This window comes from Camellia sinensis, chromosome 14 (assembly GCF_055761805.1).
Source record: "Camellia sinensis isolate YWXY chromosome 14, ASM5576180v1, whole genome shotgun sequence".
NCBI classification, from domain to species: Eukaryota; Viridiplantae; Streptophyta; class Magnoliopsida; order Ericales; family Theaceae; genus Camellia; species Camellia sinensis.
In genome coordinates, this window is record NC_138974.1 from 94,635,392 (window position 1) to 94,707,480 (window position 72,089).

A 72,089-nucleotide genomic window follows, 5' to 3' on the forward strand; every position below is an offset into this window, starting at 1 on the left:
ATTCAATGATTTGTTTCTAGTCAAGCATTAATTGCTCATTCTCCTCATTTTTGGTTGTAGACTCCGGAGCAACAGACCACATTGTGAGGGACAAAGTAGGGTTCATTAAGTATCGTCGAGTACCTGCTAGGAGCAGAAAACTTTACATGGAGAACTATAGACACCCCATTTTTAACCGACCTTAAGACTCAGACGTCGTTGTTTGAGCGTTCGATGATTGTGCATGTTTGTGCTCATTTTGAGTTTTCGGAGTTTTCGGCTGAGTGCCTTGCCTCCGGGCCTCTAAACTTTTTGTGTTTTGGCTTGGTTTGTAGACCATGCCTTGTTTTCCTTTTCCTGGAGGGAGAGAGAGGTCTGTAGACCACTTTTTGTGGTCGTAGACCACTTTTCCCTCTTGTAGGCTAGTTTCCGGTTTCCGGAGCCTTCGGCCGAGCACCTTGTCTTGCTTCCTTTTTGGTTTGGTTTTGAACCAAACCTTGTTTTCCCTTCTTTAGAGGGAGAGAGAGGTCTTGTAGACCACTTTTTTGTGGTTGTAGACCACTTTTCCCTCGTAGACCACTTTTGGTGCCTGTAGACTAGCTTTCGAGGCTTCCGGCTGCGCGCCTCGACCCCTGGACTCTTGTCTTGCATCTTTTTTGGTTTGTTTTTGGCACAAACCTTGTTTTCCTTGCTTGGAGGGTGGAATTAGGGTTGGAGACCAATTTCTCTCCCTAAAAACCACTTTTCTTCCCCGCCAGCCAATTTTCTGGTCGGCCAATTGGTCTTGGTGGCCTTTGGATCACCAAAAGTGGTCGGCAGCCATACCACTACTTTGCTTTCTTGGTGCAGACCACCTCTCCCCCCTGCCAACCATTTGGTCTTCTTGCAGACCACTTAAAGTGGTCGGCCGACCAGTGCAAGTAGCTAGCCGACCACTTCAACTGGTCGGTAGCTTTCCTGCACTTTCTATAGATATTTTTCTTGCCAGCTATGACAGCTGGTGAGCACAAAAACCATCCTCCATATGGAGGGATTGCATCTAGCTTCAAGCTTGTTCAACAAGCTTGAGGCTTGTTTTTTTGTAAAAGGGAGGCCCTCTCTCCCTTCTCCAGGTTCAAAAAATTGCTTAGAGAAATTTACATACACATCTATCTCTATATTTCTCTCTTTGTCTCAATTTTGTGCTTGAAAGTCCCTTTTCTTCTTACTTTTGCACACAAACACATAGTGAAACACCATACTCTTGGAGCTGAGGCACTTAGAAGCTAGTTTTGGTGTTTTGGGATTGGTTTTAGCTCAAAAAGGTTGTTGGAGTTGTAGTCTTGAAGTTGTTTTACAAGGGTAAGTTTCTAATCCCTTAAACCTTGGTTTTTGTTTAAGCTTTTGGCCCTATTTGCATGTTGATTTAGGCCTAACTCTTAACTACAAAAAGTTCTGATTTCAAGTGTTTAAAATGTTTGTTTAAGGCTTTGTTGGTGTTGAGGGTAGTCTACCCCTCTCTTGTGCCTTGTTTGGCCTTGTTTTGTGCTATCCTTTTAAGCTATTGGGACCACCTCTTTTTGGCCTTCTCACCACTGAAACTCAGAGGAATTTCAATGGTGGAAAGTGTGTTTTGAGGTCCCAAATAGGAGGGGGTCATCCCCTCTCCTTATATCTTGGATGCTTGCCTTATTAGCCTCATGTTTGAGCATGACTTTCTAGCATGTTTTGGCCATATCTCAGCATGTTTTTGGTGTTGTTTTGCCATGCCTTAGCTCTGTTTTGGTTTGGTTTGATAGCCTCTTGCATGCTCTTCGCACTTGTAGTGCATTCTCGTTCACTAGCCTAACATGCATCATGCTTTTGGCCATCATTCTAGCATGTTTTGGCTCCACTCCAGCAAGCTTTTGGCCATGCTCTAGGTCTGATTTAAGTGTTTTGGGTCATGCATGCCTTGCTTTGTATAGCTATAGTTCATTCATGCTCACTAGCTTTGAGTTTCCAAGCCACTAACATGCATTACTTGGGCTGTTCACATGATTTGACATCATTTGATATGTGATTTCAGTGCATGTAGTGTGGTCATAGCCTCTCATATGTCACTCTTTCAATGCTTTGGAGAGGTTGTGCTTTATGCCTTAAATATGAGCAATTGTGTATGCCATCTTGCCTATGCTTTTGGACCACCATTTCAATGTGTTTTGGGTCTTGTTTTGCCATAATACAACTCTGTTTTTGGTTGGTTAGAGCATCCCTCATTTGCTTCTTACACTTGTAGTGTAAGTCCTCTTTACTAGCCTTGCATGCCTAATGAGTGAGCTTGTTATCCTAGCATGTGTTGACTTGGTATTAGTCCATTTTTGGTGTTATTTTGACATGCCATAACTCTGATTTTTGTTGGTTAAGTCATCTCATGCTTGGTTTTGGTAGGTGTAGTGTAATCCTCCTTGTTGGCCTTGCATGCTTGTTGTTTTGGCTCTTCATGCTAGCTTGTTTTGGCTTTTCTCCATGCATGTTTTAGCATCATTTTGACATGCTCTAGGACTGTTTTGGGTTGTATTGGCCATATGCTTCATGTATTGCACAGCTATAGTGCAAGTACCTATGCTAGTTTCAAGTGTTGAGCACCATAGCATGCTTCATTTGTGACATGTACATGATTTGGCATCATTTAACATGTTATTTCATAGCATATAGCATTGCCATGTTGCCATTTCTTTCACTCTTTGAGTGCCTCTAAGGGTCATGCATTATTGCCTTGCTTGTGGCCTAGCTTGTATGCGTGCATGCCTAGACTTTCGAGCTCCCATCTTAGCATGTCTTGGTCTTTGTTTTGACCTATTTGAGCTCTGTTTGTGGCTGGTTCATTCATTTGTGTCATGCATTGTATGCCTCTTGTGTAGTCCCTCTTGGTAGCCTTGTGTTTACGGGCTATTGCATGCCATACTTGTGTTGTTTGAGTGGCACCATTTCATACATGATTTCAGAGCTTGTAGTGTTGTCACACTTCCATGTTTTTCACTCTTTAAGTGCTCTTGAGAGTCATATCTTAATGCCTTAATTCTTGAGCCAATTGGCATGCATGCTTGTATATGCTTTTGGCCTTCGTTTTCAGCATGTTTTGGCCATTATCTTGGCATGTATGAAGCTTGTTTGAGATTGGTTTGGTCTATTGAGTGTTGCGTTACATAGCCCTTGCCATGTCCATTATGTTTGCATGCTTATTGCATTGCATTATGTTTGCATACATTGCAATAAGTTTGCATGCCACTAGATTTGATAAGTTGATCATGCATGCATTGCATTGTGTTTGGATAGGGTGTTAGTCCAAACACGAGAAACGAGGGACATTTCATACTTGAAGTAATGAAACGTGCCTCATTTCTCGGTCGCCGACCCTCTTGATCATGCATGATAGAGGTTAAGGCCCTTAAGTGTTATTTGTGCATTCATTTACATTGAATTGTGCAACCTTGGCTTCTCAGCCATCGTGTATTGCGATGCTCGGTTGGTGGCCCGAGAGTTGAGAACCGCACTCCCTTGAGCTCATGAAATGATAGGGAGGGTGGTTGTGCACACATATCTTGCAAATACACTGCTGTGCCCCTTCTTGTTCTCTGTTGTAGCAAACCAGAGTTGTGCAGAATTTTCTGGTCGGCAGACCAGAAAAAGTAGCTGGCCGACCACTTTTTCTGCTCTGCAGCAAAGGTAAGTGGTCTGCAGGTGGTTGACAACACCAATAAGTGGTCGGCAATGCTTCTGGAGGTGCCCATGATGGAATAGAAGCTATCTGGAGCTTTGTACAGAGTTCTGAGAACAAATGCAAACAGAGGCAAGTTGGGGCATAGCGATGGATTTTCAAACGAGGCGACCGAGCATGCATGCACTTCTTGTCCCGAGGACTTCTTTTTACAGCTTTACTTAGCTGTTTTGCTTAGCTAGCTAATGCCTTGGTTTTGTACTTAAGTAGTTAATGTACGTAGCTATTCAACTTGTTTTGTAATAATTAGTTAACTTGTTAGTTAATTAACTTCGTTTTGTAATAATTAGTTTAATTAGCTTAGATTAGCTAGTTAGCTTGTTATTTGGACCCTCCGTCGAGGGGGCGCAACTGTTGTAATAAGTGTGCGTGTGTATGATGCATGTCTTTCAACCTCCATTTCTTTCTCCCTTTTACTTATCAGCTTTCGATGGTTAGTTTTAGGGCATGTTTCAATTAGCATCCTTATGCTTCGCATGTTTGCATTCATTCATCTGTCTTGCATGCATCGGGCTCGGCGCATCATACAAACTGCATAATATTTCAATACCAATTTGAATACGTGTTATCAAGTTGCATTCACATGACATCTTAGAATAGCCGAGCCTATCTTAGTTGCATTTTTGCATGTGTTGCATTAGGCCTTGTTGACATAGTTAGGATCATGCATTGATTACTAACTAGCTTCTGTTTTGGCTCGAAGTACACTGTGAGTATTTATGCTTTAGTATCCTTGCATGCGTGTAAGTGTTGCCATGATAGCATGCTTGCCATGAGGCTAACTGATTAAGTGTTTAACTGCATGAATGCGTGTGGATGAAGGCTCCATTGCTTGAATTGGAACAATTCATCAAAATGCGAGTTATAAGCCCACTTGAAGTGGCAAATCACCATGTTTTCTAAGCCCACTTGAGGGTGGCAAATCCGCAACTTAGCCTACTTGTGAGTAGCACCTTCAAACCATTTTCAAACAAACAAACTTGAGATGTTTTGTTCAAATTTAGGCGATCTAGTCTATACTTGTATGCTGTGCGTATCACATAGTAGGTTAGCTAATTAATCAGAATAAGAACGCATGTGTTTTCAAAAACAACATATCATGTCAGTAGAGGCCGATCTTTGATCGGGCGAGTGGGGGTGCTCATTGCATGACCTTCCCCTCTCGTACCCAAGTTCCCGAGCCGAGGCAACTTTGGTAATGACGGACACGTGGCCTTAGGCACGAGTTAGGGTTTCCTAAATTTCCCAAAACAAAACATTTAGGTGGCAACTCTGAAATCTGGCAAAACAGTCCATGTTTGGCACTTCTTGATTAAAAATCTATTTTCCAAAACGATTTGCCGGATTTGGACTCTTTGGTGATTTATTAGTCTCACATTGCACTTTGTGAGATTAGATTCAGAACCGTGACATGAGTCTGAACTGTAGTAGCTAAGAATGACGATTCGCGCCCTCGCGCGCGGAGCGGAGTTCGGGCGGTCTACAGGAACGAGTCCAGTGTAAAGGTGCTTGGCATTGGCACATACAAGCTGGAAATGCGACGAGGGTGCACCTTGTATCTTCATGATATTATTTATGCTTCGGATATTCGGCGAAACTTAGTTTCAGTTATTTGCATGATGAGCCTTGGTTTTAGCTTTTGTTTTGAGAATAATTGTGTTAGCATTTATTTGGGAACAATTTTTTATGATTTTGGTTATCTTTCAGATGGTTTTCTAGTTTTGGATGTGGATGATTCTAGTTTTAATAAAAATGCCAATGGCTCTGTTTCTAATATTGCATCTTTTTGTGATAATGATTCTATGAGATGGCATGTTAGATTAGGCCACATAGGGCAAGACAGGATGACTAGATTGGCCAAAGAAGGTCTTTTAGGCCCACTCGCTAAAGTCTTTTTGCCTACTTGTGAGCACTGTCTTGATGGAAAGGCAACAAGGAAACCATTGGGAAAGCCAAAAGGGCATCTATCCCATTAAACTTATTCATTCTGATATATGTGGACCAATGAATGTGAAGGCAAGGCATGGAGCCCCTTATTTCATTGCATTTATAGATGATTGCACGCGTTTTGGCCATGTCTACTTGATTTCTCGCAAGTCAGAAGCATTGGATTGCTTTAGACAATATGTTAATGAGGTTGGGAATCAATTAGACAAGAGCATTAAGGCTCTAAGGACTGACCGGGGACGCGAGTATCTATCTAAGCAATTTAAAGTGCTTTGTGAGGAAAAAATGAGTTATCAGGCAATTAACAATTCCTAGGACTCTGCAGCAAAATAGTGTAACGGAGAGAAGGAATCGCACATTGCTTGACATGGTTAGATCTATGATGGCGCAAGCTAATATTCCTATTTCTTATTGGGGAGATGCTTTGTTGACTGCTGCTTACATCCTTAACCGTGTGCCCTCCAAATCAGTTCCTTCCACCCCATATGAGATGTGAACTGGCAAAAAGCCTGATTTGGGCAATTTGCGGCCTTGGGATTCGGCAGCTTACATACACAACGCTTCTCATAAGTTTAGGAAGTTGGGCCCTAGAGGAACGTAGTGTATCTTCATTCACTATAGTGAGCATTCTAAGGGCTATGTGTTTATTGGGGAGCATCCAGATGGAAGTGTGACTGAAATTGATTCACGAGATGTGGATTTCCTTGATGAGGATTTCCCTAGCAGAGGTGAGGTAACTAGAGATGTAGAACTCTATGAGATGGAGGATCTACTTGAGGGCGTACCTAATAGCCTAGTAGAGAATGAGGAGATAATACCTCAAGCACCTAGGGATAGTGGGAGCGATCTACCTGCCCATGGATTAGATCCAATGGATGAGAATTCTCAGGATTCTCAATTGCGTAGAAGCAAACATGGAGCTATACCCCGTCGTCGTTTTAATATTGAAGGGGAAGCATTCATGATTGCTCCGAGTGATGAGATGGAGCCCAAGAATCTCAAAGAGGCTCTATCATCCCCTGCTAGTAAAGAATGGAGTGTTACAATGGATGAAGAAATAGAGTCTATAAAGAAAAATTATGTCTGGGACTTGGTTGATTTGCTGCCAGGGCGCAAGACTGTTGGGAACAAATGGGTTCTCAAAATCAAGCGCAAGGCAGATAGTTCCATAGAAAGGTATAAGGCTCACCTAGTGGCAAAAAGTTACACCCAACGAGATGGTGTGGACCATGAGGAAACTTTTTCACCAATTGTGAGGTTTGCCTCTATTCGCCTAATTCTGGCCATAGTAGCTCAGTTGGACTTAGAGCTATATCAGATGGACGTTAAGACTGTATTTCTCAATGGAGAATTGGATGAAGAGATCTATATGGATCAACCAGAAGGCTTTGTGGTAGTAGGTCAGGAACACAAAGTTTGCAAGCTTCAACGATCTATTCATGGCTTAAGGCAATCATCCAGATAGTGGAATGTGAGATTTTATCAAGCCATTGTTTCTAATGGGTTTACGATGATCGATGAAGATCACTGTGTGTATGTTAAACAGTCTAAGGACATTTTTCTGATATTGTCATTATATGTAGACGACATATTATTGGCTGGAAATAACAAGGAGATGATTGTCGTCACTAAAAGGTGGTTGTTCTCTACATTTGAGATGAAAGACATGGGTGAAGTGAGCTATGTGCTTGGTGTTAAGATCCTTAGGGATCGCTCTAGGAGACTTCTTGGTTTGTCTCAAGAGACTTACATTAAGACTATCCTAGAGCAATTCCAGATGCAGAGTTACAAACCCATTGACACTCCTGTTGCGAAAGGCGAGAGCCTAAGCCTTGATATGGGTCCTAAGACTCTAGAAGAGAATGAAAAGATGGCCCATGTTCCCTACGCAAATGCTGTTGGAAGCTTGATGTATGCTATGATGTGTACACGCCCTGACATTTGTTATGCAGTCGGATTGGGGAGTCGTTACCAATCCAACCTAGGACCAGCTCATTAGAAAGCAGTTAAGAAGATATTACGATATCTTAGAGGGACTGCAAATTACACACTTTGCTACCAAAGTTTAGATCTACGTCTAGTTGGCTATTGTGATGCTGACTAGGGAAGAGACTTAGATGAGTATAAGTTTACTTCAGGATATGCTTTCATGCTTAGCGATGGTGCTATTTCTTAGATCAGTAAGAAGCAATCTTGTATCGCCTTATCGACTATGGAGGCTGAGTTTGTGGCTTGTTCATCTGCCGTTCAAGAAGCCGTTTGGTTAAGGAGATTCCTTCAACATTTGGATATTGTCACACATACTTCAGACCCTATGACTATCTATTGTGACAGCATGGCTGCACTCGCTTACGCTAAGGATCCTACATACCACGGGAGAACCAAACACATTGATGTGAGGTTCAACTTTATCAGGGACGTTGTGGCGCAAAAAAGAAGTGATCCTGGAGCACATCCTTACGAGTCGCATGGTTGTGGACCCTTTGACTAAGCCCATTGCTAGAGATATTTATCTTACTCATGTTAGGGCTTTAGGACTACGTAGGTGGTGATATATATATGTGCATTCAGTTGAACTCATATTTTTTTGGGGGGGGATATTTATGCCGTTAGCATTCATATTTGTTTCTATTACACATTTATGTTTACTACTTTTTGCAATGGTTTGTGAATTAGCATACACAGAATAAATAAATTGATGTTAGCAGGTAAGATTGACTCACTCACACGAGCAATCGCCCTTAGCGCTAGGTAGCGAGTAAGGATCAGACTAGTGGCTTATTGTATTTAGAGCAAATAGAGAAGCTAAAATTATCCACTAGCTACGTCACTGTAGACACCCCATTTTTGACCGACCTTAAGACTCAGACGTCACCAATTGAGCGCTTGGTGATGTTGCATGATGTGCTCATTCAGAAGCTTCGGAGTTGCGGCCGTGAGCCCTGCCTCCGGACTCCCGAACCCTTTTCTGTGCCTTGTCTCGGTTTGCGAACCAGACTTGGTTTTCTCTGTTTCTTTTCCTGAGGGGATGGAGAGGTTCTGTAGACCATCTCTCAATGTCCGTAGGCTACATTTGGTGGCCGTAGGCCATTTTTCCCATTTCGGAGTCCGGTTCCCGGTTTTCGGAGCCGTCAGGCCGTGTGCCTCGGTTCGGGACCGCTTAACCATCTCCTATTGCTCTGATTTTTGGCATACTTCCTATTTGCTCCCTTTTGAGGGACACTGGGGGCTGAGAAACCCACTTCGAGGTCGAATGCCACTTTCGGTGCTTAACAGCCCATTTTCGGGACCTCGAACTGCGTGTTTTGGCCCCGGAACATTCGTTTTGCAATGGTTTTCGTTCATTTTTGGCAGGTACCTCTGTTTTATCACAGGGAAGGTCACTGAAGGGTGGGAGGCCAGCAATTGTTGCAGCAACCAGTTATCTCTCCTCCGGAGCCTCCCGGCGCCCGTTTTCCCAACTTCTGGGCTAATGTTGAACACCTTGGAGTTAGTGTTGCCAACTTTCGACCACATATCTGTGATCTACACACTTGGGAGGACCCTAAAAGTTCATGGCCGGCCACTATTTTTGATCAATCGGCCACTTCTCCTAACCGAGACCTTTTCTTGAGGGAGCTTGACCCTTTTGGACCTTTTTTTTAGCTTCTCCAAGAAGCTTGACCTCTTTTAGCTTCTCCAAGAAGCTTGACCCCTTTTTTTAGCTTCTCGAAGAAGCTTGACCTTTTTGTTTAGCTTCTCCAAGAAGCTTGAACCTTTTGACCCCTTTTTAAAACTTCTCCAAGAAGCTTGACCCTTTTGAACCTTTTTGTTTAGCTTCTCCAAGAAGCTTGAACCTTTTGACCCTTTTGGCTAGCTTCTCCAAGAAGCTTGAACCTCTTGACCCTTTTGGCTAGCTTCTCCAAGAAGCTTGAACCTCTTGACCCTTTTTGCCTAGCTTCTCCAAGAAGCTTGGCCCTTTTGCTCCAAGCTTCTAAGAGAAGCTTGGCCCTTTTGGTCAAAGCTTCCAAGAGAAGCTTTGCCCCTTTGGTTTCTCTATATAAAGAGAACCTCTCCTCCCCTTTAGGGGGTTAGAAAATTGGTTCTTCAAGCCTCAAGAGACAAATCCTCCTCCATCTCTCTCATTTTCCTAAAAAGCTTCAAGTACTACACCACCATTTACACTACAACACCAAGCTCTACCACCACCACTCCATTCCAAGAGCAAGGAGAGGAATTCCAGAAGCTAAGAGGCAACAAAGTTGGCCCAAGAAGCAACAAAAGAATTGATCTTCAAGGGTAAGTCCACTTTCCCTCTTTTGAGCTCATTTTTTGCAACATTTCTTAGCCTTTCTTTCTTGTACATTTGAGCTCCGACCAAAACTGGAAAGATCATTATTTTGAGCTCATTTTCATGTCTCATTAAGGGCTCAACCCTGTTTGAGCCCTCCATGTTGCACTTGCTTCAATGTCCTCCTTAAATACCGTTTTCTTGCATGCTTTGGCAGCCCATTATGCTTCCATTTTTGGACGATTTTCAGGCCTAGAGATAGTCTTATTTTGACCTTCTTAACATGTTTCATTAAGGGTCTTTGGCCATTTGTGGAATATTTTGCATACCTCATGTTATAGCCTCTTTTGAGCCTTATTTTGCATTGCATTTCTAGCATGTTTTTATACTATTTTGGCCATTTTACAGTTCTGGAAATATGCTTATTTTTGGTCCCTCTTCAATGTTGTAGAAGGGAATTTTTCAGTTTGGGCATTGTATATACCACTTGCCTCTTTGGCCATCTTTTGGCCCGTTTTCTTACATAAAAGCTTAGCCATATCTATGTTTGTTTTTGAGGATTTTACAGTTCTGTAAATGTGCATATTTTTGGCCCCTCTTCAATATTGTAGAAGGGCCCGAACCTGTTCGAGGACAGTAGCTATGAGTTACTTCTTAATCTCATGTTTATTCCCCATTTTTGCATGCTTGTTTTGCCCTGTTTTTGTCCACTGTTTGGCCATGCTATAAACTAGTAAAATGCTAATTTTGGGGCTGCCTTGCTTCTGCCTTTACATTCCATGTCCATATTGTGCACGCATTGCATAGCTATAGGCCATTTCGGGTGCCTAAATTCGTATTTCGGGACCATTTCCTTGCATTTCATGTCATTTCGCTTCATTTCGGGACTGTTTTCCCCCATATTTTGTTGCTGAAATTCCATTAGCATGCTTGCATATCATTTTTGCCATGTTTCATCACATTTTATCATTGCCTCGGTTTGCGTGCCCGTGTGCACGCATTTCGAGGCACCTCATTTTTATCCGCCGGCATCCTATGTGAGTGTGGCTGAGGCTCATTCATGTTGGTATAAGCCCATTTGTCATTTTCATGTCATTTCATCACATTTTATCATCGCCTCGGTTTGCGTGCCCGTGTGCACGCATTTCGAGGCACTTCATTTTCTGCCATCGGCATCTTATGTGAGTGCGGCTGAAGCTCTCTCATGTTAGTATAAGTCCATACTTCATTTTCCATGTCATTTGCATTGCGTATGCATTGCCTCGGTTTGCGTGCCCGTGTGCACGCATTTCGAGGCACTTCATTTTCTGCCATCGGCATCTTATGTGAGTGCGGCTGAAGCTCTCTCATGTTAGTATAAGTCCATACTTCATTTTCCATGTCATTTGCATTGCGTATGCATTGCCTCGGTTTGCGTGCCCGTGTGCACGCATTTCGAGGCACTTCATTTTCTGCCATCGGCATCTTATGTGAGTGCGGCTGAGGCTCTCTCATGTTAGTATAAGTCCATACTTCATTTTCCATGTCATTTGCATTGCGTATGCATTGCCTCGGTTTGCGTGCCTGTGTGCACGCATTTCGAGGCACTTCATTTTCACCCATCGGCATCTTATGTGAGTGCGGCTGAGGCTCTCTCATGTTAGTATAAGTCCATACTTCATTTTCCATGTCATTTGCATTGCGTATGCATTGCCTCGGTTTGCGTGCCCGTGTGCACGCATTTCGAGGCACTTCATTTTCACCCGCCGGCATCCTATGTGAGTGTGGCTGAGGCTCACTCATGTTGGTATAAGCCCATTTGTCATTTCCATGTCATTTCATCATATTTTACCATTGCCTCGGTTTGCGTGCCTGTGTGCACGCATTTCGAGGCACCTCATTTTCATAGCATTTACCATTGCCTCGGTTTACATGCCCGTGTGCACGCATTTCGAGGCACCTCATTTTCATAGCATTTACCATTGCCTCGGTTTGTGTGCCCATGTGCACGCATTTCGAGGCACCTCATTTTCATAACATTTACCATTGCCTCGGTTTGCGTGCCCGTGTGCACGCACTTCGAGGCATCTCATTTTCATTGCATTTACCATTGCCTCGGTTTGCGTGCCCGCGTGCACATATTTCGAGACACCTATCATCGCCTCGGTTTGCGTGCCCGCGTGCACATATTTCGAGACACCTCATTTTCAGTGCATTTTGTCATTTTCTCGGTTTGCGTGCCCGTGTGCACGCATTTCGAGACATCTCATTTTCATAGCATTGTGTATGTTAGGATTGCATCTTAGTTGCATTTCACGCATATCATGCATATTGCATCGTGTCCGGAATAGGAGTTAGCCCGGGCACGGGAAACGAGGTACATTTCGTACTCCGAGTGACGGAATGTGTCTCAATTCCCCCAGTCACCGACACTCCGGATTGTCCATGATGGAGTTAGGTTTTAGCTGTAGTTTCATGTGCATTCATCCTATATTGAGTTGTGCATTTCGACTCCTCGGCCATCATGCCTCGGTATGCGTGATTGGTGGCACAAGGATCGAGACATGCATATATCTGTGAAAATACATTGCCATGCCCCTTTCCTGCTCTCTGTTGCAGCAAAACGAAGAATCAGCAACCTTTTGGGACTTGGCACGCATTTCAAGAACAGGTGTAAACAGAGGCTAATTGGGGCATTCCGGTGGATTTCCGCGCAAGACAATCCGGACATGCATCATCCATCAGAAGTGAAGCAGTCCCTGGCTTGCATGCCAGTTTTACAGCTTTCCTAGATTAATTTGTAAATTAATTAGGAATTTGTACATATTCGGACTGTAATATTTGGACTGTAATATTCTTTTATTTGGGACTGTATATTTATTCGGACCCTCTGCGCGAGGGCCACAACTGTAATAAGTGTGCGTGTGTGTGTTGTATGTCTTCCAACCCCACGTCTTTCTCCCTTTTATTTATCCATTTTTGATGGTTAGATTAGGGCATGTTTAAATTAGCATGCAGTATGACAGCATGTTTGCATCATTCATCTGTATTGCATGCACCGGGCTCGGCGCATCATACTAACTGCATTATACTTTCAATTTCAAAGTTGAATACATGATAGTTGTAGCATTTCATATACCATCTTAGAATAGCCGAGCCTGCTATAGTTGCATTCTGCATGTGTCACATTAGGCATTTCTGTATATTTAGGATCATGCATGATTTCTAATAAATTCCTATTTTGGCTTGGAGTACTCGGTAAGTTTTATGCTTTAGCATCCTTGCATGTGTGTGAGTGACTGCCATGAATAGCATGCTTACCATGAGGCTATGTGCTTATATGAAATATCTGCCTGAATGCCTGTGGGTGAAGGTTGGGTTACTTGAATTGGGACAATTCATCAAATGTTTGTTTTAAGCCCACTAGATAGTGGCAAAACCATCTTTTCCAAAAGCCCACCTGAGGGTGGCAAATCCGTGTCTTAGCCTACCTGTGGGTAGCACCATCAAACCATTTTCAAATAAACAAGCATGAAATGTTTTGTTCCAATTCGGACGACCCAGTCTATATTTATATACTGCGAGCATCACATAGTAACCTAGGCTAATAACCGGAATAAGAACATACAATGTTTTCAAAAATTGATATCATGGTTAGTAGAGGCCGGTCTTTGACCGGGCGAGCGGGGGTGCTCACGAAGTGACCTTCCCCAATCGTACCCAAGTTCCCGAGCCGAGGCAACTTTGGTGATGACGGACACGTGGCCTTTGGCACCGAGTCAGGGTTTCCTAAATTTCCCATTAAAAAATATTTAGGTGGCGACTCTGTATCTGGCAAAGCAGTCCATGTTTGGCACTTCTTTCAAAAATCTGTTTTTCTCAAAACGATTTGCCGGATTTGGACTCTTTGGTTCAGACTTAGAACCGTGACAACAAAATCGAGTCCGAGCTGTAGCGAGGTCCCCCCGTGGGCTTGTTACAGTCACCTTGGTTGGAGCTAAGATAAGGTCTTACTAGAGACCGACCATGGATATTAGAGTACCCACTTTTCCATGATGTGCCTGTTATGGATAACCAGATGCGAGATCTCATTTGATGCTTGAGAGACGAGCAAATAGAGAATTCGAGTTAGACGCTAGGAAGCGACTTGTGCGCTTAAGAGCGACTAGACTAAGATCTGTATGGTGTGTGAGTTTAACATCACTCTTTGGAAGAGTTACTCCACTATAACATGCATTCTTATTGCATGTGCTTATCAACCTGTTAGCAAGGTGAAAGAATGGATCCCTGCTTTTTCACCGTGTGAGTCCTAAAAGTCATTTTTTCCTAAATGACTTCACTTTGTGCCTTTTGTGACCTTTGATAATGTCATAAGATGAGGAGTTGATGTTCAGTTACTTTGGTCTGTTGCCTGCGGTCATGTATGATTCGGCTTTAAGGGACATTACTGGGAAAACGGCCAGTTTCAAATTAAATGATATGAGGGTGAAGGGAAGATCATCTAGTTCTACATCTCTGCTCTATATTTACTGTCGACAACTCACATCGCTCTCTATGGGATGCTGATTGGGTGTGAATATAATGCGGGACTTAGGAGGGTCAAACATGCTCTTTAAGGGATTAGAGATGTTTTTGGACTGATGTAGCTAGATGGGTATGGGTACATGAGACACCATTTCTATTCATTTTGGGTTGATGTCTCTATGCTAACTCATATTGAGTTTCTAGTATAGAGCTCCCACATGCAGGTGTTCTTAACGGTCGCATGGTGTATTGGCTAGTATGAGATTGTTCATTTTTATGGGAGATTGAGATAGAGATGTGGCAGTGTCATGCCAACTCATGTGCGAGTGGGAGATATTAGAAATTGGGCGCCCATGTGGCATGACCCATGACCCTTTTGAACCTTATCCAAGAAAGTTTGAATTTGAATCAAAAACTATTTGGATAACCCACTCTTGATATCTATATCCATCATATCAATTGATATGGATAGATGATATACTTAGCCTATATATCTGATACGTTATATGGGATATGGGATGAATCAAATAACGAATGATTTTTTCCCATACTGACTCTTTATGAGAAATTTCACAGCCAATGGTGCCAATTGTTTTTCATCTTGGTTGGTGCGACTCTAAGAGGTTACAAACAAATGGGATAAGAAAAAAAAAATGAAAAAAAGGAGGAATGATAATTATTGATCAAATTTCTAGTATGGTGGTTGAAACTTGACCCGCAAAACAAAAGGTAAATAAACTTTGGGTACCAGTGTGATATTGCCCAAAGCTCTTGTGATGTTTATGTTAGAGCTTTTTCTTTTGGATTTTATTCGTAAGTATGATCTATGTGTAGGTGACTCTGTTTGTTGGGAATGAGTTTTGATTTTTAATCTAAAATGTCATAAATTGTATTGTCCATTGTAATTTGACAATTTAAAAAAAAATAAAAATTGAAAACTTAAAAATGGATAAGTTGAGATTAAAATTTTCTTAAGTCATTACATCATAATCAATTCATTAAACTAAATAAACTACACTTTGTAGAACAACACAAATTTCTAATGAGTGACTTAAGGGGATTAGTTAATAGAACATCGAAGGATTATGGTCAAATGATATCGGTGGTGGGTGTGGTAGACATTCTTTGGCTGTGGTGGCCTCACTGTGGGAGAGGTGGTCTCACGGTGTTGGTTCGGAGGGTGTTTGAGACAAGGAAGGATAATAAAGTTTTTGTGTGAGAGATTAAAAAAAAGTTGTAAATGAAAGTAAAATAGGTATTTTAAGAAAGGACAGATTACACAAGTAGTTTCTATATTTTATCTCTTATGTCATTTTGATCCCTACACTTTTAATTGACTCAATTTTGATCATTTATTTTAAATTTTGTGTCAATTTGGTCCAATTGAAAATATTTTTAGTGTTTTTTAAATAAAATTATCATTAAATTGGTTGGGGGTTAACTCACTAAATTTGGTAAGTTTATAATTTTGCACTTGTGCATATTTTCTACAAAAAAATGGTAAGAGTTTGAATCAATTGGACTAAATTGAGATAAGTGGTCTTTTGGGAAGTGGGTTATAATCCACTTCCCAGATTATAACCCACTTCCCTCTCTCACAAAAAGCCGATTATAATCAGCTTTTAATCAGCTTTTGACAAAAAAACTGATTATAACCATCTTTCCAAAATAGCCCAAAGTCATAAATTTATGATCAAAATCGAATCAATTGAAATTATAATAACTAAAATGACACAATAACCAAAATATAAAGACTACCGTCATAATTTGTCCTTAAAAAATAAAGAATTTGCTGATATAAGCAAAATTAATTAATGGACATAACTATGGACTAATATAATAAGATATTTGTCATGCAAATACAAACTTTAAAGGATGGAATGTAATTATCATAATCAAAAATGAAAATCTGTATTTTACGAAAAGTTTAAGGAAAAATTATAATTTGCTCTTTCATAAATAAGAGACAAACTTCACTATGAGGAGCTTCTATTTTCACCTAACAAAAATTCTTAGCACATACATGATTTTGAAATTTGATATTTTACTTAGAACACAATCAATTCATCTAAAAAATATCCCTTAACATTCTTTACTTTCAAAACCTAACCCTAACCTTAGTTATCATCACTATTACCATTTGAGCAACTCTGGCCATTGTTGCCACCACAAACCCTACTACCACAAACCCCTTATTTGTCATGAACGCCCATCTTTACCCTTCATCACTGAGAATCCCTTCCTTCAAACACCATCTCTACAACCCCATTGCTATGAACCCCCTATGAACCCATCGTTGCCATCATAAGAATGCCAAATTAGTTTGATAGTTGATATCCAAGCAAACACTATTGGTTTAATGGTTGATATTTGAACAAAAACATTTTTGGTTCAGTGGTTGATATATGAACGTTGGTGATTCATTTGACGTTGGTAGTCCATAAGGTGAGAAAAATAGTAGTTAGAATTTGGGAGTAGTAGTGTGCTAGATTTTTTAGGGTTAAAGTGAAAGTGCGACGTTGAAGAAGTGGTTGAGGAGGATTGATGATACTGGAAAAGGGTGGAGAAAGGTTGCAAGCAATGTTGAGGGGGACTTTGGGAAATAGTGTTTGGGATGAGGAAGATAAGTATATTTTAATAATTTTATTTTATGAAAAAATTTGTAATCAATTATTATTATTATTAATTTTTACATTAAGAGGGTGTTCGTTTGGAGGGATTGAAGGATGTGATTAGACTCCATATCCAATAGCTCACTTAGTTTGTTGTTTGGTTGAAAATTTATAAGTCAAACTAATAGTCTGATCGGACTATTAGTTTCCTATATGTGAGACTATTCTTGGGGAGAGATGCAGTATACAAAAGTGATGGACTAGCCCTCCTCTAGATTAGCTGATACAAAGAAAATTTTGCCCTCCAAGTATTTAGGCCATTTTTGGTTTGGTTTTAGAAACTTGTTTCATAATTTTTTTTTTCTAAAAAACAAAAAATTAGTTTCTTGAAGAAAATAAATAATAGTTTTTATCAAACTAGTTTCAATTTTTTTTTTTAATTTTTAAATTCAAAAAATATTTCTTTGTGATATGGTCCATTTGAATTTGTATTGTTGTTGGATAATTAATTGTAATTTGCGTTAGGACATTTGTTGCATCCATTGTGTTGAGAAGTTTTTGCTTTCTATTTCATATTTAGTTTAGATTTTAACTTATAATTTTCATTGATATTCTTTTTATTGTTATATATTGCACTTCGTAAAATAAAATAAAATTTAAAAGTCTCAACCGAAAAATAAAATAAAATAATTTAATTTTTATTAATGTCTATTTATTTAATTTTTTAAAAGTTCTAGCCAAAAAATAAAATAAAAATTTATAAGTCAAATTTAATAATACTTTTTTTTTGTGTGGATACATTGGAAAGTAAACAACAAGGACGGAACAAAACGCACTACAAGAAAAGTGGGTATATGAGACGGGACTATTTGCGACGGCACACTTGCCGTCTCAAAAAGTCACTTTTTGCGACGGCAGAAAATGCCGTCTCAAAAAAGCAGAGCATTTGCGACGGCACAATTTGCCGTCTCAAAAAATAAGAGCATTTGCAACGGTATTTTCTGCCGTCGCAAATACTCTACTTTTTTGAGACAGCAAATTTGTGCCGTCGCAAATGCTCTTCTTTTTTGAGACGGCATTTGGTGCCATCGCAAATACTCTGCTTTTTTGAGACGGCATTTGGTGCCGTCGCAAAAAGTGACTTTCGTGTTTTTTGTTAATTTTTAGTGAATATTTTTAAAATTTTGAATATTTTTTTTAGATGCACCTTAGATGTATCTAAAAAAAAAATTATGAAAAAATATTTTTTAAAATTAATAAATACATAAAAATACAAAAAAAAATGTATTGAATTATTGTATTTTTGGTATTTAGTGAATTTTTAAAAGATTTTTTTTACAATTTTTAAAATTTTTAGGTGTATTTATGTTAGGTGTGTCTAAAAATTAAAAAAAAATTACTTAAAATATTAAAAAAATTCAGTAAAAACAATATAACACGGAAACACAAGAAAGTATAATTTTCTCAAAAGAGTTTTTAGAAAACTCTAACCTAGCATAGTGATTGTTGTTTTGAGACAGCTTCATATATATACAGTCACAAAATGGTTTGAATAAATTCTAGTACTTTTTTCTGTCGCAAAAAAAATTTAAAAAAAAATGTCTTCTTACTCTTTTGATATAACATTTCTCTTTTCATTCATTTTTTCATCTTCATGTCTCTCTGTCTCTATCTCTCTCTCTTCTCTTTATCTCTTTCACTCATCACTCTTCTTTCTCTGTCTGTCTGTTTCTTTCTCTCATTTTCTCTCTGTGTCTCTCGCCTATCTCTCTTCTCTCTAACTCTCTCATCTGTTTTCTCTCTCTGTCTCTCTATCTCTCTCATTTATTTTCTCTCTCTCTTATCTTTCTATCTTTCTCGTCCATTTCTCTTCTCTCTCTGTCTTTCTCTTTTTCTGTGTCTCTCTCTCGCTCATCTCTTTTCGCTCTATTTCTCTCTCTTTTTGTCTATCTCTCGCTCATCTGTTGTTTCTCTCTCTTTTTCTATCTTTCCCTTTATCTCTATCTCTCTCTCTATCTCTTTTTCTGTCTATCTCTCTCTCCCTGTCTCTCTCTCACTCGTCACTCTTCTCTCTCACTCTACTTGTCTATTTGTCTATTTCTCCCTCACTATGTTTGCCTTGCTCACTCTCTTACTCCCATCTTCTCTATTTATCGAGCTCCTTCTCGATTTATCGATCCACTATAAACGACGTCGTCTTACTCTTTTGAACATTTCTCTTTTCACCCATTTTTTCCTCTTCCTATCTCTCTGTCTCTGTCTCTCTTCTCTTTTCCTCTCTTACTCATCACTCTTCTCTGTCTGTTTGTCTCTCCATTTCTCTATGTGTCTCTGTCTCTCTTCTCTGTCCCTCTCTCACTCATCACTCTTCTCTGTCTGTTCGTCTCTCTCTTTCTCTCTGTGTCTTTGTCTCTCTTCTCTTTCTCTTTCTTACTCATCACTCTTCTCTGTCTGTCTGTCTGTCTGTCTCTCTTTTTCTCTGTGTCTCTCGTCCATCTCTCTTCTCTCTATCTCTTTCATCTATCTTCTCTCTCTGTCTCTCTTCTCTCTCTATTTTTTTTTCTCTCTCGCTCATCTCTTTCTGTCTCTCTCTCGTTTATCTCTTTTCGCTCTATTTTTTTTTCTCTTTCTGTCTCTCTATTTGTCTATATCTTTTCACCAATTTTTTCATCTTTTTCTCTTTATTTTCTTTCTCTCTCTCATTCATCACTCTCCTCTCTCTGTCTGTCTATTTGTCTCTCTCTCTCTCTGTGTCTTTCATTCATCTATCTCTTCTCTCATTTCTTTTCTCTCTCTCTCTCTGTGTGCCTCTCACTCATCTTTCTCTCTCACCACTCATCTCCTTTACCACCTTCACCACTACTGCAAACGCCATTTCACTACCACCACTACTACCACGGTCGCCATTTCACCTCTACGACTACCATTACTACTACCATCGCCACCACTTCACTACCACCACTATATCTCTCTCTATATCTCTTTCTCTCTTTGTCTCTCTCTCACATATCACTCTTCTCTCTCTCTCTTTCTCTTTCTCTCTCTATGTCTGTTTGTCTGTCTTTCGCTCTTCTCTCTCTCTCTCTTTCTCTCTATGTGTCTGTCTGTCTGCTTGTCTCTCTCTCCCATTGTGTTCACCTTGCTCACTCTCTCCCTCATCTCTTCTCTATTTACCGAGCTCTCCACTACAAGAAAATGCACTTTTAGCGACCACTTTGTCTCTCTCTCACTCATCACTTTGTCTCTGTCTATCTGCCTGTCTCTCTTTCTCTCTCTCTATCTCTCTTCTCTATCTGTCTCTCATCACCCATCTTCTCTACCACATTCACCACTACTGCAAAATGCCATTCCATTATTACCACTACTACCGCTGCAAATGCCACATTGACCACAAAAAATTAACTTTATTTGAATGGAAAATATTATCCCTACTTCTACCAAATAAAAAAATAATAATAATTTTTTATTCATTAAAATAAATATGAAACAAATAAATTTTCAACCTTACTAAATGAAAAAATAAAAATAAAAATTCATTAACTATAAAAAAATTATTTTAATAAAAAATAATTTTTTTTAGCAATGACATCCTCTGTTGCAAAAAAAAAAATCATTTTATTATTTAAATATTTATTTGTAATGAAAATAAAAATAAAAAAAATCCAAAAAAAATTCCACCCCCCTCTTTTCATTCCCGTCCGGTTCCCCCCCTCCCTCTTTCCATTCCCGTCCGGTTCCCCCCCTCCCTCTTTCCATTCCCGCTCCCCCCCTCCCCAAAAACCCAAAATCCCCAATCTGTTTCTTGTTTTCCATTCCCGCTCCCCCCTCCCGCTCCCCCCAAAATCCCCAATCTGTTCAACCAAATCCCCAATCGGGTTCTCCCCCCTGCCCCCCTCCCCCAAAAACCCCAATCTCTTCAACCAAAATCCCCCCCGAAAAACCCAAAATCCCCAATCTCTCCTTCCGTTTATCTCTCTACCCATTTGTCTCTCTAGGTTTTAGGGTTTTGAGTGTGAGAGAGATGGGGCAACAGTCTTTGATCTACAGCTTCGTGGCTAAAGGAATCGAGAACGAGTACCAAACTATAGAAGGGGCCTTTCATGAGAAAGGGCCGGCTTACGTTCGTTGGGCAGCACAAATGGCTGTGGGACTTCAAACTGGAGTGCCATGGACTATGTGCAAGCAAATTGATGCTCCTGATCCCGTGGTTAGTTCTCTTTACCTGGAACATATATTATTGATATAGATCAAGATGTGGTAAGATCATAAATGTTATTTCAGATCGGATTAATGGATTGTTTTTTTTCAATTTGCAGATCAATACATGCAATGGGATGAGATGTGGAGAAACATTTGTGGGACCAAACTCACCAAACAAGCCATCAATCTGGACTGAGAATTGGACAACTCAGTATGTGCCTACTAAAACTTCTAAATGTTCACTTCTAAATTTTACTTCATTTAATGGAATCATTTTTTATTTTTTCCCCTAGTATCATGGAGGAACAAATTTTGGAAGAACAGCCTCAGATTATATACCAACAAGTTATTATGATCTAGCTCCTCTTGATGAATACGGTATGTTATCAAATATTTGACTTACCCTGGTATTATAGTTTCTAAGCAAAAATTGATGTCAATATTGAATAATTCAGGCCTAATTAGGCAACCAAAATGGGGTCATCTCAAAGAGTTACATGCTGCAATAAAGCTATGTTCAGAGACTTTACTTACTGGATCACTAACCACATTTTTTGAAATTGTTTGACAGAGTTTAGCATCTTACCTGACTGCAAGACCGTAGCCTTCAACACTGCCAAGGCAAGTTCTGAAATTGTTTGATAGAGTTTATCATTTTCCACTACTCCTATATTTTTAATTTTATTCATTAGTATAATGTACAGAATATAGTTAAAAGGTTCAAACAAAAAATGGTAGTTCATTGTTTAATTATAAGTTCCAGATTAAGATATTTCAATGAAACAAATTGAATATCACACAAAATCAAATTTTGCACTTGCACTTCTGAACAGGTAAACACACAATACAATACAAGATCAACAGTACCACTAAGACTATTTTCTGGAGGGATATTTTGCCCATACAGATCTGCGAATGATCTTTGAGCTGGGCTGTACTCTTAAGACTATTTTCTGGAGGGATATTTTGCCTTACCTGGAGACTTGTGAACATCACTTCTGATTCTCACTGTATTTTAGCACCCAGCATTCCTTGGCTGAAGTGTGTGACACACTGACAGATGCTCTGAACTTTTATACATTCATCTAATGGTGTAGAAATTGATACACAAGAAGTATTTATTGGGACAGGCAAAGAGCATGAGGTAGGCCTGTCTGTGGGAGCTGCATTAGTGTCCATTTCTCATAACACAACCGAATTTACATAAGGAATGGACCAGGGACTTTCTGTGTGCTGAAATTTGTGGAGCTTGATGTTCAATTAAAGCTAGCAGAGGCTTATTGGGAATTTCTCTATCTTCAGGTATTGTTCATAGGTTCTCTAGCACCCTCTCTGTATGAATAAAGTTTATAGTTAGTACCCGTTCCTTTTTTTTCAATGGGTCTTGCTAACAAGTGGCCCTAGGGCACAAGAAAAAGACAACAAGTGGGTTGATCCTGGCAGACGCTCGTCACAAGATTCAAGCACTTTTTATTGATTTCAAAACACATTTTCATCACATTGGCACTTGTTAGCATTTGCCTTTATTAATTAATGGAATTTTAGATCGTTTATGATACGATTTTAAGAATTACTGTCTTTGCAGATTAGATTAAGTCAAATGATTTGATATTCTCCTCGTTAGAAGATATTTTCTTGAAACCTTTTTCATGCATTTCTGCAACAAAAAAGAAAAAAAGAAAAGAAAAAGAAGGCGTAGTTATTTATGTTATGGAGAATAGTGTTGTAATCATGTCATTGTAAGTTAAAAATGTTGTCAAGGTTGACTAGCTGTACAAACTATATATTATGCAGCTATGTTAATGTCTTGTTTGTATAAAAAAAATTTCTTGTTTTTAATGTGAAAGCAGTCACCAGTGTACATGATGAGAAAGATTGGAAGAGTCCACTGTGCTACATTAGAATTCGTCTTGGCCTTTAATTTGTTAACTTTCTAGTGGACAAGCAATGGAGATGCTGAAGGGTTAAGATTGGATCGCAAGATTCTTCAATCCATTTTGGGGCATTGATAAAGCGGTGCCTGGTATGCATTTGTGACTTCTTGTCTTTTATTCTTCTCTGCTTTCATCATATTGTAAATGTTGTAAAATAGCCATTGAGAAATTTTGTCCTGTCTAGCTATCAAAAGTGATTATTTTTTGAAAGCAAAGTTTTGTATTTAGCTCTTTGTAATTTTTTCTTTGCCTGTTGGAGAGATGCAACTGAGTGAGTAGAGGATATACAGATTTTTCAGTTTCATGATATTTGATTAATTGGAATTGAATTTTGTTGATATATTATTATTATTATTTTTTTTTTCTGCAAGCTGCGGGTTCACAGATTTTCAATTATATGGCAGCATTGATTAGTCAATATACATGTGATCGTTTTAAGTGAATTCTTGGGAGAGAATCAAATGGCACTAGGTGCCACTGAGAATTGATTACTGTTGTCGACGGGCCATTACTTTTTCTTCTTTCTACCTGTGTTCTCTTCACATCTTACTGTTTATTCAAATGTTTTTTATTCAATCAAAACTGGGAAGTAAGGTAGCAGTTGATGGTAATGCTTGCAGTTCATTATTTTTGGTTTACTGAAAATACTGAATATGTTATATGAAAACAGGAGGCGGCGGAAGGTGGAAAAGAAACATTTATAAACAAATTAAATTTTCTTTTTATAAGATTTTTTTTGAGTTGTTTGTTTACATATTTTTTCAAATGAAAAAGAAAAATATCAAACAAATTTTCATGTGTAGTTTTTAAATTTTTTTAAAATATAATTGAGGCCAGGGATTCCAAAATAAAAATTACTAAAAATTATAAACAATACCCGCATGATGTAAGTATTACTAAAAATTATAAACAATACCCGCATGATGAACATTTATGAATGATTGCTTCTCTTGGCATAGTCTATTTAGTCTGTTGGCATAGTCTGTTGGCATATGTCCAGTCTTGCTTCTCTTGAATTCACACACATTGGCAGACTATTGACTGTTGCTTAAGCAGGTATTTGGTGCTCTAAGGACAACAATGTTCATATTAGGAATGATTTCTGTATTCATAGGCATTTCTTTGTTGGCACCAGACGAGGCAAAAGGTATAGTTGTGGGTTATGGATATAGTTGTGGGTCATGATTTCTGTATTCATAGGCATTTCTTTCCATTAGAGCTATTAGAACTCCAATATTAGAGCTCTAAAGCATTTATATCGTCTCCCTCTCATCTTTAAAAAAAAAAAAATTAATTTTTAGTGGACACCCTGTTTTTTTTATTTTTTTGTAAAATTTTTTTCGTTACACCTGATTAACTACCATATATAGAGTTAATTGTAATCACATATTAGTATTCTTCTCACAATTCTTTATGATGGACCCTCTACATGTGAGTTCCTACAAAATAAATTTGTGTATTCTACAATCCAAGACAGGTAGGAACCCTTTAAGTCCAACCCTTCCCACTCCCATCAGACATGAAAAAATTCCCCAGGTATATTACAATAAGAGTTTATTACACTATTTTGGACTACATTGAATTCCATTATTATTATTATTATTATTATTTTTTGTGAGCAGGGAAAGCTTTGGTTTCTCCAATTGAGAGATATGCAGTTGTTCCTGATGACAACGTAAGTGTTCTTTCCACAGTCTTCATTGTCTTCATTACTGGTGTTTAAATAGTTGGTTTCTCCAAAAGGTTATAATTTGCAACTGTTATCTATTTATTTGTAGGTCAAAAGGATAAATTTTGCTGAGGGGAAGATCTGATTCTAGAAGTAAGGAATTTGGAGCTTGATTTTTGAAATAGGCTCAAAATTGAGATCTTGTTGGAAATTTTTTAATTTTTGTAATAGCATTTAAATATCCAATGTGCTGATTGGTGAATTTTAGATTTTATTTTATTATTATTTTTTTTAGGATTTGGGTGAATTTTATAATTTAAATATGCTTTTATGAACATGTACAGTTTAATTGTTCTTTGTAAAATATTGAATTTGATGGTCTGATCAATTTAAATTTTTATTTTTATTTTTTGTTATGATGTTTTTGTGAATAGAATGTAAATAATCAACTCTTAGAGAGAGAGACTGCACCACCATCGGAAAAAATAGAAAATTTTAATATTTTTATTAATTTTGTTACAGGTTTTACTTTTTGCGACGATATTATACTGTCGCAAAAAATAGAAATTTTATTATTTAAAATAGAAATTTTATTATTTTTTAATATTTTTTGCGACGGCATTACTCTGTCGCAAAAAATAGAAAATTTCATATTTTTTATATTTTTTGGGACGGCACCAAACCGTCGCAAAAAGTAGTATTTTTTTTTTTAAAAAAAGACTATTGGCGACGGTATTTTTTGCCGTCTCAAATAACATTTTTAGCGACGGTAAAATAGGGCCGTCGCAAAAAAGTCAAGAAATTTCAAACGTTATTAGCGACTGCACGGTGCCGTCGCAAAAAGGTAAAAAATGCCGTCGCAAAACATTAGCGACGGCACTTACCGTCGCAAAAACTCTTTTGCAACCCCTGCAGTTGCGACCCCCTCTTGCCGTCGCAAAAAGTCATTTTGCCGTCGCAAAAAGTATTAGCGACGGCATTAGGAGTATTAGCGACGGTATTTTACCGTCGCAAAAAGTCAATTTTTTTGTAGTGACGATAAATGGGAGAGGAAATCAGAGATTAGATCCTCCGATATGCCATCCCTACCATATCAACCACTATTTGGCTTCTAACGGCAACATGTGGTTCTTCCACCACCACCAAAGTTCCAATTGTTCAGCTCCCATATTGGCTAACATATTTGTGCACTTGTTGTGCTCTTGCAAGATATGCTAAATAGTGCAGTTACACCTACGAATTAGGTGTCTAGAGTCCTCACTATGCTTCTGAAAGGGCAATTTGGACGTGGCCCTTTGTTGAGCAATTCTTCAGCTCAGGTAGAGTCCGTCTCGACGACAACTTCATGCAATCCCTTCTCCAACACAATTGTTAGCCTTTTGTAGATTCCCCACATTTCAGCCTCCAAGCTATAGCAAGATTCAAGCTTTTTGAAAAATCCACACGGCCAGATGCAATCTTTATACCAAAATACTCCTCCAAAGCCTTCTTCACCTGGATCTCCCCAAGCACACCCATTGGTGTTGAGCTTGATTTTACATGTAGGTGGCGAAGTCCATTTAATCATAACATGAGTTAATCTATTATTAGTCAAACAAATAGAGAAAGCATGTTTAATCTCATTATTTGGATTAAGTACAGTCCCGAAACAAATGCTCAATGTCATTCAATTGGTGGTTGCATCTTGGACAATTTGCATTTTTCGTAATTCTCCTCTTTAATCGCATAGAATTGGTAAGGAGTTTACCATGAAGAATTAACCATTAGTAAATAATTCAAAAGGGCAAAGTAATTTTGTGAACATTTATTATTTTTCATAATATCTCAACCAAACATAAGATTCAATAAGATAGTTTTTTCTTGGCATTTAATCTCATGACTAAACAAATATGGGATATATATAATTTCCAATCAATAATGCAACGACTATGTATGTCAAGATTAAAAGTCTAATAAATTATAATTTCCATTATTCTTTCTATCAAAACAAACATGTCCCAGTGTGTAAAGAGCAAAATAGGTGTGAAAATAGAAATTGACATATTTCCATAACAATAGACCAACCAATGGTGTTGACTGCGAAAGAAATATAAATCAGTGTGTTCGGTTTGAGTTTTCTTGATTAATTTTTTTGAAAATTGAGTTTTTTGGTTTTCGTATTTTTTTGTTTTTAGTGAATATTTTTTAAATTTTAATTTTTTTTTACTTTTTTAGATGCACCTTAGTCAGATGTATCTAAAAAGTAAAAAATTTGTAAAAAAATATTTTAAAAAATTATTAAATACATAAAAATAAAAAAATGTACTGAATTCTTGTATTTTTGGTATTTAGTGAATTTTTAAATGATTTTTTTTTATAATTTTTTTACTTTTTAAGTATATTTATGTTAAATGTGTCTAAAAAATAAAAAAATTACTTAAAATATTAAAAAAATTTAGTAAAAATAAAAAAACACAAAAAATAAAAATACAAAACTTTTTGAAAAGTATTTTTTAAAAAATAAAAACAAGCAAGCGGAATGGGGTCACAACACTTGTAAGTCCATCTGAAGTTCCTTTTTACTCAAAACGCCACGTTTCACTCTCTGTTTTTCAATCCCACCACACCACTTTCTCCTTTCACACACACCCTCTCTCTCTCTCTCTCTCATGTCGACCTGCGAATCCGGAGGAGATCGGTACCCGCTCTCCTCCCACTCGTTGGACCCGAACCCGTCGGAACCCGACCACCAGCTCCCGCCGGACCCTCTCTTGGACCCCGGCGCATTCATCGACTGCGACCTTGACTCCACGGGTCCAACCCTAACCACCACCGGATTCAAAGAAGCTCCAAACGGCCTCTTGGACCATCACCAACACGGAGCTCGAGAACCGGTCGGAGATGAACCGGAGCTGCTTTCCCGACCCGCCACCGATGCCTCTAATTGTACGGAGACGTCGGCGACTGACTCTACGCCGCCGCGGGGGCGGAGGGGAGCGCCGCCGCAGGCTGTGCCCGTTGAATTGTTGCCGGAGAGACCGAAGTGGTTGCCGGAGAGTTGGGTGATGGACTGCCGGATCAGGACTTCCGGTGCCTCCGCTGGATCCATTGATAGGGTAATTCCTCTTTTCTATTTTGATTTTTTGTTTTATTTCAATTAATTAATTTCATCACTATTATGTTGAAGTGTATCTACAAAGTTGTGGTGATTAGTTGGAGTATCAGGAATGATCATATTCCATAATAATAGTAATTTGCAAATTAGGAAGATATTGGGAATGATTCATGTTGGCGAAATTGGAAATGTGTGTTGTTATGTTATCTTTTTATTGGATATCGTTTTTAGTTAGCAAGAAATACAAGAATTGTTTGTTGGAGATTTGTATATGATTTGAATGTTACTGAAATATACAGGGTTGATTCTGTTTGTTTGATTCTAAAATTGTCATGCTGATTAAAAATAAATAAATAAATTAGTTGCTTCCTAGTCTCTCTAGGAACTAATCTTTGTATATGAACCTTAACTGTACACACACTATATACAAAAAAATTAGTACCCTATATATATCCACATAAAATGTCAATAGCTTTAATTTTTGATATTTGTGACTAATTAAAATAGCACCTACAATATGATGATGAAGAGAGAGCGTATAATTGGTTGGAAGAACAATTGTGTAAAGTGAAAAGGATGAGAAATTGTAGACTCAACAGTTGGAGACAAACTTTCCAAAACAGAATTAGAGAAGAAAGCCAATTAATTGTGAAGAGGAAGCATACAATTGGCAGGAAGAATGGTTGTGGCATGTCAAATTATGGAATGAAAAGTTAGGAGAACTTACCAAAAATGACAAGTTAGGGACAATAGCCAAGTAGTATTGAGAAGACGAGGCCGAAGTTGAATTTTCTTACAATTTTTTAGATGAGTTTAACAAACCAAATACATGGATTAAGAAAACATAATGCAGGGGTTTAAGCTGCATCTGGTCTTCGAGCATGTAGTTGTGGTGTGAGCTTAGTGTGGCCTTCCACTTCAACATATTGAGAACTAGAAGTTGAAATAAGAAAAGCTTTATGAAAGTGAGTGGGCATCTTGATACTTTCTATTGCATTTGAACCTACTTATTTATAAAGCAATACAATTATTCACTTGGTAAGTATGTTTCAAGGGTAGTGGTGGATAAAATGAGGCTTAAGATTGACTATTTATTAATTATATTTCTTTTGATTGTCAATGGTATTCTTAATTATGGTTTTGTAAGAGGTTTTTGTGTTGCTATATTATGTTAAATTTCTACAATGTAAGATGCATAAAATATTTCTCATATACAGGGTTAGATGTCAAAGCTGTTTCAAGTTTTTAGTATTTTGGTGCAGACATGACTTATATAAGTTATATGCAATGTTTTGAAACTAGGACCATTAACCAAATCGGAAAAGGGACCTGGTCAAGGGTTATTGGCTCAACCGGAATCGAACCATTATGTACTTTGTTAATATATTAAAAATTATACTTAAAAGCATAGACATTCATTTAAAATATTTTTATATGGATTGATTGTAAAAAAAAAAAAAAAAATATTGCGTTTGAGGGAAAATGCTAATAATAATAGATATCCACATAATATTATTAACAAGGTGGTTTAGTGGCCTGGTGGTAAACTGCTTGATTTTGATGCAACAAGTCATGTGTTCAAGCCTTTGCACCTCTTGTTAATGCTTTTAACAAAGCTATAGACCATGCTTTAAGGTTTGGATGGTTTCCTTGAATTGGCTCCGGTTAGCCAGTTCAATTGTGGGGAAAATAAGCTAGTTTTTAAACTAAAATGGGTGTGAGGGTTTATCCAGATTGGAACCTAAACAGGTTGACAGGTCAACTAGTCGAACCAGCTGGTCTAGTCTAGTTTAAAAACATTGCTTTTATAAACATTGATGGAGGGATGGGGTTAAATTTGAATTCTTACCTCTCACCTATAAAGATAAGTTAAATAAGAAAGAGTAGATTGGTCCCGTAGGGGTGTGCTCCCTCTAAGTCTCAGGTTTAATACTCACTAGCAACAATAAGCTTCTTGGGGCCATGTCCATATAGGGCATTTGCCCTGATTTTAAATGGGCCTGCAAGTGGGCGGTGGGATTGGTCCCCCTAGGATTAGTCTAGGTGCGCATAAGTTGGGCTGGACACCCGGTTATCAAAAAAAATAAAAAAAAATAAGAAAGAGTATATTGATCCGCTGCTAGCCAAATTCACCACATGGTATTTGAACATATAATGTGTAAAAGCAGTGTTTTTATCCTTTGAATTAAGCACTTCATTTGTTTTCTCTTACTAAGGAAATTAATGTGTAATCACTTTCCTTAGCAGTTTTCCTGCAGATGCTTGTCTCAAAACCCATTCTTGGTTGTCCAAAAGACAATCTGTTATTCCATATTTCTTTCAATGCAAAGCTTAGGTTGCCTGAAGGATTTTGTATTATTGTCGATTTTCTTCATTACCAAAACCTATATTGAAACTTACAATAATGTTTGTTAGTGGATTCAACATGTTAATGCACTTAAATCATGAGATTGGGGACAATTAACAACATTTCAGTGGCAGAAATTCAAGTGACATGAACTTTTGGAGCATTGAGTTGTGTAGGATTACACCTTAATAGCTAAGATGAAGAACCAAATGTAGATTCCAAGTACTCAAGCTGTAGTCTGATTCTCCTCACATTAAACTTTTACAATTGTAAATGGAAATACATATTTCCTCTTGGGTTTAGCAGAATCTGAGAATGATGTTAAAAGTAATTGAGTCAAATAGATAAAAGGAAATAAAAGATGACAGTTTTTTTTTCTTCTTTATTTTTAAAGGAAAGACAAAATAATAAATATGTTTACTTGAATTCTTTATATAGATGAAGATTTTGGTATTTTCTAGTCAGGTTTTTGTATCTAATCATAATGGATGCCAAACATGTACCTCTCATTGCCAGTCAAAAAAAGGAAAAGAAAAAAAGTACCATACCTTGGAAATTGATTTTCCATTGGTGGAGGATAAATCATCAATTTCAAATAGATTAGAACGATGTTACTTCTAACAGTGTATGTTTTACGCATGCCAAATTTGTTTGGCTTACCTTAGGAAATTGATTCTCCATTGATATTGGGTCAAAATCATAATCAATTTTGTTTATTTGTGAGGGCCCAGATATAAAATTACCTAATAAAAACAAAATAAGTATTGTTTTATAGCCTACCTAAATTGCAGATCGGGCTTTAATTAGATATTTAGATTTCCAACTCAACCCGGCTCATCTCAACCAATTTTCAGCTTTGGCTATTTAAAACATTTTTCTGAGCATTGAGTTGTGTAGGATTACACCTTAATAGCTAAGATGAAGAACCAAATGTAGATTCCAAGTACTCAAGCAGTAGTCTGATTCTCCACACGTTAAACTTTTACAATTGTAAATGGAAATACATATTTCCTCTCGGGTTTAGCAGAATCTGAGAATGATGTTAAAAGTAATTGAGTCAAATAGATAAAAGGAAATAAAAGATGACGGATTTTTTCTTCTTCTTTATTTTTAAAGGAAAGACAAAATAATAAAGATGTGTTTGCTTGAATTCTTTATATAGATGAAGATTTTGGTATTTTCTAGTCAGGTATTTGTATCTACTAATAATGGATGCCAAACATGTACCTCTCATTGCCGGTCAAAAAAGGGAAAAGAAAAAAAGTACCATACCTTGGAAATTGATTTTCCATTGGTGGAGGATAAAATATAAATTTCAAATAGATTAGAACCATGTTACTTCTAACTGTGTATGTTTTACTCTTGCCAAATATGTTTGGCTTACCTTAGGAAATTGATTCTCCATTGATATTGGGTCAAACATTGAGATAGTGGGTCAAAATCATAATCAATTTTGTTTATTTGTGAGGGGCCAGATATAAAATTACCTAATAAAAACAAAATAAGTGTTGTTTTATAGCCTACTTAAATTGCAGATCGGGCTTTAATTAGATATTTAGATTTCCAACTCAACCTGGCTCATCTCAACCAATTTTCAGCTTTGGCTTTTTAAAACATTTTTCTGCTTATTCGGCAAAAATTTATTATAAATATCATTCCCCAAATGCCACATTTTGCTTCACTCAGATTCACACAATGTCAACCTATCACATTCATAGTCTTTCATATCACTCTCCAAACCCTATGGTGGGAAAAAAAAAACCCTCGCTTGTCTGCCAAGACTTGCCTGAATTCTATCCCCTCGCTGCCCACTGCAAAATGCCGATCTTTATGGACCTCAATGTTATCCCCAAAGGTGGAGGGATGATGCTGGTCAAAGAAGAGGAAGCACAGAACAATGAAACTAGAACTGCTAAACCAACCAAAAATGAAACTCAGAAATTGGTGCATGATGAATTAGATCTATGGAAGAATCTGGTTGCTGCCTCCTTAAATTGTGGAGATGTACTGAAGATGACTGTGCCGATGGTTGAAACCACCACAAAGCCTCTGCCATTGCAGAGGTGGAAGAGACAGCCAGCTCTGACAGTGCTCTCCGTTCCATTGCAGAAGAGACCAGAATGGCTGCCTTGGGGTTGGTGGATTGACTATAGGGCTCGGTCCTCCGGTGCCTCTGCTGGATTGGTTGATAAGGTAATTATTTTTCTTAATTAAGTGATGGATAGTTCATACTATTGGTTTAGTTCTTTGGCTGTGAGGGCTTCATATTGAGACCTCTGTTGTTAGAATCATATGATTTGCAATTCAAATCGTACAATTTGGTTCAATACACATGAAAATTAATTCGAATAGATAGGGAGAATCGGAAATGGCCAAAAATCACACTTGAATCGCAGAATTAATTTTCAAATTGTATGAATCAATGAATCGCACGATTCAGTCACTCCGTAGGCCAACCCATTTTTTCTCGGACCTGGCTGAAAATTTGCAACTTCTGATCCATTTTTTTTGGCTTTTTTTCGGTAGAGGCTGGGTTGACTACTCTTCTATGACCAAGTGACCACTTATACAACCTAACCCATTGTATCTTCTGTTTGTATTTACTCCGAGAAAACAAAACCCTCACCTTGTTTGGTTCCAATTTCCTCAATTCAATTTTCTGAAAATTGAATTTTTTATTTTTCGTACTTTTAGTGAATTTTTTAAATATTTTAAGAATTTTTTTTTACTCTTTAGATACACTTAATATAAATGCAATTAGAAAGTATAATATATGTGAAATTTTTTTTAACAAATTCACTAAATACAAAAATTTAGTACATTTTCATATTCTTGTGTATTTATTGATTTTTTAAAATATTTTTTTAAGTACATCTAGGTTAGGTGCATCTAAAAAATAAAAAAATTATTTAAAATATTAAAAAATATCATTAAAAACAAAAAAACACAAAAAACAAAAACCTCAATTTTAAAAAAATTGAATTCGGAAAACTGGAACCAAATGCTTCTGAAACAGTGATCTATTATTGCTTGATGGTCCTTTTTGTCTTCAACTTTATGCTTCGGTGGTCGTTGGGTGTCCGACTTTAAGAATCTTTGCACAACTTTATTAAAGTGTGGTCCTTGGGTCTTCAACTTGACAAAGAGACTTCATAATGGTATTATAAAATGCTTTCTATTACTATGTTATTGTCGTGTGTTGGAGCTGTTTGTTGGAATTTGGTCATCTAAAATTAATATTTTGTTGATAAGAACAATATGAAAGGAAAAAAGAAACGTGAAACCGAATATTTCATGCATTAATTTAAGTCCAAATATTTCATGGGAAATACTATGGTACACACCCCTCCCTCTCCATATGCAAGTTATGCCATTTGTGAGTTTGATTATCACAAATGGTATAACTCAATACTATGTGAGTGATAGCTAAAAAAAAGGGTTATAACTCAACATCATATGACGTATAACCAAACAACTCTTGGATTATAACCAAAAATTTTGTCATAACCAAGAGACTGAATCGTGTGATTCATCAATTCATATGATTAGGAAATTGATTCTGCGATTTAGGTGTGATTCTTGGCCATTTCCAATTCTCCCTACCTATTCGAATCGATTTTCATGTATATCGAACCAAATCGTACGATTTGAATCGCGAATCCTACGATTCTAACAACAGAGGGCATAAGATATAGGATGCTTTGTTTGCTCAACTAGGATATTTGCGATTTTAGGATATTCATGGAAGCAAGTGGTTCCTTGTATTGAGTATGTTACTTAGCATTGGTCAGCTGTTGGTGGAGATGTAGGAGAGTGTCCTTTCTATACTTTAACTATCCATACTGGATAAGCATTTTATTGGTTGTCCTAAGCACTACGGACACAAACATTGACACAATGATTTTTCAAAATATCAAGGCGGAGATACAACAAAATTTTTTTTTTTTAATTTAATTTTTTTTTTGCTAATTTTTATTTACAAATCACCAAAATAATGAAGAACTACCACTAATTCAACATGAAAAAAATACTCAATCCATAATTTAAACGTCATTTGACATAAATCAAACCTAACCAAGCTTAGTCCATCAAATGGGATCAGCTACATGAATTCTTCTTCTCTACTCGATTCTATCTTAAATATCATTCAACATACAAAATACTATTTCATCAATCATAAATCATTATATCACAAATGTCAAGCATTTAAGTTCAATAATACATAAATGATTCATGAAAAACATATAATTACAAGTTGAAGATATCATGTAATCTATGAAGCATGGATATTTCAAAAATATTACAGTATGAGTATCGGGTCAGTACGATTGTTGATGTATTGGGTCACCAAATACTTTGGGTACAACTCAGTTATGGCATCAGTACGGCTTAGGTACGTTTTGGGTACTTTTGGGGGTACATCAAGGCATAAATGTAATTTTAAAAAAAATATAAGGGTACTATTAAGACAATTATATTGTGCACATTTTTTTAAAACTTTAAAAATATAGTCTTTTTGCAAAAAAAATATTTAGGATTTTTTTTTGACCATCATGAAAAATATTATTTTTTGTGTTTGACTTTTTAATTGTAATATCATGTACTGCTACAAATGTTATATATATATATATATGTATGTATAATTATAGATGTACCCAAACATATTTGTATCTACTTTTTTTTAGCTTTTTCCGTATTAGTGTACCTACAATGTCGCCATACCTACTTACATACACGCACCCGTGCTTCCTAGCATGTAATACATCATTTACAATCTGAAGAAAAATCAATCGCCACCAAACATTCATCAAAAGCACTAAGGAAAAACAAAAAGAGTAGGTCTTTTGAAGCTTCAAGTAGACCCAACTTCGACGAAGTCATCATTACTAGCATCATCACCATCCCCTTGGCCTGCAACCTCCATCGTTTGTAAATGACACATCCTAGGTTTCATCAAGCGAGAGGCTTGCAACCTCAAGCATCCCAACGTTATCAAATTAGTGAAACCTGTCTCCCCTAATATATTTCTGTCTCTCTTTCATCGTATTGTGGGCTTCTCCTTGATAAAAGGTGTAGATTCCGATTATAAAACCGGGTCTGCCTTTCTCAAATGAATTTTAGGGTTCAAAATAGAGACATTGGAGATTGAACATATTAGGGAAAAAATTTGTTTTTGTTTTTGTTTTCAATTTCTACACTTTTGTTTCTAAATGCCATACTTTGACTAACAAACCACCTTTCTAAAATTGTATTAAGACCTCAAATGTGTCTTTTGGCATATCAGGACACAAAATACACGTGTCCCTGTTGTGTCCTAGAACGTATCCGGCCGAAAAATAAAAAATTTGACATGCCTCGTGGTGCGTCTGAGACATGTCCTGGCATGTCTTCATTCGGCATGTGTTGAACACTGCTGTGACAACCAAAATGGAGTGTCTGCGTTTCTTAAGTTTTGTCCAAACTAAATTGGAACAAAAATGACTTATTGGGAGGTTATATCTCTAATTCAGATATATATTATGAAAATGATGCTCAAGTGATGAGCTGTTTTTGAGGAAGGAAAAGCATAGTTTACATTAGAAAGAACTGACTTGCTTTGCCTCCTTCTAGGGTTTATTTTCTAGCTTTGACCTAAGATGTCAAAAAGTTTTACTGACAGCAATTTGATGTTAAATTGTGTATCAAATAAGAATTGAGAGTTTTGTCGCTCTTGGTCAACTTGACATGTAGTTCTAGACGAGAGATGCTTGATTAGATGTGACCCATTGACTATGGTTACACATCCTCAACCTCTTAAATGGAATTCAATAATGGAAATTCTCAAATGGAATATATCAGGCTTTGAATTTTTTTATTTACTTCGAAGAAATTCTCATGCAGTTAAGAGAACAAGAGTGTTCCATATTTTGTGCCACCACATTTCAAATGTGTCCTTAAAGATTATTGAAAAGTTTAGAGGCATCGATATCATTCCAAAAATTTTCATGGCCCCCTTCCCTCTTTTCTTTATATTGGGCTATGTCTTCATTCGGCATGTGTTGAGCACTGCTGTGACAACCAAAATGGAGTGTCTGCGTTTCTTAAGTTTTGTCCAAACTAAATTGGAACAAAAATGACTTATTGGGAGGTTATATCTCTAATTCAGATATATATTATGAACATGATGCTCAAGTGATGAGCTGTTTTTGAGGAAGGAAAAGCATAGTTTACATTAGAAAGAACTGACTTGCTTTGCCTCCTTCTAGGGTTTATTTTCTAGCTTTGACCTAAGATGTCAAAAAGTTTTACTGACAGCAATTTGATGTTAAATTGTGTATCAAATAAGAATTGAGAGTTTTGTCGCTCTTGGTCAACTTGACATGTAGTTCTAGACGAGAGATGCTTGATTAGATGTGACCCATTGACTATGGTTACACATCCTCAACCTCTTAAATGGAATTCAATAATGAAAATTCTCAAATGGAATATATCAGGCTTTGAATTTTTTTATTTACTTCGAAGAAATTCTCATGCAGTTAAGAGAACAAGAGTGTTCCATATTTTGTGCCACCACATTTCAAATGTGTCCTTAAAGATTATTGAAAAGTTTAGAGGCATCGATATCATTCCAAAAATTTTCATGGCCCCCTTCCCTCTTTTCTTTATATTGGGCTATATCTGATCATCAAGGAGTTGCAATTCTGTTTTGACTTTGGATGATTCATTGTCTCCAACTTTGGATGGTAATGTATATGATTTTATGTTACTTGAACCACTCTTTCCAAAATAAAATCTGTATTAGTTAGCTGCACTCCCTTTTCCCCATTCCTTACACTGGGTGGCATTGATTACTTCATTAGCTTATGGGATGTAGGATGAAAGCTTTAAGTAAGGGAGTTGGGTAGTAATACAATCAAAATGTGGTGTGCTAGGGCTTCAATTTAATTTCATGAATCACCTTTTGTAAGGTTTTTTCCCAAAGAATCAACACCTCATTAGCAGTATCAATGGACTGAAGAAAAGCCCAATCTACACACTGGCTACTTAATGGTTTTTGGAAAGAGCCACGTGCTTGTAATCTATATTAATGTATTTATTACCTGTGCCCATGGACTTAGTTTTGGTGGGTGAACCATATTAAATTCTTGCCTTTTGGTTTCTTCATTGCATTTGTTATTTTTTCACTTATATTTTGCATGCTGATTCAACTCTAAATACTATATTACGTCTTTTATAGTGTGTCAATAAGTACTAATAGCGTTTGGGTCCAATCTTACGACAGATATATATATATATATATATTGCCATCTACATTGGATTCCTATGTGTTAGGGCAGTGAGGAAGGGCTCTGATAAAGTTGCTTGTATTTAATTTTTGTGTGGCTAATGCTTTTAGCGATATGAGGTTTAATGGGTTTGTGAAGGAATAATGAAGGATAAAGGTTTTGAGTGCTTATTTGGAGAAGGAAAATACACAATTTTGAACTGTTTGGGGTTGCGAATAGTATTTTATGTATGGTAAGTTTGTGCTGATTTTGATTTTTAAATTGGTTGATTGAAGATTGGCAAGAGGTTGAGGTTGTGAAATAGGATATCAGAGGGAAGTTGTTTATGAAATTTGGTTATAGGTTTAAAATGCTTAAAGTGTAGAAACATAAAAGGGACAGAAGGAGAAAGAAAGCCTAGAAATTACTCTCAGGATTCCATAGGCGGCATGTCTAGGATAAGAATTGCATCATACAATCACAAAGAGCTCCAAATGATGCAAAGAAGTCTCTATACTTGTTCTCTATCAAATTTCAACTAGGACTATTCTGTACTAGAGCTAAGAATTTTGATTTCTAATACTGATTTGAATAAACTAAAATAATACAAAATTTTGCCAGTGATCAATACATTCAATGTCTAGCAAATTTAAAAATCACCAAAAACCCATGGCGTCTAAAACCCAAAAAAAGATATATAAAGCTAGCAATATAGAGACTTAAAAATAAACATTAAACAGGACCCTACAATAACTGAAACTCAACTGCCAAGGTTCCAAGTGGGCCTCACATCGAAACTAATGAAATTGTTTTTTTAGACTTATTTCTTTTGATCTTCTTATGGTGTGCATCAACAACTAGTTATTTATTTATTTTAATTTTATTTTAAGGTTGAATTATAATTATATACTTGGAAACACTAGGTTTAGTGATTGGCTAACAGCCAAAATCACCAATGTAGCCTTTTGCAGCTAGTTTGCTTCTTGTATTTTCTTTTGTGCTTTTTCGTGGACAACTTGTCCCCCTTGTTCTTTGTACCTGTTTTGTAATTATTAGTAATATTCTTTTTGTTGCTGTTCAAAAAAGGAAAAGACGGGGTGTTTCGTTGGGAGTATGTGCAATAAAAAATTTTCAGTATGAATGAATGTGGGATAAATGTTTGGAAACTTCGGAATGATACACCAAATTCTCCTTTTATTTAGTATAGTATAGATGTACATATTTATGTTCTTTTTCTGTTTATATTTAGTTACTTGTTTAATTGGTTTGGTACTTTGATTTCTCTTTGTACAGCTGTGGAGTATCTGTAGAATTAGATTCAGAACAAGATTGCACTGCTGTGTTGATGGAATAGGTTAAAAATTTTTTACCTTGTTCTGTGAAGTTTAAAATTTGTTGAGATCCATTACATATCATTTTGGCTACATCAGTTTTATTTATTTATATTTATTTATTTTTTAAATTTAAGAATATGACTGTTATTAGGTTAGTTTGGGTTGGGTTTGATCCTTGTAGAAGCAAAGTGCTCGGGATTCGGTGTGATCCTTGAGTTTGGAAATCCAGGTCAATGGAATCTGTTACTAGGTGGTGGTGAGAACTCATGCTGGAGTTCCATTTGACTGTTGCTGAACCATCACTTGTGTTGATATGGGTTTTCAAGTTTTGGGCTAGTGCTTTCAGTAATTCGTCCCAGTTTTCAAGTTTTGGGCTAGTGCTTTCAGTAATTCGTCCCGGTTTTCAATTTTTGGGCTAGTGCTTTCAGTAATTCGTCCCAACCAACATAACTTTTTCCCCCCCCGGATTATAATAAGATCAGTTTTAATCTGTGTCTCATCAGCAGTCAGCAGTTTGAACTTCTATAGTCTCACTTTAGAAGCTTACAACATTTGAAATGTCCTCTGTTGTTATACTTCTTCATCACCTCTCTTCTCCGTGCATGTAGCGTGCACCAGCATGTGGGTTGCTGCTTGGCAACAGGTGGATTTAACCTGAGTACAACTATGTCACTTTTCTTACTAAAAATGACATGCACAGACCAAATGGCATCTTGAAAGAAATTAATTGTCAAGTAGGCCTTTGTTGTTAGAATGATATAAATGCAAAGGGAAGGCCTTAGTGGACTGATTTCTTCATAATTCAGTATTAGCTTATACTTTTTGTTTGGACATTAAGAGGGTTTGAACTTGGAAAATTATTTGTTTTATTATAGGGGAATGGTAAATACTTCTTTCATTCCCAATATTTTAAGATTTTTATTGTACATTGTTAGTTGTCTTATATTTTCCGTTATTATATTTTTATCGGGTAGTTTGGAAGTTAGAACATATGAACTCTGGAGCTGTTAGCTGAATAGGGAAGCAGCATACTGGAAATGAATGTGCAACCTTAGTAGTGCACCGAATTCTAGGAGATTCTTATATAAATTTAAATGCACAAGATCGAGGGAGGGTCTGATTACATTGATGTGAAAAAACTTTGTATTTCATAGAACATTTGAAACAAGTCTATTCTATTGTTGTGTAGCATTTTGTAGCAAGTTTTTTTATGTAAAATAATTGGTAAGGTACGTACCAGTATCGGTGCATTTCGGCATACCATTTTGGTTTAAATATTATATATTTAGTGTAAAATAATTGGTAAGGTATGTATTAGTATCAGTGCATTTTGGCTTTGGTTTAAATATTATATATTTAGTAATGTATATAATGTGACACAATTTTAAGATTGGTATATGTGTAAAAAGTATATTGAAATGTAAAAATGTATATAAATATATATAAAGGTGTATGAGAATATGTATCGAAAACTGAAATTTTTTGGCATTATCTGAACTGTAACCAACACCCATTCGTTGGTGGTTAGCTGGATCCTTACATAAAAACAATGCCCAAATAGTACACATTTATGTTGTTTGGAAGGGAAAAGATTGGGTACACACCTAACACGGTCTATTCTTCTTCTTCTTCTTCTTTTCTCAAGTGGATGCCCTAGTTCTCTCTCTAAACTGTTCAACACTCAGATGAAACAACCATCTCTTCTTCGATGTTCCTAAAAACAACAAATAATCAAATGGTCTCAATTCATGTGTCAATTCTTCCATCTCTCTCTTTCGATTCTCCCTCTCTATTTGTATGCATGTCTATATGTATATGCATGCGTCATTCACTTTCTAGGTTTGATTTTTACTTCCATGTTTCTGAAGAGGAAAGCTGCAGCTTCTCAACAAACCACTACTAGATATTCTTCTCTTTATATATATATATAAATATATTTATTTATATTTATATTTATATTTATGTCTATACTTTTATCACCTAAGTGATTTCTCCCTTGGATGTCCGGTCGGAATGCCAGTACAACCAGAATTGGGTGAAATAGTCCAGTATTTTCTGAAATTTATTAGGACATCCCAGTAAATCAAACAGGATGGGATTGGGTTTGTGTTGTACTGTTTTTCGCTTGGTACAGTACACACTGTGTGTTACATGGACTCTTCTATTTCTCCCAAATTACCCATATCAGATATGACAAGGGTAAGGGTATGAGATATGTGTCAGACACTCGTATCCAATTTAGACACTTGGATCTCCTTTAATTTGTTGCAATGTATGAAGTTGAAGAAACCCATATTTGCTAATAAAGAATCTGACATGGATTACAGAGAGAAATTTCTTATTTTTGTCTAAATCCTATTTAATGTCTAGCAGTGTTGTAAAAGTTGTAATTAGGTGCAAGGCACACTGAAGTGCAGCTTGTGCGACTTATACAAGCCCAGGTGCAGCCCATTCAAAGAAGCGTGACATTGCATGCACTTACGGCACAAGTCACAAAAGTTGTGTGCTTCATTTATATTCTGGCTTTTGTTTTTGTTTTTGTTTTTAATACCAGTCATTGATTTTACTTTTTTTGTACTATGATGCACTTATATATGTTGCCACAGAATTTTAAATTCTCAAATACAAAAAAAATACGAACTGCTTTTTATACAATTTTTTATTTATTGAATATTTATGTTTGATGTTTAGTTCTTTAATTTGCTTTTGATGTTTTAAGATGTTTAAACTCAAATATTGGTGCTTTTGAATATTTGTTTTTGTTGAATGTTTGATTATTTTGCATTTAGAATAATAGGTGTTGTAATAGCTTTGGGAATTCTTCTACAATTTGCCTTAGTTCTTTTATTTATTTTTTAATTCTTTGGGTGCTTATAATAAGTTGTGAATTCTTTTATTTTGCTCATTTTGCAGTTTGAATTACTAGTCTATGTTAATTTATCTATTTTTTGTTGGAAAAGGTGCGGCTTGCCTTGTGCCCCAGCTCCAAGAGACCTTCAGCGCATTTGTGTGCCTTGGACCTTTAAAAACACTGATTTCTAGTATATTTCTACATAATTTACAACATCTAATCTAAGAATAATATATAATATGCAATATATATGTGTCTATGACGACGTGATCCCTTCCCCATATCTAACATTTGGATAGATATCCCAAATCCTAAGATTTAGGTTTATGAAGGTCTAGTAGTTAGATATGCACTCACACTTGATACTCGTACCCAAGTCTATGTAACATGGCATACTGCGCCATACCGGCCGGTATGGTACGAGATTCATAGCACTAGGTTGGGTGGAGCAGAGATTTTTCAGCTGTTGGTCTCTTTTTTTCTATTTTTATTGTAATGATTTGTTTGTGAACGTGTAGCTGGTTTCAAATGCTTGGTGGATCAGAATGGAAAAATTACTTGTCCATGGAATGCCAGGACTAACTTAATATTCTATATATTGTGCAGTATTATTTTGATCCAGTCTCAGGCCGTCGATTCAGGTCAAAAAAAGAGGTGGATTACTTTCTCGAAACGGGAAGTACGCGAAAGAGGAAACGAGATCCTGATACTAATGTGAGTAAAGGATTCTGTTTGGTTGAGATTTTGAAAATAGTACTTTAGACTCTTTAAATCCCATTTCTTATTTCTTCTAAACAAGTGGCAGAATTGTTTTTGCAGTCTTTGGAGAACTCTGGGGGCCGTAAGAGTTCCGCTCCTTTAAACTTTGAGTTTAATGATGTGCCGGAGAATGTCCGTTGGGTACTCACAAATGCTTCTAGGGATCAATGGACGCCATTTGTCGGTGACAAAATGGTACCTAAATCAACCAGGAAAGAGTGGAATGCTGCATTTCATTTCTCTTGCAGCTAGGAGCTTATGGGCCCATGCAACCAAATACATTTTTTTTTGAGGTTCTAATTTAGAGATTCTCTCTTATTGCCCCCTTCCAGAGCCCTTTAAATTGACTTGAAATCATTTCATTTGAAAGTGAACCTCAATGTGAACAGTTGTTGTTTTTTTTTTTTTTTGGGTGGTAAATGAATTTCTTGAAACAATAGGTCTGGTCCCTTCGATTTAATGGTTAATTTAGGGTTACTCTAGGATATGCCTTGTTTGCTTTGAAAGGAATGCTTGCTATAATGACCTGTCTAACATCTTGTGCTACTATGGTTTTATGTGGTTTTTTTAAGGCATATTTTTAATTAAACAGGAAATGAATATTTTGTCTTATGCATTATCCTACTTTTATTTCTATTCTTATTATTACCCTTGTCAAAACAAAACTCGAAACTAAACGAGTAGTTTTTCATTAAGTTATATTATTGTAGTATTATTTTTCATCCAATTTCACACTGTTGGAGAGTTAATTTGATGTGCAGATTGAAGGATCTGACTTATGTTTTGGGCAGTTTGGATTGTAAAGTTCATCGCTCTAATTATCTAAACCCAGCATTTTATATTTCTTTTGAGTGTAGATTATATTGGGAAAAAGAATTGATTTGGTAATTAAAATTACATAATTTTATCAGAATTTTCATTGAAAAATAGACGTTAAGTACAATCTTGAAATAGACTATTTATTATTTTGAAGACAAATTTAATAAACAACATGTGAATTCGATTATCAGATCAAATTATTATTTTCACAAATGATTTACATATAAAACTTACAAAATGAATAATATACATCATTAGAGTGGTACACAATGAATACCTTGACCTAAATTCCATGAAGTTATATCTCTCTCAAACATGAAGAGGCCAGATCTTTTTATGCTATTATAGCATTATGGAAGTACTGCTTGCTATGCTCACAAGGTTGATGTTTTTAGCAATGGCAAAGGTGCCGGGGTCAGATTTGTGGTATCCCGTTCTTATTTTGGTTTTGTCCGATGAGAATGTAGCAAGGAAAATTAAGGAGATAGCGAAGGCTGAATGAAAATGAGAAAATGTTGAGATAATTTGTCATAGTGTGGGTTGATTATATTGAAAAGAGAGATGATATAATAGAGAGTTAATTATACAAAGATTTTTTCAATTATTAGTGAGTGTCACTCTACCTTTTATTTATGAATCTGTACAAATTAATTCTTTTAATTATAAAAGTTGCACTCTTTTAAAAGATGATTTAGAAGGGTGAAAGTAATAGGTGAAAGTAATAGAGGTAAAAATGAGACATATGAATGTTTTAGTAATTTATACTTATTATATTTAACAAATTAAATACTACATAAATATATGAATAATGATTCATTCTGTAATTTGCTCCTCCAATTCCATCTCCAATGATGTGGAATTAAGGAGGTTAAAGATGAGAGAGAGAGAGAGAGAGAGAGAGAGAGAAGTGTGAGACCATTTTATATGGGGTGAGCCACGTCATTGAGAGTAGAATTGGAGGGTCAAAATTAAGAGATATAGCACCACTAAATGCTAAAATAATTTAGGAAAAAGTTAGGGATCATGAAAAAATTTTCATGAAAATGATCATGAAAAATTTATGATCTTTGGATTATCTTGATTAGTGTATGGTGCTTTATTCTAAGTGTAATCCAAGGGTCACAAACCTTTCATGATTATTTTCATGAAAAGTTTTTCATGATACCTAGCATTGCTAAATGATTTAATTGATATAATCATTCTCATTTCCTTTCTATTCTTTTGTTTCGATAAGAAAATTTGAAATGTGAGGCACATGCGAGGAGGAGACAAGATATTCCTACTCTAATGAATTATGCATTAATTAGTTTATTGAAATGAAATTATAATGTTATGATTATTTTGTTGGAATATACATTCTCTTGTTTGGTTATTAAAATTAAAAAAAAAAAAATTACTTTACAAATGAAATTATCATTCATCAATTTAACTAAACAAGTATTCGCTACTTCATTTCTATCTAAAATTATTTTAGCCTACAAAACATGACCCAATGCATGGAATGAAAGGATGCTCATAGGTTGAGGTCAAGTTGTACGTCATATGCCACTTGATCGAATGTGATCGGATTAAGGAATTTCCACTTGATCGAATGTGATCGAATGTGATCGGATCGGATCAAGCAAGTTAGGTGAATTGAACCTTACCGTTTCTTTGGGGTTTATTTTCTCAATTATTATTCTTTTTAATTTATTTTCTTTGGGGCTTTTTTTCAGTTCTTTATTTTCTGTTGTTAAAAAAAAAAAAAAAAAAAATTATCAGCATACTTGATTTTGGTTTCTAGAATTCACTTTTCAAAAAATTTTATTTTTTTGTTTTTTATATTTTTTTGTTTTCACTGAATTTTTTTTAATATTTTAAGTAATTTTTTTTAAAAAAATTTTAGGCACACCTAACATAAATACACTTAAAAAATATAATTTTTGGAAAAAATTCACTAAATACCAAAAATAAAAAATAAAAAAACAAAAACAAAAATTCAATATATTTTTCATATTTTGTGTATTTATTAATTTTTTAAAATATTTTTTCACAAATATTTTATTTTTTAGATACATCTAAGTAAAATGGATCTATAAAAGTAAAACAATTACTTAAAATTTTAAAAATATTCACTTAAAACAAAAAAAAAAAACAAAAACAAAAACAAAAACACGAAAAAAAAACTCAATTTTCAAAAAATTGAATTTAAAAAATTGAAACCAAACACACAATATGCTTTTGGCGCTGTTTGAGAAGAGTAGATTGAGGCTATTATAGCCTCAAATGAAAAAATAGCTAAAAAGGCCACTGTTTAAAGCTTTTTTTTAAAAAAAAAAAAAAAAATAGACTGTAATAGCCTCAATCTACTCTTCTCATTGTACCAGTATCTGTCCGCTCATTGTATCAAAACCGTCCATCTAAATTCGAGTTAAATTGAGTTGAAAAGTTATACTGGTTAGATTAATGTCTCTGGAAATGTTTTGATATTCAACCTTATTATAAAATTACATAAGTTTTTACGAAGTACATAAGTGATTTAAAAAATATGTATAAATTGAATATAAATTTGCATAAATTCGTAAAAATTTAAGATTAAGGCGAATTTTGTGATAGGATTACATATAATATGTGTAGACGTCCCCGAACACCCCGGGAGAGTGAGTCCCGTTTTGTTCGTATTGGGCTCACTACAGTTCGGACTCTCGAATTGTCACGGTTCTTAATCCGAACCAAAGAGTCCAAATCCGGCAAATCGTTTTGAGAAAACAGATTTTTAGAAAAGAAGTGTCAAACATGGACTGCTTTGCCAGATACAGAGTCACCACCTAAATATTTTATTTTGAGAAATTTAGGAAACCCTGACTCGGTGCCAAAGGCCACGTGTCCGTCATCACCAAAGTTGCCTCGGTTCGGGAACTTGGGTACGATTGGGGAAGGTCAGCTATGAGCACCCCCTCTCGCCCGATCCGAAGATCGGCCTCTACTAACCATGATATCTCGTTTTTGAAAACACATGCGTTCTTATTCCGATTAATTAGCTAATCTTACTATGTGATGCGCACAACACAAAAGTATAGACTAGATTGCCTAATTTGGAATAAAGCATTGCATATTCGTTTGTTCGGAAAATGGTTTGAAATTTGCTACTCGCAAGTAGGCTAAAACACAGATTTCAACGAGTTGTTCGAACTCAAACAATCCAACCTTCACTCACAGGCATTCAAGCAGTTTATATCACATAAGCATCTAGCCACATGGTAAGCATGCTGTCATGTTGACATTCACACTCATGCGAGATGCTAAAGCATAAAAATACTTACAATGTACTCCGAGCCAAGACAAGAACATGTTAGCAATCAATGCATGATCAAAGTCCATGCTAAAATGGCTAATGCATCACATACAGAATGCAATCTAGAATAGGCTTGGCTAATCTAAGGATAGCATGTGAGAATGCACAGATAGCATGTATTCAAGTTAAGTTTGAAATACTTTATGCAGTTAGCATGATGCGCTGAGCCCGGTGCATGCAAGACTAATGAATGATGCACGCATGCATAGCATAAGGTATGCTAAAGTAAACATGTCCTAATACTAACCATCAAAAGCAGGTAAGTAAAAGGGAGAAAGAAGTGGGGGTTAGAAGACATGCACACACGCACCCACACTTATTACAAATTTGCCCTCGCTCGGAGGGACCGAAAGAATAATACAAATTAATTAACCTACAAGCTAATTAAATATTACAGACTAATTAATTAATTAACAAATTAATTAATCTAATGAAAACAGTAAACAGCCTAGGGAAGAGGGCCCAATGCAATGCGCGTTGGGCTCCGCTCGGAAAGCCACTGCCATGCACAAGTTGCCTCTGCTTTGACTGTTATCCTTCTCTGAAGACTGCACAAATCTCAGGGTTGCTTCCCTGAATGCTGTGGAACACCACCGGCTGAGGGAATTGGTCACCGGCCATGGAGAATGGTCATCGACCATTTTTTGGGCTCTCGGCCATCCATATTTGGTCGGTCGGCACTGCAGATGTCCGGCCGGCCCAAATCTTCCTGCAGAATCTGTTTTGACAGCAGCAGAGGGTAAAACATAGCATGGCAATGCATTTCAAGCAATGTATGCACCAATCACACCCCTTATCATATTCATGACTCAAAGGGGGATGGACCTCGATTCTCGGACCACCAATCGCGTATTTCCATGCATGATGGCCCAAGGAACCAAGTATGCATTTTGATATGGAATGCGATGCACATAATCAAGCAAAGGGGGCTCAACCTCTATCACACTCAACTCAAGAGGTGAAGCATGCATGCCAATGTAATGCATCCTAGGTATGGAGGCTAGTATGTAACATGGCAATGCAATGTATAATGTAGGTTAGGCACACAACCTAAGTAAAGAAGCATGTAAGGCATGAAACAATGCAACCTACAAGTATGCAAGACACAATACGGATGTTCAAGCATGCATGCAAGCAAGCATGTGATTTCATTCAATCATGCAACAACACACTAGTATGCAACGACACACAAGGTGAGCATGCAACAACATGTAAAGGGGCGGACTTAAACTAATTTAGGCAGCCCTCAAACAAGCCTAAAACAGTGGCCAATGCTATGGAAATGAGGACCTACACACACACACACACATGTACATGTTGATGGGCCAACACTTAAGCATCAAACAAGCAATCTTTAAGCACACTTAAAAGAGCCTAAACATGGGCAATTAGCATGCAATGTAGACTCTGGAAATCATGTTGATAATGGTGCCAAACCAATTTAAACAAGACAAACATGGCATGCAATTGGTTCAAGTACTTGAGGCAAGCCAAGGAGACTTAAACCATGGCTAAGTCAACCAAGCCTCACAAGGCCAAGAGGACTTAAAACAGGTTCGAGGCAGACTTAAACAATGCTAAGAGAACACCTAGATGGCATCTAAGTAGCTTAAACATACAAGCATACAAAGAAGCACATTCATGGAGCATGAGGTAACAACCTTTTAAAGCAACAAAAGAGTATCAAATGCAAGTATGCAAGCATGTTATAAGGACTGAAATAACATAGTAAGTGGTTCCAAACCACTGAAATAATGCAAGTAATGCATGCTACGCACTCACACACCTAAGGCTAACAAGCCAAAATGCAAGGTGGCTATACTAAGCATGCTATGGTTGACCAAAACAACCAAGAACAGAACTTAAGCATGCTAAAACAAACACAAAAGCTTCACAAAGCTTGGCCAAAATCATGCTAGAACAAGGATCAAAACCTAAAGCATGTTAAGGCGAAAACATGGCATTACAAGACATGTATGCAAAGCATGCAAGGTATGTCTAAACCAACTTAACACAATGCTATATCATGGCAATATAAGCACAAAAATCAGTTAAGGCATGATCAACATGAACCTAAACTAGGTGCTCTCTCAAGAGGCAAAAATGGCCCTTTTCAAGGACAACAAGGAGAGGGGGTGGCCCTCTCCTTCTTGGGACCTCAAGGCACCATCCTCACCACTGAAATCCCTCAAGATTTCATTGGTGAGGAGGCCCAAACACAATGGTCCCGGAGCTCACTAAAAATGCACAAAAATGGAGCCTAACAAGGCTTGAGAGGGGTCAAACAACCCCAAAGCTCAAAACAATCTTAAACAACTATTTAAAGGACTCAAAAACAGAACTTTTATATATTATATGCAAAGCCTAAAAATAGTTGCAAGATAGGTAAAAAAGCTATGCAAAAATGGGGTATTTAAAGGTAAAGGCCTTACCCTTGAAGACCTCTTTCAAGAACAGCACTCCAACTGCTTTTTTGGCTCCAAACCAGTCTAAAAACTTCAAGAAAAGACCTCTGGCCCCTCAGCAACCAAGAGAAGGTGTGATGGTGGGTGTTTGTGTACAAAAGTAAGACAAAACACACACAAAAACACAAAGAGAGAGAGATATAGAGATAGGATATATGCAAACCCTAACCCTAGAATCCAAAACTCTGAAAAAAAGTTGTCTAACCTAAAAGAGGGAGAAGAGGCCTCCTCTTATAGAGGATTCAATCTTGTAAAGCTTCCAAGGCAAGCTAACAAGAGGGAGATCCCTCCATACACGTGTATGGAGGGGAGAAAAGTGTATGCCAGCTAGCATAAAATATCTGCAAAAGCAGATGAACAGTGGTCGGCCAGCCAAAAATGCAATTTGGCCAAAATAGATGGCCGGTCGACCATCTATAGTGCCGGCCGGCCAAAAATTTGGTCAGTGGCAGCAAAACATAGCCGGTGGCCTCAAGCCATGGCCGGTGGAGTGTGGGGATGGCTAAAAAGCCATTCCCTACCCCTCTAGGGCAAAACACAAGTGTTTGGTTCAAACCAGACACAAAACAGTTGAGTCGAGAGATCCTGAGGCAAGGCGCGTAGCCGAGACCTCCGGGAACTCAAGACAAACATAAACAAGGATGATCACCGGGTGTTCAAGCGGTGACGCCCAAGTCTTGAGGACGGTCAAAAATGGGGTGTTTACAGTTGCCCCTCTTTGACAGAACTCGAAAGTCATCAGAATGACTGGAGTGATTGTCAAAGCCCAGAGACGACCCATTTTTGACAAGGCCGAAGACTTAGACAAACATACAAGCTACAGATAAGATATGCGCTCGAAGGCGGGGGCAAAATGCAACTGACAATGCAAGAAGCCGAGTATAACTTATGATCATGCAAAAAAGCTGTAACAAAGCATAACATGCGGCAGTTTTAAACAAGCAAACGCAAATCCAACTATACTACAATGCAGAGAGGATGTAAGAGAATCATGCAATTCTCGATACGTCTCACTCGGAGAATACAATACCTGCGCGGTTCGTCTGGTTGCACCAGCTTCAAATGAACCGTACATACAATATCATGCCTGCAAAAGGAAGCAACTTGACAGGTACAATATTGTTAGCAGTATGCATAACATGCAAAATGAATGCAAAATGATATGCAATATATTCAAAACTATGTATAATAATGCAAAAGAAAATGCAATGCAATTAAATCATGATCTAATCATGAGTGGTTCGAAACCACACAAATGTCAAATAGATTGATGGAGGTAACAAGTCCGTCTACCATAGAAAAGGTGCTGTAACCCTCAAAGCGCGTACACATACAGAACTATGAGTGATGTAGACAAACACACGAACAAGTAATTGGGTGGAATGACATAAGTGGGGAATGACCCGCTAACGAAAGAACATGATCCTAATGCAGGATGCAAAAATTACACTACAATATAATATATACAACGGATATGGCGCGCGGGCCAAACCAAGTCTTGCGTAGGAAAGGCACGGACACATACAAATCACGTCTAACATAGAACGGTCATACAGAACTATGAGTGTATAGACGTGAAAAGTATGGGCACATACCAGACCAAGCTCAACAAGGAAAGGCGCAAGCCATAAATGGAGGTGATGCAGTGGATGCCTGCAAGCTATAATGCAATATCTACTAGAATGGAATATATACAATGGATAAGGCATGCGGGCCAAACCAAATCTTGCCTAGGAAAGGCATGGACACATACAAACTGCGTCTAACATAGAAAAGGTGCCGCAACCCTCAAACCAACATACCAGCGTGGAATAGGCGCGTACACATGCAGAAGTGTGCTTTAATGTGAAAAGTATGGGCACATACCAGACCAAGCTCAACAAGGAAAGGCGCAAGCCCTAAATGGAGGGTGATGCAGTGGATGCATGCAAGCTATATGCAATCTGCACTAGAATGGAATATATACAATGGATAAGGCACGCGGGCCAAACCAAATCTTGCCTAGGAAAGGCATGGACACATACAAACCGCGTCTAACACAGAAAAGATGCCGTAGCCCTCAAACCAACATACCAGCGTGGAATAGGCGCGTACACATGCAGAACTATGCTTTAACGTGAAAAGTATGGGCACATACCAGACCAAGCTCAACAAGGAAAGGCGCAAGCCCTAAATGGAGGTGATGCTGTGGATGCATGCAAGCTACAATGCAATATATACAATATGCAGTGGATGGGAAGGATACAACGAAATGCATGACATATGCACTATATACAAGGGAATGCATGACATATGCACTATTTATTTTTGTTTTGTTTTTTGAAATGCATGAAAAGTGCATGAAAGGGAAAATGCATGGCAATGCATGTTGCTCTTTTGTTTGTTTTTCTTTTGAAAATGCATGATAATGCATGATTGTGTTTTTTTTTTTTGTTTTTTTTTTTGAAATGCAAATGATGCATGTTGATGCATGCTGATGTAAATGCGCGACAACGCACGTCTTGTGATATGCATGACAATACATATGATCTTGAATGCGCGACCACGCATGTCGCTCGAAATGCTTATGAACTCGAATGCGCGACGACGTGCATCGCTTGAAATGCATAATAACGCATGTGAACTTGCCAAAAGTCATTCGGGCACGACAAACACCGAAGGACTTGCACCTTCAGAGGATTTAAGGTCTCCTAGACCGAGCGTATTTAAGGTCTCGCTAGACCGTGGCGAATGCATAACAATGCAAGCATAATGATGTATAACTCAACACGTGTTTGCAAAACAACGTATGTGGGGCAACTTTCGAATCTTAAAAGAGACAAAAGGATACAAAAGGATACACCTTGCACATATTCAAGTGCCATGCACAGAAGACACGGTCCGAGGTCAAAACGGAGGCCGGTTGAGCTTCGGAAATGCACTGTCTTGCACTATCTTGAGCAATAAATGCCCCAAAATATACATATGACCCAAACAAGGTTGTAGGAGGCTCACCGGCCATCAAGGGAGGTCACCGGCCATCCACCGTCCATCAAAACATCTCACCGGCCAAATGTTTGGCCGACCGGCCAAAAATGTAGCCGACCAGACAAATCTTGCTGAATCAGGGCAGTTTTGTCCTTTCGCCTTGGGTTTTTTAAAATAGGGTTTCAAACCCTATTCTTTTCATTCTCTTTGGCCGAAATTTCTTCCCCTCTCTCTCTAGAGTATTTTCTCCCCCTCGATCCTCCATTTTCTTGTGTTTCGCGCCCGTTTCATCATTCGATTCGCGAAGTTCTTCGCGTTTTGAACATTTTGAACCGAACATTTCTTCGTTTCGGTGTTTCTTTTGCTATTTCCACCTTTTAGGGTTTGTTCCCCTCGAGTTTCTCTTGATTTCCGTGCCTTTTTCATTTCCCGCCTTTTTCGCCCATTTTCCGCCCTCTCGGGGTTGACTTTTTTAGTTGCCCTTTCGCATTCTCACCCGGTTTCTACTTTTCCGGTCATTTTCACACCACCTTTGACATGGCGGATGATATTCCATGGGGCGGGACTCCTCCGGATCACGAGGTGGACCCAGAGGCCGAGCTCCTCCCCTTGAGCGTCCGCCCATTCGACTCGGCGACCTACAGGCCGGCGGTTCACGTGCTTCCTCCCGACGGATTTCGTCAGTTTCGGAGTTTTGCGAGAGGCGTGCCATTAGAGCTCCTTCTGCACGAGCCAGAGTCACACCTATCATACGGCGCTTCCGAGGTATATTATTCCCTATTTCGTTTTTCGCAGTGTAGAACACTTAACTGCCATAGTTGATTTTGTTCTTTAACTGCTTAACCCAGATACATTGATACACTGTATGTTGTAGTTGACTGTGAACACACTTGCACTTGATGTCTGTTTGAATCTGAACACGTGCACACACGTTGCATTGTCACTGAACCACCCAAACACACTGGCACATCGCGTGTTGTAGTTCACTATAAGCACACCGGCACCCGATGTTTGCTTGAACCTGAAAACGCGTACTCACGCTGTATCTATACTGGACCACTTGAAAACACTGACACGTCATATACCGTAATTCACTTTGAGTACACCGACACCTGATATCTGTTTGAATCTGAAAACGTGCACACACGCTATATTTGCATCAATTTTTTACTGTTCTTCAAAACTGTACATTGAATGTTGCTTCGCAACTATTTGCTTTTGAACAGGGAGATTCCCATACTGTTCGCGGGTATGGGAATGTCGCCACCAGGGATTGGTACATGGAGCTACCTGACGCAGTTCACCACATCGTGGATCAGGCCAGCTTCGGTGCATTCTGCAGGGGACTCTTCCGGCTTACTGCGAGCAGGCCTCTCCTCGCCGCTCTGGTGAAGAGGTGGTGGGACACCACCGCCTCATTCCACTTTTCTGTCACGGGAGACATGACGATGACTCCCTATGATTTCTCGATGCTCACCGGCATTGGGGTAGGGGGTGATCTGATCCCTTTCGACATAGACATGGACGAGTGGGAGGCCGCTCAGATCTACTTGCTTGGCGAGGTGCCACCTCTCGCGCGTCCTGGCTTCGTCAGGTATTCATGGTTCGAGGTCCAGTTCAGAGTTCAGCCAGCCTTAGTTGAGGAGGCTCCGATGACCCAGGAGGTGGTGGAGCGATATGCACGCGGCTTCCTCATGTTTCTGTTGAGGACGACTATCTTCGTCGATTAGGCGAACACCGTGCCCCTCTGTTTGTTGAGCGCACTGGTGGACGTCACACGGATTCTGCGCTTTGACTGGGGTGGCGCTGCTCTAGCCACTCTATATGGATACATGAGCTCAGCCTCCCGTTGCCGCGGGCAGTTACTCGGGGGTCACTGGCGAGCATGGGAGGTACACCTCTTTCTCTATTTTACATTTCTGCCTTTCATTTTCTGGACTCTGTACATTGCACACACTACGGTCTGCTTCACACTGAATGTACACTACACACACGGCGCACATATACCCTACTTTACACTGACTGTACACTGCACACACTGTACACTCTGCACAATACATTACACAATACACGATTCTGTAATTTCTGCTTTATTTTGTATTCTGCTTTATCTGATAATCCTGCTGGTATTTGCTCTGCAGTTGTGGGTCTACGCCTTCTTTCCGAGACTCGCCCCAGTGCCAGACTTGGAGACCCCTCTCGTCGTTCCGTTCTCGCGCCGCTTTGACGTGAGGTGCGTGCGAAGGCCCCCGGAGACGTTTATCTTTTTCCGCTGCTACTTCGACACCATCACCCCCGCAGAGGTATGTTTAACTTTTAGAGTTTTATTTGGCTTGGCTTTACACTGTATTTTCAATATCAGTAGATAACAAACTGCATGTCGTTTACAGATCACTTGGCAGCCTTGGGCTCCATTGTCTGCGATGATTCGAGATCGATTTGCTGGTGCAGAGGAGACTGCACGTTTCATGATTTTGTTGGAGGGCCCGGTCTGTCGGGCTTCGTACCTGGGTGAGCGTTTCCTACGCCAGACCTTGGGTTTGCCGGAGCAGATAGTTCTGGGTCCGCCTCCTACCCACATGAGGAACACTGAGAGGTGCACTGCTGAGGAGATGGCCGATTACACGATCGGCTGGGACGCGGAGGGATTTAGGGACGAGGGTGACTACTCAGAGTACGTTCGGACGTACATTATGTGGCCTCTGAGCGGTGGCTATCGAGCTGAGAGGGAGAGGCCTGCGGCGCCGGTAGTTGGAGCGGGAGCAGGGGCAGGGACGTCGAGGACAGCTCTTGTCCGTGGCAGGAGCGGAGCTCGGAGGGGTCGGGGGGTTAGCTGGCCAATGCTACCCACGATGATGACATGCAGAGGACGGGACGGGGCAACTTACCAGAATCCCATTGCTCCCTCTCCGGCTGATCATGAGTTGGTCGGGTTCTATGACTTACCTCCGGTATGTACTACTTCATCTTGCATCTTGCATTGTCATTTTATTTCAGTTTATTGATATTTCGCAGAATACTGATACATCTAATACTTTCGCAGGCCTCTTCTGAGTACACTCGCCAGTCCCTAGAGCTGACCGCCTCCGTGATGGGGATGCTCCAGCACAGCTTCGACCTTCTGGCGATTTACAGCATTCCGGTATGTTCCTCTAACTGCGGTCTCAAACCATACATAAACTGTTTCACATATCTGACGCACAACAGGACACTGGATACACTTCCCTCATGGCATTTTGACATACTGCAGCTCACAAACTGTTCATAGCACTATCTATGGTATTTATACACTGTACTTGTACACTACATTCTGCACTGACACACTGCTCGCAGTATTCACGCACTGTATTCATACACTGCATTCTATAGCATACTGATACACTGCTCACAGTATTCGCACACTGTATTCGGACACTGCATTCTGCACTGATACACTGCTCGCAGTATACTGATGCGTTTGCCTTTTGTGTTTTTCAGCCTCCCTTCCAGATCCTTACTGTGGGAGGTGCTCCAGCCGGACCTTCTATTCCTGCTGGAGGAGATGGCAGAGTATACCCCCGCACCAAGGCAGGGCGCACCCATATTGGGAGTAACTCACGGGCACCCGTCCCTGATAATGATGATGAGCCCGAGGCTGAGGCAGAGGCGGAGGCAGAGTCATCCGAGGAGGAGACCGGAGATGGCACAGACTCGGACTCAGATGACGATGCTGATGACGATGCTCCTGGACCTTCGTCCAGGAAGAGGACGAGGACGGACCCCTAGGCCGGAGCCCTTTTGACATTGATCCAAATTTTTGCTGTTTTTCTTTTTCTCTTTCTTTTTGTACTTTTTGCTGGTAGCTAGAGTACCTTGTACTGCCATAGGTAGGTTTTTTTTTTTCTTTGTTTTCTCCAAAACTTTGTACTTGAAAAAGATGATGAAATGAAACAAAATTTTTTATCTGAAAAAGTGTTGCATTTGTACATTTCATATATTGCATCGCATTGCATCATGTTGCACCTTAATCTAAATGAGATTGATCTTTTGTCTGAAAATTGAACACTTGTATTGTAATAATCAGATAACGAACCAGCCAACAGCAAAACAACCCATACCAACCACTGCTCATTCTGAATACTCGGCCCATACTCTACTGGGGATTAATCTGCATACAGCCCATAACACAGCGCTTGGTTCATTTTGCACACAGCGGATCCTGAACAAACAGCCCAAATCTGACAAGGTGGACCATGAAGGTTGAATCTAGTGAAGTTGAAGCACACTCAGATGCGATCCAAAACCCAGAAGCTTCAGAGAGGCCCAGGTTTTTCTGTTCACACTTATCGGGGGTGGACCCTGCAGTTGTATGAAATAACCAAATCATGTTTTCGCACAAATGTGGAGAATGGCACAGCATTCTGAGCATAAAACGATTAATCTTGGAAATTAAAGAAGGTTTTTTTTTTTTTTTTTTTAAACCGGGATAGTGAGCCTACAACTGAACATAGTGAGAACGACTCAACAGCGGAGACAAAAAAGTAAACAACCTAAACACAACGAGACACACTCAGAAAAGACTCAAAACAAAGGTTGAGGTAAACAGAACAAAAGACCCGACATACAGACGTGTTAACGAAGACGGGGGACCTCAGATCATGAGGAGCCAGTTTCTCTGGGTATTGTTTCCCACCCTTTCTCATTTGTGTGATTCTCACATCACTCGACTCTCAGGCTCGGTTCTTCTCTCAAAACCCTTTGGCTCGCTTTTTCTCTCAACTTACACCTCTCTATTTTTTATTCTCTCATTTTTATCCCTCCCTGGGGTGTTTGATGGATGAATAGGAAGTTGTGGGTTCAAACCCAACACTGTTAGCTCGCAGCTATTTCCTCCAGGGACGTCTAGTTGATGTTTCGGATGAGGGAACAGAGTACCTTGATCCATTCCAGTTCGTGCTTTGCACATGGTTTGATACCTCGTTGCTCGGAGGTTGAGAGAGCTTTCAGCCCTTAAATGACAGTTTCAGTTGTGCCCTTCTTGGTAAGTATGTTGGCGATGGGGGAAAGACGGAAGCCTAACTCAACTGTTCCCCTAGTTCATCATTTTGACCATATTTTGTTATAGTTTTCTACTAAAACAATTTTAACCAAAATGAGAGTCAGATTAGCATGCTTGTTCGATTTTTGATTTGAAAATCATGCAAGTCAGGCCATGAGCACTGAAAATTTTCCTTTTTGGGTCCAAAAAATGGTCCAGTTTTGGAAAAGATGAAATAATTTTCGAGAAAATAGTCAACCTCAGTAAAAATCTTCAAAAACTATTTTTGCAAACAGTCAATGCTCAAAGAGCATGGAACCTACTCTCGAGATGCACAACCTCGGATCGGAGGCAATGAAAAATTGCCCCTTGTTTGAAGGACGCTGCATGGCAACAGAAAGTTGCCCATAGTTTGAACGGCGACTCATGGCAACGGAAAGTTGCCTCTTGTCTGGATAACGCCGCAGCATTCTATAGTCAGTCCTCATTAGTGATGATCACGGCCGAACTCTCGGACACGGAGAAGACGAAGATGGTCAAAACCAATATATGGACACAATCAATTTGAAAGTGCGTGGGGCTGGACTTTAGGACGAAGCTGCTTACGTATTCCAAACATGGGAATCAAGGATGATTAAAAACCATTGCATGGACTCAGTTGCTATGAAAGCGTTGGGGGCTGGACTTCAGGACGAAGTTGCCTACGTATCCCAAACACGGGAATCAAGCCTTACGTAGTTCCGGATAAGGTACACTCGGGTATTAACCTTTACCTTTTAGTCTCTAACTTTTGCCAAGGCGCCCGTTGCGGGTTTCGACCTTGCGAGCTTTATTCTTCTTTTCTTTTCACATCTTTTTTGTATCTTTTCATTTCTTTTCTTTTCTTTTGCATTTTTTGTCTCTTTTTTTTTGTATTTTTCTTTTTTTTTTCTTTGTATTTTTTTTTTCTTTGTATTTTTCTTTTGCTCTAACTTTTGCCTGGGTCGCCCTTCCGGGTTTTCAGCCCAGCGAGCCTCTCAAAGGGTAAAAGTGTAACAAGTCCATGCCAAATGGTTTTAGGGTTTCGAAGCCATCCGTGTCCAGGAGAGTGGCTGTTGTATCGATTTGCTGAAGGACCCCTCTTCGGCTCTTCGAGTACATCGGACATTTTTGCCCCTAGTTGGAGGGGCACTTCTGATTCAGCTCTACGAGCTTCTTCTGATGAGATCTGATCTTCTTGATCTAACTTTGGTGCCTCTTGTTCGAGGGCTGCTTCCGATCTGGCCACACAGGCCTCCCTTGATGGTCGATCGTTGAACATTCCGAATTGTGGTTCAAGGTTTTAAAGAAGGGGCTCAAGTCTTGAGGTTGAGAGCGATCCTAAGCTGCACAATCTCAAGAGCGATTCCACACAGGTCTTCGCAGGACTGCACAAAATATTTCATTTTTTTTGAAAGTTTTTAAAGAAGCGACAAATCGCTCGTGCTGAAGATAGTGTGGAACCAGTCTGGATCAAGCCAGGGTTCTTCTCAGTACTCACGCTGACAAGCATGATTTCAATCATTAAGGGTTTAGCACGCCTCTCTTTCTCTTAATTGATCAAATTTTGCAAATCCCGGGGAATTCCTTCCCCTTTGTTTTCACCGCAATGTTCAAAAAGGTTTTGAAAAATTTAGGTCAATGCAATGATTTTCAGGGCACAAGAGAGCAGGCGGGATGTACTGCTGTTCCATTCAAATCCTCTGGCACAACTAGCTGAAAATAGTAGTAAGCACGAAAACATGATAGCCGCAGTTGTTTCATTTAGATTTCCTAGTTGCAACTGGCTTTACGGCAGAGACATTCATAAAAGAAAGCAAAAGGGTAATTACAAAATAAAAAGGTGTTCGAGGCAACAACCCTGGAATCACCTAATATTCTATATAGTGGGACTGACTCGACACGACAAGACAGACCCTTAAGCAAAAAGACTGACTTAAGTCAACGAGACAGACTCAAAACAAAACAAAGAACTGACTCGACATCTAAGTTAGAAACCACAAAAAAAGGTATTTGCAGATGCTCAAAAGTGCGTGCCAGACGCCACATCCAAAATGCACCGAGCACCGCCCGCAGGTGGTCCAATCCCTGATCACAAACTTGTAGTATCCTCGAAGTCCAATAGCTCAGTAGTGACAGACTTTGCTGAGGTAGGTGGGAGGATGACCTTATTGTCGATCAAATCTTGCACTTCATGACAAAGGCGGAAACAACCATCGGTACTGTGACTGGACTGTTGGTGGTACGCGCAGTACAAGGTAGCATCATGTGAGAGAGGGAGATTCTTTGGGAGGGGTCGAGGCTCGAGGGGTTTAAGATGCCCCTTTTTAGCCAATATTTGAAATGCCCTAGACAAAGGCATGTAGAGGGCATGAAAGACTCTGCGCCCTCGAGGAAGGTACATCGAAGTCTGAGGGTTCTTGCTAGATGCACTAGCGAAAGGGTCGGCAGGCACCGCCTTGGCTTTCTGATCTTTTCCTGGTACAGGGTTAGGAATGACTGGAATTGTCTTGGCATGACGGGGCCCATCCCGATTTTCCGCCTGGCTTGAACTGCCTTCGGTTGGAGTGGGAAAAGCATCATCCACAGCTTTAGTCATGACTGCGAACACTTGCTGCTTATTCATTCCCCCGGCTTTTAAAGCCTCGACTACCCATAACAGTTGCTTAACATGATCAGCATTTGCTCTCACTTTATCTTTACTTTTAGCCTCAGCCTGATCAAGGGTTTGGGTTACTACATCAGAGAAAAACCCGGTTGTCGTTGACACATCGTTGCTGTAGCTGGAGGTAACCTCTGGTTGGCTGAGCTCGATTACAATCCGCCCCAGTAGCGGGGGCTTCTGTGGTATGAAATTCCCGGCATACGGTGCAGCTGGTGGCGAAGCCGACATTCCATAGGTCAGATCGGCCACAGATCTTTGGAGATCGCCGATCATTCCCATTAACTCAAATGTGGTAGGCTCATGAGCCTGATACAACTGGGGGGTCCAAATCGGGCGCGCAGCAGGCGACCTGGGCGGATGCGGTACATCAACATTGGTCACATCTTGCAAAATGATCCATTGGTCTAACGCGGCTGCCATAACCACAATTTCCTTTGAACTCTGCGTCATCATAAGTCCGTTGAACTTGAATGGAGACTGACAGATCAGATATCTGTCTTGCCTCAGCAAAGGAGAACACCAAATCTCTGACCCCAAATCTCTGAACTGAAAGGGAAAACAAGCAGCATTTCAGCCCAAACGAAACAGACACAGACGTAGCTGACCAACTGTACTCTACTACTGATCACTGTTCCGCAAAATCACTGTCCCAAAAAAAAAATTGAACCGGATACCCGCAGATATAACCGATTTCCCAAAACACTGATACTGATGCCCTCAGGCCTGGTGTCCAAACTTGCAAACTGATACACGCATTCCCTGTAGAGATACACTCTAAAAGCACATAGCAAGTAAAGTGAGAGCCAAAACACCCCTATGTTGTGGTAGGGTTTCCTTGTCCTGTTTTGTCAGGAGCTAGGGTTTCCCTATGCACACTGCGGTTTCAAACAACCTAATATCGGGTAAGCAACTTGTCCTAGTTTGGAATGGTCACTATGGATTCCAAATATGCACTAGGTCGAATGGTCAAAAAGGGTGCTCCGGTAAAAACCGGGGTTTGTGTTCCCATCGTGGCAGAGCCCGTAACCGGTCAGCCTTATGGCCGTGCCTTGACAAGGCCAGCCTCTGGCAAACCGCTCAGGAATAGCAAATGGCAAACACAGTATCCTAGGCGCACCAATGCACATGCAATGCAAAAAAAAAACACATAAGTGAAATCAAAACAGGATATCACGAGTTCGAGTCAAGCTCTCTAAATCCCCAGCAGAGTCGCCAGAAACTGTAGACGTCCCCGAACACCTCGGGAGGGTGAGTCCCGTTCTGTTCGTATTGGGCTCACTACAGTTCGGACTCTCGAATTGTCACGGTTCTTAATCCGAACCAAAGAGTCCAAATCCGACAAATCGTTTTGAGAAAATAAATTTTTAGAAAAAAAGTGCCAAACATGGACTGCTTTGCCAGATACAGAGTCGCCACCTAAATATTTTATTTTAGGAAATTTAGGAAACCCTGACTCGGTACCAAAGGCCACGTGTCCGTTATCACCAAAGTTGCCTCAGTTCGGGAACTTGGGTACGATTGGGGAAGGTCAGCTATGAGCACCCCCTCTCGCTCGATCCGAAGATCGGCCTCTACTAACCATGATATCTCATTTTTGAAGACACATGCATTCTTATTCCGATTAATTAGCTAATCTTACTATGTGATGCGCACAACACAAAAGTATAGACTAGATCGCCTAATTTGGAACAAAGCATTGCATATCCGTTTGTTCGGAAAATGGTTTAAAATTTGCTACTCGCAAGTAGGCTAAAACACGGATTTCAACGAGTTGTTCGAACTCAAACAATCCAACCTTCACCCATAGGCATTCAAGCAGTTTATATCACATAAGCATCTAGCCACATGGTAAGCATGCTGTCATGTTGACATTCACACTCATGCGAGATGCTAAAGCATAAAAATACTTACAATGTACTCTGAGCCAAGACAAGAACATGTTAGCAATCAATGCATGATCGAAGTCCATGTTAAAATGGCTAATGCATCACATACAGAATGCAATCTAGAATAGGCTCGGCTAATCTAAGGATGGCATGTGAGAATGCACAGATAGCATGTATTCAAGTTAAGTTTGAAATACTTTATGCAGTTAGTATGATGCGCCGAGCCCGGTGCATGCAAGACTAATGAATGATGCACACATGCATAGCATAAGGTATGCTAAAGTAAACATGTCCTAATACTAACCATCAAAAGCAGGTAAGTAAAAGGGAGAAAGAAGTGGGGGTTGGAAGACATGCATACACGCACCCACACTTATTACAAATTTGCCCTCTCTCGGAGGGACCGAAAGAATAATACAAATTAATTAACCTACAAGCTAATTAAATATTACAGACCAATTAATTAATTAACAAATTAATTAATCTAATGAAAACAGTAAACAGCCTAGGGAAGAGGGCCCAATGCAATGCGCGTTGGGCTCCGCTCGGAAAGCCACTGCCATGCACAAGTTGCCTCTGCTTTGACTGTTATCCTTCTCTGAAGACTGCACAAATCTCAGGGTTGTTTCCCTGAATACTGTGGAACACCACCGGCTGAGGGAATTGGTCACCGACCATGGAGAATGGTCATCGACCATTTTTTGGGCTCTCGGCCATCCATATTTGGTCGGTCGACACTGCAGATGTCCGGCCGGCCCAAATCTTCCTGTAGAATCTGTTTTGACAGCAGCAGAGGGAAAAACATAGCATGACAATGCATTTCAAGCAATGTATGCACCAATCACACCCCTTATCATATTCATGACTCAAAGGGGGATGGGCCTCGATTCTCAGACCACCAATCGCGCATTTCCATGCATGATGGCCCAAGGAACCAAGTATGCATTTTGATATGGAATGCGATGCACATAATCAAGCAAAGGGGGCTCAACCTCTATCATACTCAACTCAAGAGGTGAAGCATGCATGCCAATGCAATGCATCCTAGGTATGGAGGCTAGTATGCAACATGGCAATGCAATGTATAATGTAGGTTAGGCACACAACCTAAGTAAAGAAGCATGTAAGGCATGAAGCAATGCAACCTACAAGTATGCAAGACACAATACGGATGTTCAAGCATGCAAGCAAGCATGTGACTTCATTCAATCATGCAACAACACACTAGTATGCAACGACACACAAGGTGAGCATGCAACAACATGCAAAGGGGCGGACTTAAACTAATTTAGGCAGCCCTCAAACAAGCCTAAAACAGTGGCCAATGCTATGGAAATGAGGACCTACACACACACACACATGTACATGTTGATGGGCCAACACTTAAGCATCAAACAAGCAATCTTTAAGCACACTTAAAATAGCCTAAACATGGGCAATTAGCATGCAATGTAGACTCTGGAAATCATGTTGATAATGGTGCCAAACCAATTTAAACAAGACAAACATGGCATGCAATTGGTCCAAGTACTTGAGGCAAGCCAAGGAGACTTAAACCATGGCTAAGTCAACCAAGCCTCACAAGGCCAAGAGGACTTAAAACAGGTTCGAGGTAGACTTAAACAATGCTAAGAGAACACCTAGATGGCATCTAAGTGGCTTAAACATGCAAGCATACAAAGAAGCACATTCATGGAGCATGAGGTAACAACCTTTTAAAGCAACAAAGGAGTATCAAATGCAAGTATGCAAGCATGTTATAAGGACTGAAATAACATGGTAAGTGGTTCTAAACCACTGAAATAATGCAAGTAATGCATGCTACACACTCACACACCTAAGGCTAACAAGCCAAAATGCAAGGTGGCTATACTAAGCATGCTATGGTCGACTAAAACAACCAAGAACAGAACTTAAGCATGCTAAAACAAACACAAAAGCTTCACAAAGCTTGGCCAAAATCATGCTAGAACAAGGATCAAAACCTAAAGCATGTTAAGGCGAAAACATGGCATTACAAGACATGTATGCAAAGCATGCAAGGTATGTCTAAACCAACTTAACACAATGCTATATCATGGCAATATAAGCACAAAAATCAATTAAGGCATGATCAACATGAACCTAAACTAGGTGCTCCCTCAAGAGGCAGAAATGGCCCTTTTCAAGGACAGTAAGGAGAGGGGGTGGTCCTCTCCTTCTTGGGACCTCAAGGCACCATCCTCACCACTGAAATCCCTCAAGATTTCAGTGGTGAGGAGGCCCAAACACAATGGTCCCGGAGCTCACCAAAAATGCACAAAAATGGAGCCTAACAAGGCTTGAGAGGGGTCAAACAACCCCAAAGCTCAAAACAATCTTAAACAACTATTTAAAGGACTCAAAAACAGAACTTTTATATATTATATGAAAATCCTAAAAATAGTTGCAAGATAGGTAAAAAGCTATGCAAAAATGGGGTATTTAAAGATAAAGGCCTTACCCTTGAAGACCTCTTTCAAGAACAGCACTCCAACTGCTTTTTTGGCTCCAAACCAGTCTAAAAACTTCAAGAAAAGACCTCTGGCCCCTCAGCAACCAAGAGAAGGTGTGATGATGGGTGTTTGTGTACAAAAGTAAGACAAAACACATACAAAAACACAAAGAGAGAGAGAGAGAGATAGAGATAGGATATATGCAAACCCTAACCCTAGAATCCAAAACTCTGAAAAAAAGTTGTCTAACCTAAAAGAGGGAGAAGAGGCCTCCTCTTATAGAGGATTCAATCTTGTAAAGCTTCCAAGGCAAGCTAACAAGAGGGAGATCCCTCCATACGTATGGAGGGGAGAAAAGTGTATGCTAGCTAGCATAAAATATCTGCAAAAGCAGATGAACAGTGGTCGGCCAGCCAAAAATGCAATTTGGCCAAAATAGATGGCCAGTTGACCATCTATAGTGCCGGCCGGCCAAAAATTTAGCCGGTGGCAACAAAACACAGCCGGTGGCCTCAAGCCATGGCCGGTGGAGTGTGGGGATGGCTAAAAAGCCATTCACTGCCCCTCCAGGGCAAAACACAAGTGTTTGGTGCAAAACCAGACACAAAACAGTCGAGTCGAGAGATCCTGAGGCAAGGTGCGTAGCCGAGACCTCCGGGAACTCAAGACAAACACAAACAAGGATGATCACCGGGTGTTCAAGCGGTGACGCCCAAGTCTTGAGGACGGTCAAAAATGGGGTGTCTACAATATGCATTGCACATCGGAGAATTTTCTTAATGTTTATCCACGAATGAATGAGATAGTGTAGATCTTGGATTTGACTTAGTAGTTTTGTAGCCACATTTTAAAATGTGATGAGAAAAAGATTAGGAGTTTGAACTGATGGAGTAGCGGCGACCCCTTTAATTGCAATCTAACTTTAATAACAAACTAACACCTTACAAATCTTAATTAAAATAAAAAAAATAAAAAATTAGTGCTTGAATCATAGAAAAAAAGCAATAAGCCTTGCGGGCAAAACTTGAGACTTGGGTGTGCATGTTAGAAACCTAGCATAAAGAAACACATCCAACAATTAAATAATTTTAAACTAACACAATAACTAAATAATGAATACCAAAGGTACACAGATAATATAAGACTATAATATGCAAGATTGTAAAACATAATAAAAAGTCCTAAAGCATGTAAATATAAAGTATAATGGTGAAAATAAATTTAACAATAAATTTGGCGTGTAAGAAATCGAGAGGCATATGTTCACTGTTCTAAAGCAACTGATCCTCCTTATGTAAAGGTATTAACGGATGACAATAGCTCCAAGATTCAACCAGGTAATGCTCATAGCCTTTCTCGTCTAATGCTCATGTACATTAGGAGGATAAGAGCCACGTCTTGAATTAGAATTACCCACAAACAAAAAATAACAAGGAAGGGAGCTTTTTAATGAGAACATAATTTTTTTTTTTTTTTTGGAGAACATGAGAGTATTTTTTTTTCCTCTATCAAGCTGTGGAAAACTGTTGGGTAAAAATTGGAGTGAAGATCTTGAATCTCCAATACTCAAATTGAATAATAATTACAATGAGATTTGAATTAGCTTATATTTGGTCTAAAAGTTTCAAACGTTTATTGCCTTTAAAGATAATAATAGAATTTATAATAAAATATATTAAAAGAGTTTTATATGAAAAGTTTGTTACGGTAAGAAATTGAATTGGTTTTAAATTCTTAATCAATTGTGAGTTTTGAAACTTAAAACCAGATTTTCCAACATTCCCCCACAACTTTCAAACCTTTAAAATAATAGAATAAAATAATAAAAACAACTAAACAAATAAATAGATAAAATAAAATAAATACAAGTACAAAAATATATGGGCAATACTGTGCAATAGGTGTAGGAGTCTTCCAGACTTGAACTACACTTTGTGTTGATTGTTTTCCTCCAAATGATCATAGTGAAATATATCTTGAACTAGACCCTTTAAGCCAAAGTTCAACATGTCACACACAATATATCGGTATAGGACTATAGTTCGTAGGTTAGTGTCATTAAAGACCATGCACTATATCTTGATTCTCATGGGAGTTACTAGAGACTAGCCTAAGTCTCCAAGTCGTGGCCTCACGACAATTCCCACTTATGTGAATTCTCTAAGGGTATAGTGATGGAATATACCTGGCAGAAGTTTGTCTGCCTTGGATTTATTCAAGGTTAAACCCTTCCTAACTTGTTATTGTTCATAGCACCATTGCCATAGGGATGAGCATGAGAGTCTAAAAGTGTCTCTTTTCTTTAAAAGTGTTGCATACAAGTCATGCAATATGGATTGTTTTTACCCATTGAACTTTCTTCATGGGATCTCTAATCACAGAAGATGAATTACCTCCCTAGATGACTTCCTGGTGGACTTAAGCCCATTCTCTTCGACAGATCTAGGACTCCGCTCCTAGATAGACCTTTGGTCAGCTGATCAACAATATTGAGTTCTGATTTCACAAACTCTAATGAGATTATATTTTTATTGAGCATGCTCATCTCAGATTTGTACCTTACATGAATATGCCTGTTCATCTTCTTATTAGTATGAGTTTATTACCCTAAATCAATTACAGCTTTGCTATCATAGTGTAAATAATGGATGACAATAGCTCTAAGATTCAACCCGGTAATGCTCACAGTCTTCCTCGTCTAATGCTCACGTACATCAAGAGGATAAGAACCACGTCTCAAATTGGAATTGCCTACAAACAAAAAATATCAGAGAAGGGAATGTAGACAACCTATTTTGATCGGCCTTAAGACTTTGGCACTTTCTTTTGATTACCCAATGATGAAAACAAGAATGTGTTTCTTACATAAATCCTCAGTAAGAAAGGCAGAATTTTTGTTCCATTTCCAACCCTAAGCCTGTTTTGGCCAATAGTTTTGTGACAACCCTCACTCCTGTTTACTGATAATAACACTGATTAGTTCTAATCTATGATTAGGCATGTTAACTGACTGACTGAATGAATTACTAAACTAATTGATTGTTTGTATCTGTTTAAGTGCATTTCTATCTGTTCGACTGTCAAATTATCCGTTCATGTTTTATGTTTTAAACCGCAAATTGAAGGCCTTATCGGTGGCCGAACCGGAAATTGATTAGTGTTTTATGCTAATTGAGATTTATGTGATTTTATGGTATATTTACTTGAAATGTGATTTGGTATGATTAAATTGGATTAAATAGCATTGAAGCACAAAAGTCCAAGTATTTACCATAATGCCATGTTAGTGGACCACTTAGGCAACACATATTGAAGCCTTATTACGTTCAAACAAAACATTTGTTCAGCCATTCTTGAGCCCTCAATCGACTAAGAGAGAGAGAGAGAGAGAGAGAGAATTGAGTTGTTCTTGAGTTTTAGCTTGGAATTTGAAGAATCATAGAAGAGATTGCCTACTTGAGCTTTTAGTCTTATAATTGGAGACTTAAGGTAGAGTTTATACCTTCTTGTTCATGAGTTCAAGTCATTTTGTTGCATGGCATGGAAGTCTAGAGATTAAAGACATGAATTAGCTTCATATGTTGAATTAAGAGCTTAATCCATGCATGCATGTTGCCATTCTTGAGTTTTGAAGTTAATGTTCATGAAATTTCACATGCATGTTCATATTTTTGCAATGGACATTGAAGTCATATTGTTTTTGAGGAAATTAGCTCATTAGAGCATGTAATTGAGCTTTGATATTGGTTTAATACTTGCATGTCACATTAAAGTTATGTTCTTGAAATTTGGTTCAAAATTGTGTTTAATTGAACTACCCTTGGGTTTTGATTTCTCAAATTGATCTTCAAAACATGTTATATTATGAGTTTTGAAGTGTTTTCCAGTAAATTAGCCCAAAAGGATCGAATTTGGTACATTGAAACTTGTTTTTGAGCTTGAGGTTCAAATCTGGAAATTCCAGATTTTGGACTCACGCTTGAGCGAAGTGACTGGCGCTCGAGTGTGAAATTCGTGCATCCAGCACTTTACACTGTTTTACAGTCCGCTCGAGCGGGGTATTGGACGCTCGAGCGAGGACTTGTGTCACACGCTCGAGCGGTTATCGAGCGCCCAATCGAGCGTGATTTTTGCATATCCAGTACTTTTGGCATGTTTTACAGTCCGCTCGAGCTGGGTAACTCGTGCTTGAGCAGAGTATTTTTTTTGCCTGTACACTCGAGCGGGTAAACCCACGCTCGAGCGGGACCTCTGCTTTTCTAAAAATTCTGAAAATGTTTTTAAAGTGCATCTTTGCATCCTCATTTCATCCTAGGCATTCCTAGGCCTAGTTTAAGGCATCTTAATGAGGATATTGATGTAGAACCACACCGAGTCAAGATAGGGATTAAGTTATTATTTTTTCCAACTGTGTAGCTTAGTGTGTGTTCACTCTGTAACTGTGTAGGGTTGGCATCCGAGGACGCGTACTAGCTTATCTATAGCCCAGAACTCTGTGAGTAGCAATGCTGTAAAGATATGTTCAAAAATGAATATTTTCTGAATGATCAACTGAATTGTTTTCAGAACTATTTACTGTTAACTGAATGAATGTTTGTCCTCTATTCTGAACTGTATTGTGGCATCCTTAGCAACTACTGTTACTGTTACTGCTACTGTTACAGAGATCTCTGTCAGTTCCTATCTTAGAACTTCTGTTTACTGTTACGACGGCCATCATTGACTGTTCGGTCTTTTAAGACCTACTGTTTACTGTACTGTTCTGCTAATGGATGTACCACATATGACTGTTATGACTGAATGATTGGTATACTAATTCAATGAACTATTTTCGTTACTGTAAGGACATTCATTCTTAACCTCTTTACACATTATGTTATTCACTGGGCTTTAGCTCACTGTTTATATATATATATGTAGATGTTCAGGCACCAGACCGGAGCTAGGAGCGTGGGTTAGACTCCCTTTTATCAAAGCCATCCACTGTGCCTCACTACGAGGTTCCAAGCCTGTCAAGTTAGGGCTTTTGGGGTGTTTTAGTTTTTTTCCTTTTTGTTTATGTTCTGTATAGACTGAATGGTGTTGTACTGTACTATTCTAATAGGGATTAAGTCCCTGTCTTGAATGATTGTATACATTGTACATACTGTTTTGGTATTGATTGTATATATATATATATATGAAAGTCTTTTGGCATACAGGTTGTCACAGCTCATTGGACATCTTTTAATTACTGTTTTGGCTTCCGCCAGCCCCTATACTCTGTATTACTGTATTACTGTTAAATAGGCCTTCGGTAATCTCAGATTACTGGCCGGTTACGGTGCTAAACCCATAGGGACGGGTTTGGGTCGTGACAGAGTGGTATCAGAGCGATACTTAAACCACAAGTTATACCGCACACACGTGTCCAAATGAGCTATAGGATGTCCTAGAAAAGTGATTAGGGCATTACATTAGCATGATAAGTGTGTGTGTGGCTAAGACATGAATATAACTGTTAATGTGATAATCTGTCTAAGTATGCAACTGCCTATAGTGAGATGGACAATGCAAGAAATCTTGATGAAACTGAATCCTCTGAGGCAAGAATGGCAAGGTTAGAGAGAATGGTGGAACTACTAACTGAAAGACTAGAGCAACAATAGAACCAACAGTCCCCACCTCCTCCAGTACAGCCAAGGCCACCTATTAATGATGACATCATTGCTCTAACACAGAAGTTCAGTAAGATGAAACCGTCATCCTTTCAGGGAGGCCTTGAACCCTTAAAGGCTGAAGCTTGGGTTCTTGAAACAGAAAAGTTATTTGAAGTTTTTCCATGTTCTGAAGCACACAAAGTGCTACTGGCCACCTTTACTTTGCAAGAAGAAGCTAGAAGGTGGTGGATGCTTATCCGTGATGTCAACACTGTTATGACTTGGGCTCAATTCAAAGAAGCCTTCTTTGAAAAGTACTTCCCTTAGTGTGTCAGAGACAGAAAGGTGACCGAGTTCGAACAACTGAAACAAGGCGCCAAGTTCGTAGGAGAGTATGAAACAAAGTTCACCGAACTTGCTAGATATGCACCACACATGGTGGGCACCGACTACAAGAAGGCCAGAAAGTTTGAAGGCGGCCTCAATGTAGAAATATTGGACAGAATCAATGTGCTAAAGTTACTGAAATATGTGGATGTTCTTGACCGAGCCATTATGGCCGAAGCAAATATCGAAGCTTTGAAGCAGACTGAAACACCCGCAACTGAGTGGCGCGGGAAGAGACGGGGTTTTAAATTTAAGAAAGGCAGAAATAATTCATCGAATAAGAAGCAGAATACGAGGTCAACAACCAGTTCCAGTCAGGGAAGTGGTTCCATGCTGCCCTGTTCTGAATGTGGTAAGAAACACAAAGGGGTCTGTTATAAATTATCTAGTGCTTGTTACAGGTGTGGCAAGGTGGGCCACATGGTCAAAGATTGCCCTTCCGCTCCTCAGGGCAATAGTAAAGCTGCACTAAGAGCAGCAGCATCAACTGCTCCACCGAAACCCAACCCCAAAGCTACTAGGAAAGAGCCTATGAGGCAAGGCTGAGTGTTCACACTCGTACCGGGAGACGTACAAAACACCGAGACTGTCGTGTCAGGTATACTCTCAATTTGTGCTCAAAATGCGTATGTTTTGATTGATTCGGGGTCTACACATTCATATGTATCGCATGTTTTTTCGCGAAAATTGAATAGACCATTGGAACCCATGAATTACTTGTTAGCTGTATCTTCACCTGTTGGGGGATCTGTGACTTGTGCTTATATGTACCCTGTATTTGAAATTATTGTTGGGGATATGCATCTGTATATTGATTTACTGTCACTAAACATTGATCATTTTGACGTGATATTGGGAATGGACTGGTTAACAAAATATCATGCTACTATAGACTGTGTGACAAAACAAGTTGTTTTCCATCCACCTGATCTACCCGAATTTGTGTTTAACGGAAGTGGAGTGGTACCTCCCCCATATTTGATTTCATCTATGAAAGCATACAAACTGATTAGAAAGGGGTGTAAAGGGTATTTCTGTTTTGTATTGACTGTATCTACTGATGTTAACGCTAACGTGAACAGTATTCATATAGTCAGTGAATTTTCGGATATATTTCCAGATGATCTGCCAGGGGATTTGATTGATAGGGAGATTGAGTTCACCGTTGATGTGTTTCCGGGTACACAGCTAGTATCTAAAGCTCCTTACCGAATGGCTCCGACTGAACTGAAAGAATTGAAAGTGCAACTGCAAGAACTGTTAGATAAGAAGTTCATCAGGCCCAGTACTTCGCCATGGGGCGCACCTGTCTTGTTTGTGAAAAAGAAAGACGGCTCACTGAGACTTTGTATTGACTACCGCGAACTTAACAAGGTAACTGTGAAAAATAAATTTGCGTATTGACGACTTATTTGATCAGTTACAGGGTGCTCAAGTGTTCTCTAAGATTGATCTCAGATCCGGATATCATCAGCTGAAAGTTAAACCAGACGACATTGACAAAACTGCTTTTCGAACGAAGTATGGACATTACGAATTCCTAGTTATGCCTTTCGGAGTTACCAATGCACCTGCTGCATTTATGGACCTTATGAACAGAATTTTTAAACCATTCCTCGATGACTTTATTGTTGTATTTATAGATGACATTCTGATTTATTCTAAAAGTAGAGAAGAACATGAACATCATCTGAGACTTGCCTTACAGACCCTAAGAGAACAGAAACTGTATGCGAAATTGAGTAAATGTGAATTTTGGCCTGATCATGTTATGTTTTTGGGACATGTTATTAGTAGAGATGGCATTTCAGTTGACCCACAGAAAGTTGAAGCCGTGGTAAATTGGCCTAGACCAACAAATGTTACAGAAGTCTGAACCTTTTTGGGGTTAGTCGGGTATTACAGAAGATTTGTCAAAGACTTCTTCAAAATTGCC

The 72,089-nt window shown here is 38.7% G+C and overlaps 2 protein-coding genes across 4 annotated transcripts; both read left to right on the top strand.

Moving 5' to 3' along the window:
* Window positions 1–21,071: 21,071 nt before the first annotated feature.
* Window positions 21,072–23,524, top strand: LOC114321353 (beta-galactosidase 6-like). 2 transcript variants are annotated; one of them, XR_014351014.1, is made up of 6 exons: window positions 21,072–21,257; window positions 21,367–21,461; window positions 21,544–21,628; window positions 21,822–21,871; window positions 22,381–22,552; window positions 23,101–23,524. XR_014351014.1 is itself a non-coding variant. In XM_082906387.1 (4 exons), the coding sequence occupies exons 1-3, from the start codon at window positions 21,072–21,074 to the stop codon at window positions 21,608–21,610; spliced, it is 348 nt and encodes a 115-aa protein (XP_082762513.1). In that variant the 3' UTR covers window positions 21,611–21,628; window positions 21,706–21,793. The 2 variants fall into 2 exon arrangements, 1 of the variants encoding a protein (XP_082762513.1); XM_082906387.1 differs by lacking the exons at window positions 21,822–21,871; window positions 22,381–22,552; window positions 23,101–23,524 and adding an exon at window positions 21,706–21,793.
* Window positions 23,525–27,374: 3,850 nt separating this feature from the next.
* LOC114268130 (methyl-CpG-binding domain-containing protein 5) lies at window positions 27,375–43,094 on the top strand. Of its 2 annotated transcripts, XM_028209241.2 has the most exons (4): window positions 27,405–27,948; window positions 32,404–32,487; window positions 42,330–42,437; window positions 42,543–43,094. In XM_028209241.2, exons 1-4 carry the CDS (start codon window positions 27,502–27,504, stop codon window positions 42,732–42,734), a joined length of 831 nt encoding a protein of 276 aa, XP_028065042.2. In that variant the 5' UTR covers window positions 27,405–27,501; the 3' UTR covers window positions 42,735–43,094. The 2 variants fall into 2 exon arrangements, with proteins under 2 accessions (XP_082762515.1, XP_028065042.2); XM_082906389.1 differs by lacking the exon at window positions 32,404–32,487 and having other exon boundaries at window positions 27,375–27,948.
* The last annotated feature ends 28,995 nt before the right edge of the window (window positions 43,095–72,089 follow it).

Coding starts and splice junctions, on each gene's coding strand:
- LOC114321353 (XM_082906387.1), top strand. CDS start 21,072: ATGGGGCAACAGTCTTTGATCTACAGCTTCGTGGCTAAAGGAATCGAG. Junction 21,258..21,366: donor TTGATGCTCCTGATCCCGTG/GTTAGTTCTCTT, acceptor TTCAATTTGCAG/ATCAATACATGCAATGGGAT. Junction 21,462..21,543: donor ACTGAGAATTGGACAACTCA/GTATGTGCCTAC, acceptor TTTTTCCCCTAG/TATCATGGAGGAACAAATTT.
- LOC114268130 (XM_028209241.2), top strand. CDS start 27,502: ATGTCGACCTGCGAATCCGGAGGAGATCGGTACCCGCTCTCCTCCCAC. Junction 27,949..32,403: donor CCGCTGGATCCATTGATAGG/GTAATTCCTCTT, acceptor GTTCCATTGCAG/AAGAGACCAGAATGGCTGCC. Junction 42,438..42,542: donor AACGAGATCCTGATACTAAT/GTGAGTAAAGGA, acceptor TTGTTTTTGCAG/TCTTTGGAGAACTCTGGGGG.